Below are 72089 nucleotides of genomic sequence, written 5' to 3'. Positions count from 1 at the left end.
GGTCAAAAGATTAATATCTGGGCCACTGGACTCTTTCAGCAGGTTTCTGTCAAACATATAAGATCTATATTATTATCTAAAATATAGTCATGTTTATCGATGCTGTAGCTTCTTACAGAGCATGTATTTAATAAAGATACAGCAATTGTTTGGCTCAAGGGAATAGCAGCAAGTTGCCGGGAGTGTTCTACAGTGGTTTTAATTTCAATAGCAATTGGACCGGGAGGTGTTAATTTCGTATTGCATAAAGTATCAGGAACATCTTCAAGCAGCAGTGAAATAGAAGGCTCAGAATTAGCATTATCCTCAGGGGAAAAGGGGGCATTTGAAGGTAGGTCTTTGGCATTATTACAATTCACAGTGGGAGCTGCGTAGAGTAGATTCACTATGTCATCAAGTTTCCAGTTAATATATTTCCCCACAATATCCCCATGAACACGTTTATGAGCTCTAAGAAAGGTTTGAATAGGCACACACAGGGATATGATGCTATAAGATCGGAGAACAGAAGCACAACGACTTTCGACCCACACGACACAAACCAGCACTAATGGACTGGGCTCAAACATGCCAACCGCTAAAACGCCTGTTAAGTAAATAAGCATATACACACACTACAATACCACTGGGAATTGTAGTTCTTAGGCACAGTTTACCGAGCAGAGAACAGCCTGTTTCAAAATGCATACAAATGAATACAAACGGTGTGCAGTCATTTGATCGAATAAATAATGTCGAATTACAAATAATTCGAAAAAATAAGGTTGAAAAAAAAGTTGAATATTTTATTTATTTATTTATTTATTTTTTTGGTTCTGCATGTCAAAATAAAGGTCAACAAAAAAAAGGGGGGGTTGGGGCGAATCCCCCCATTTCGAATACAAAAACGTAACAAAAAAGAAATTCGACTTTTTTTTCGACATAATTTTTTCGAGTTATTGACCTTCGACATTATTGTTTTCGATTATATGACTATAAACCAATACAAACAGAACTTGTATAAATAAAATGCGAAGGCATTATATATATATAATTGTATATATAAAAGGCGAAGGGTCAACAGAGCACACAGCAGAATGCTAAGTGCCTATTTCAAATAAGAATGCAATACTATCAACACGAGATTGAAAATATTTAAAATACAGTTGTTAAAATTAGATTTCAATGCAAATGGGCGCTAAAAGTGTCTAGTGCAATAGTAAAGGTAATCAGGTTGTTTTTGTCCATTTGGGCCCACGGCACATACTGCGCCCTCCCGAGGACTTTATGCAATAATGGCAACTGCCTGCACACTCCCCTTCTTGCCGTCACTTGCCTTTTTCCTTGCCTCTGCTGCCTGACCAAATCTGTTCCTCAACTGTGGACCCCGTAAGTTCTCTATGCATAGGGTAAATGCTGCTGCTTCCTCTCTATCCTCCAAATCATCCACCGTGTCCCACTCATCCTCCCCCAACTCTTGATTTATATCTCCATCCGGCCTCACTGTCCAGTAGTCTACAGTCCCCACCCTCTTCACCCGATCCATCAGTTTTCCCCTTTTCAATACACACATCCTTGATCACAGTGCTGTCTAATCTAAACAAAATGTCTCTGGGCCCCCATTTGTCTAGTCCACACCCTGATTTGCTCCTTTCTTCCATGAAGGCCCTCAACCATGCCAATTCCACTTGTGATGTCTTTAAAGCCTCTTCTAAATCCTTCTCTGGTTTCCTATCCATTGGTATGGCAGCGTTAGTACTCGTTTGATATGAGGGTGGTAACACAGATGGGGTGGTGCTCTGGCTGATGGGAACACATAATTTGGATTAGTACATCCTGTGGCGGGAAGGGTTGGGTAACATCCTACTAGGGGAGGAGATGACTGTGTTCCATTGGGTGCTGCTGTTTTAACTACACTTGGGGTTGGGCTGCTGTCACATTGGGATTTGCCCTCATCATTTTCCCCTTTGTCCTCCACCATTTTTCATAATTCTAAAATCTCTTTCCTCCTTTGGAGCTTTTTACCTTTGTATTTAGCAGCTAAAACTTGTACATGTGTTCCAGTATCCCACTATTATTCATACCCTAATCTAGCCATCAGTGAAATATTCCCACCTGTATCACCGCCACCGACTGCTTATGAAATTTCTCCATTTTATCCTTGTACAACGGCAGTGCACTACATACATACTCTAACTGAGTAACTATCCCCATGTTAACAAACTTTATATACAAAAATGTCAGACCATATCCAAAATGTAATTTGTCTGAAACGTTTCTACCAGTCCTTTGCGCCCGTTCCCCTGTCGCCCTCTGCCCACACTCCCTTCTCCACCACTCACTCCGTGCACACACACACACACTCTCAGTCCCAACACCCACACTACTTCTTCCGCAAGCTCTCCTTGGCCCCCACTCGCTACACAATAAATATTTAAAACACTAACACAACACGCTAAAACAATAAACCAAAATAGCAACCACTACTTTGTTTCATTCCCCTACTCAAGATATATTGGGTACAGCAATTGAAACCCTCTAGTTATACAGAGCCCCTACTTCTGTATTCTATTATCTGATTTCAAAATATGGTGCTTGCAAAGTGTACAGAATGGCTGGGTTCTTCTAGCAGTCACCCTGATTATACACAGAGAACACTTGGGCCCCTCATAAACTCGCAGCCACAAGAACACAGGACTCAGCCATGTGGCAAAGTTATTGTTGTTTATTAGCATATAAACATAACAGGGACCACACCAGAAAAACAAGGTTCATCTAGAGCTCTCGGATTCTACGCATATGTCACCTGGTTTTAATCCGTTGTGACATCACAAGTTCAGTTTCCATCCCAAAAACCTATCACACACCTACATTGGCCAGTTTGGGTAAGGTTAAATATAGAACTCCCATATGTTAATCTTCTAATTGACTGCCCATATATAGTGGTTCCTCTTAGGACCACCTCTACTGCACCTGTCTACAGTGTTGCAGGGTCAATGCAAAACCATTGGCCTGTGCAGCAATTTATATCCCCCCTGAGAAAGGTTAATTTGGATTGGGCAGAACGTGTCCTCCAGCCCTGGGACCCTAGACAATTCTCAGACTGAATGTACCTCTTCAAGGTAATGAGAAAAACATGGAGGTGCGAAGCATTCCCCAATGTTGCTATTCTCTGATCACCCAAGCATGTGAGAGTGCAGCCAGTTAACGAAACATTGGCAACACTTGTATCTTCTTCTCTCTGGTTCTCTGGGAACAATCTTCTCAGTGTGGGTCACGTGTGTCGAGACCACAAAACAAAGCCCTCTCGTCTGTAATTATGAGAATTCTAGCCTGAATTTCTGCAGGTGGCTCACTAACTCGGTAACTGGAATTTTCGTGCTTCCCCTTCGTCTTTGGCTGGGCGTCCTGTTTCTAATCACCTCGAGCTGCAGCGATTGTGTCAGCTTGTCTGTGCAGTCAGAATCTGCCCCCCCCCTTTCATGTTTGTTTCAGAGGTCTAAAACTTCTATAGTATTCCTTATGGCTTTTCCATGTTAGTAGTATTTAGGCATGTGCAAGCTAAATATATGAATTCTTTGCATCTTGCAGTTTCAGCTTTGGCAGAAGATATGACTATAGACATATGTATGTGTGTCCATTCCCCTGCCTATTTTAGGGGCATTGAGGTACTCTTACAGGAATATGTCTTAGTTGCGTATTCATAACGTGCTTAATACCCAGAGGTTTCTAAGAGCGGACCCAGGGATCGAACCTGTGTTGCTTCGTGTCGTCTTGTTTCCAAGGCGAGCACCTTGCTGCTGAGCTATCCTCCTGGAACATAAGCATGTGGGTCATAAGCATGTGCTTCACGCCTATATGCAATAAACTACTGCAAGTTTGTGCAGCTTCATGAATGGATGACTATGTACTTCATGTATAAACCGTGGCTACGTCATGAAGTCAGTGATTACATCATTGTCTTCTGATTTCCCAGTCGGTCGACCTAATCGATTGATGTCAATTCCATGTTGTCCAAATCATCATTTGGGTATGGTCTGAATGGTTGTCTAACAGAACACTATTTTTCACACCTGTGATACATTGATAAGTGTGTTGATTGGCCTAAGAGTGAGGCGCATCTGTCGTTTCTCTGTTTTTGTGTCGAGAGTCATGCAAGGGGCATGAAGGTCGGATTTCACCTCTCGTCTACAATCCCCCTCTGGTCGATGAATCAACCACACTACTTACAATACTTTCTTTGTTCATCTGCAGTTTTTGGGAGCCATACCTTTGTTACTCCTCCGAGATGACCATAGTACTTTGCATGGTCATCTGGCTCCAGGTGATGTAACTGCAGGCTCTTTCAGAGTTACACCAAACCCATTTGCCCCAATAGTCTTGTGTGTTGTAAGGATACTCGAACATTGCTCCTGCCAGGAACAGAGGGCATTGCGTCAGTTGTGCTTTTAATGCATTTTATGCTCTCGTCTCCTTATCTTCTTCTGTCTCTACGTCAATCAGCACCTTCATCCCTAGAGTCTTCTTAGTTGTTTTTCTACACTGTGCTATTATTATCCTGATGACACAAAGTGTTCGTAACACTAGTACTAATGCTGCCACCAGTACTTTCAGTCAGTTCTCCATCCATGTTGGCATCCATGAGATTATTTATGACAGCCAACCTTCATCTTTTCCAACATTCTTCGCTTCTGCCTCCATCTTTGTATGATCTTCAGAAAGCCTTGTGATGACCTCTGTCAGCATCCCATTATCTTTGTCATTTTCAGGAACTAATGTACAGCAGGAAGACCCAATCTTGGTTCTAATGCCTCCTGCGAGGGCTGTGAGGAGATCCAGAAAAAATCTGTTCTGGACAGCCACCAGCCTCACCGCACTCAACTCTTCCCTGATAGCATTGAACCCTTTCACAGTCGAGGTTATTGTCTACATCAGCTCCCAACGGGTTATCTGGAGCCACTTTGCATTTGTGCTTGTCTGTATTGCTGGAACAATGGATGCAAAGAACATCTCAGTTCTGCTGAACAGCCTGTGCTCTGGTGGTATCGCATCCAATGCCTTTTCATGTCTGATAAGGCATAGTTCCTCTGCTTGTTCTTGTGAGCTCTGCAGACCTCTTCCTTCATTTGCTGTTACCGTATTAGGGAACCCTTCCATTCTCATGTCCTTCTAAGGCACTACTAATGCTGGGGTATTCAGATGTACGAGAGAATATATTCCCCACAGTTGGGTTGTAGCTGCAGGTATGCTTTCGGCCTACAGGCCCAGTAGTGATCAGCTGTCCCAAACTTCATTCCTGGTATCTTTGAAATCTGTTTGCATACTTCATTCTCTCCAACCTCTATTTCTCCATCATTCTGGAAACATAAAAGCAGCGGCATAATGGGCACAGGTCCTGCTTTATTTTCAACCCCTATGAGTAATCTGGCGTTTGCTTGCCATTCCTTAAGGCACTTGTCATTTTCCTGCTGTACTATTTCCGTGGAGCCATTAGGAGAGCATGTGACTTGCTACCAACTACTCCCTCTTTCCATCATTCTGAAGTGTAAACTTGTCCATACACCAGTATCTGAGTTCTTTCCCAACATCCTGGCATTCCTCCTATCTCTAGGTGCCCTGTTTTGGAACACTGTAACTCCTTTTGTGTCACTGTATGTACTTCTCCTATGCGCGGTGCTTCTGTAATATATTCCATACTTTTTTCTGTACTGTCTTTAATAGTTATCTTCGTAAGGGAACATTTTCGTTGACATCCACCTTAGTGTTGCTCATTTTCCTTGGAATCGACCTCTTGTTATGCAAAGTGATAGATGCATGAGGCATTCTGCTCATGCCACAGGAATTTCAATTGCCACAAATGTTCCGGACACACTCATGGCTTAGGGTATGAGAGAGCAGACTTAACAACTCTCTTTGGTTGTTTGTTTCCCCACCTTTCCCATGTGGCTATAGCACATGTTATTTGATATATGTTATATATGAATTTACCCGATTGAAATCTACCTAGCACTGCGCCTAACTCTTCCATAACAGCATGGATTGGGGTCATGTTAGTATGGGTCGAAGCTTGTGCATGAGCAAACAACAATCTTCATAAAAAAAGGAGTGTAAAGACGTAGAAACGGCAGAAAGCATTATTACAACATTTCATACTGTATTCCCCATCTCGTCATACAATGCTCCAGGTGTCTTGGGGTTGATGCTAAAAAGACTGAAAAATAAATTGTTATCAAGTTAGTGTGCGTTAATTCAAGCTCTATGTCTATAATATTGGGTGAGTGCTGCATAGAACAATCTCTCCCACACTATACATATTCACAGGTTTTCAAGTAAAGAAATAATGGACCGTTATCCAATTGTGCATAGGTGTGGGCTACATATAAGGAAAGCATGACAAAATAGTCTTGGAGGTATCATTTGCTCTGATTCCCTTCATATTACATAATTAATGAAACATTCCTGGTATGAGTTACATCTCTGAAAGATCATATGGAGAAAAAAACTGTATTTTACTTTCTCAATGAATGCTGTTTGTAAAGAAACAACAGTGTACCTAATTTATGTGCATGTATTATTCCTTTTCATGCTCTCTCACTCTGGACCTAGTTATCCTCGGCTGTGGTTCTTCTCCTTTGTCTTTGTCTTCCTTTTGAATACAATCGTCTTTTTTTAGACGGGAAGAGGTCTCACCTTGGCAGGGCTTGATGTCTCCAATATAGCTCCAAATTATTTTACTGTGCAGTTCGACTGCTTTGTCTGTTGCTTTTTTGACCCCAAAAGGACCCTCAAATCATTTATTTATTTTTACATTTATAGAGTGCTCCTAACCCTTAGGCGTCTAGGTGCTTGTACTTATGAAATTGGTTACAATAGCTCGGCATCTGAGCACTAATACGTAAGAAGTAGGTTGCATTACAATCTTAGTCAAGTTACAGGAGTTACATACATAGGTTCAACGATTCAACAATACAATCCTTGCATACATAGGTTAATCGGTGGTCACAATTGTAGGGCAGTGCAGGAAGGCAGTGGTTTATTGGGAATCTTGGTGAAAGAGCCAGGTTTTGAGACTTCGATGGAAGGACCAGAGGGATGGGTCTACTCTTCACTCTCTGGGCATGGCATTCCAGTATTTATTTAGCTGCAATAACCGGGAAACTGGTACCTCCTGCTTTTTGTCATTTAAATCTCTGTGTGGCTAGAAGACCTGAGTATGACGAGCGGGTGGATCTTGTAGATTGGACTTTGGAGATTTGTTTTGTCAGGTATTACGGGGCAGTGTTAGATAGACATTTGTGTGTTAGGGATAATATTTTAAATGTAATTCGATCCCGCACTGGTAGCCAGTGGATGTTACTTCTGACTGAAGATGTGTGGTCTTTTTTTGGGATGTTGAAGGGGCTGATCTAATTGCGTTGCTCTGAACTATCTGGAGTTTGTTAATGTTTTTTACCATGGAACCTGCAAAGAGAGAGTTGCAATAATCAATCCTGGAAAGAATTAGAACTCTGGCAATGTTGATGCAGTTGTCCATGGTTGAGAAAGGTCTGCAAGAAGTAATGAGTTTGGCAGTATAGGCTGATGTGGATGTGATGGCGTTCACTTGTCTAATTAGAGAGAGTAACAAGTCCAGGTACACACATAAGGTTTTTACTTCTTTGGCTACCACAATGTTATTGCTGTCAATGTCAAAGGAATTGTAGGATGGGGGTAGGTTTTTTAGTCCAGATAAGCTGGCAACAATGAGGAGCTCTGTTTTATCGTCATTCAGACATAGTTCGTGTTGTGCCATCCAAGCTTGGATGGTTAGGTAAATGGAGTTCAAGGATTTAGTGTCTGTGTCATGGTTTCCAGTGATAGGAATCAGTATTTGGGTGTCATCTGCATAATTGGTATAGGTGACACCCAGTTTGTCAAGGAGATCAAAAAGAGGTTTTGTAAATACATTGTACAATGTAGCGGATACACAAGAGCCTTGTGGCACTCCGCAGGTGATAGGGATGGGCGGGGCTGAAGCAATGGTAGAGAAGACTCTCATGGTGCGATTAGAGAGGAAGGATTCGATCCAGTTTATGGCATTCTTCAAAAAGTAGGCAGCCTGAGGTAGGTGTTGGCACAGGATGTTGTGGTTTCCTAAGTCGAATGCAGCCGACAGGTCCAGGAGAAAGAGGATGGCTAAGTCGCCTCTGTCGCTGATTTGATCCATTTGGATTTTTCGGTCCAACAGGGCCGTTTCAGTTCCGTGGCCTGGGTGGAAACCTGATTGGCAAAGGCCAAGAAGGTTATGGGTTTCAAGGTAGTTTTGTATTTGTACATAAACTACCCTGTCAATTATTTTTTAGAAGAAAGGGTACAGTTGTAACAGGCCGGTAATTGGTGGGCACATTGGGGTCTAATGTGGGCTTCTTTAGCAGTGGGAGTACCCAACCTTCTTTCAGATTTTCAACGAAGGAGTTATTGATAAGGGTTGTTAAAAAATGGGGCCAGATTGTCGGCGCAGTCTTTATTGAGTGCGGCTGGGCTTACTTCACCTTGGCATCTCGAGGGCTTTAATCCTTTTATGATTTTGATAGTTTCAGCCGTGGTGATGGTTGCGAATTCAAACCTTGGGTGTGATGTTGTTGGCGAGGGATCCAGGACTGTAGGCTGGACTTTCGGGCAAGCTTGAGATTTTTTGTTTTGATCTTATTTTGTAATAGGGTGATCTTGTCAGTGAGGGCCTTTTGTATATTCTCGCACCATAGCTGGTCTTTGGTGCAGTTATCTGGGGACTAGAATAATGATTCCAGTTCTCGTAGAATGGAGAAAAGTTCTCTTGGGCCTGAGTTGGCGTTCTCAATTCTCGTGTTTTATGCATTACTATCATGGTTTATACAACAGCCGAACACAATTCCTAAGTAGGACGGTGTCTGCTGGATAAACCAATGACACCGTCTCTTTGTTTTCTTTGGTGTTGTAGTTGTCTTCAATGTTCTTTGACCTCTCCCTCTGCACCTGTAGTTAACGAGAAATAAAAGATGCACTAGCCAAAGAAGCAACATATCTGTACATTTAATCTCCTCAAACACTGGACGTTGTATTCACATTCGTTAGAGCCCTAGTGGGAGGAGCCTGGGGAAGTTGTATTTGTCATCCTGTACCACCTAATGGGGCATTAAATGGTGGTCAGATCCGGGCTGATTGCACACTGCCAACAGTGCTAAGGGCAGGAAATGAAGCCGTCCTTTTTTCAAAGTTACCTTTATCTTGGCAATCTTTGAGCAGGCTATTTAGGGGCTCATACATCCCGTTCACTTGCAGGGGATAGGCACAGGAGATGTGTGCTGAATCCCCAGTAGGGTTGTGATATACTCAAAAGTCTCATTCACGAAATGAGGTCCATTGTCAGACCACAGGAACTCACCCCCCCGCCCCCTCCCCCATCGTGGAAACACCCCTCTAACAAGGAATTTTGCAGCCCTGAAGGCATCAGGGTGTGAACAGGGACCAGCTTTGATCCATTGGGAAAACAGGCACACAACCACTATCATGTACCTGTAGCCCTGGAACACCCGGATCATATCAACGTAATCAATATGGAGATGTTGGAAGGGACCAGTCAGGCGTGGTATGGCTCCTCTCAATACACGCAATGTATGTCTTGCAGCATATTTTGTACATGTCACACAATTTTCCATAAATGCGGCTACATGCTCCACCATATTAGGACAGAACCATTCTCCCCCCATGTGTGCAGTAAGTACGTCCTTACCCATGCAAGTACGGTAATGCAATTGTGTGAGCACAATCTGCAATAATGCTATTGGGAGTACTAGCTTTCCTGTGCATTCTTGTCACCACAAGGCATCGGAGGGGGAAATTGAATACCACCTTGTCATCCACGATTTTTCTCCTCTGCCGGAGCCCTCCCCTGGAATTCCATTATTTGTGTAGCTGGTAATGTGTTGTAGCCTTCTTTTAAAATCATGTTGCATACACAAATACATGCATCTGATGGGGTATCAGAGTCTGTTATTTCTGAAAATAGGCTGCACGCTTTAGTTCTGCTTCCACTGATTCGTTGCCCTGGGAGACTGCGTCCTCCCCCTCATGTGGGCTTGGAATTTCATGACCGCTATGGCTGCTTGGAGTTGAAGCACCTTCATGAGTCTGCCCAGTAGGGGTGCGTGCTGCACTGGTGTGATGTCAGCGCATTGGATGCCCCTCCTCAGCCATTGTGACAGTCCATAGTGTACTGTAGACATCACATACACTGAGGTGGAATATACTGTAATCTCTTGGCCCTTGCACGCGTCTTATGCTATTATGAATGCTACTAATTCTGCTGCCTGCGCTGAAAAATATGAAGGCAATTTCACGCTTACTATCATCTCTACTGTGCCGTCTGCTTTTAATGTCACCACTGCAGTTCCTGCATGTCTTTCCCCATTGTCTGTTCTATTGTCGATGACCCGTCAATATAGAGCACTTCTCCCCCCTCAAAAGGCTTCTCCCCCACCTTGGGAATGTCTTCATACTGTTCTATGTATGTAGTATTATTGTGAACACAGTATCTTTCCTCCACTGGTCAAATTTTGGTGGGTTTACAGTCCTGCACGTTACTATCTTGATTGCAGGATTCGAGATAATCACCTCATATCCAGAGGCCCTTTGTGTGGTCAACGTGCTCTTAGTCCTTTCGAGAATAGCAAAGAGGGCGTGCTCCACATAAATTGTGGTACTACACCCCATAGTAATCCTCGCTGACTTCTCTACCGTGAATGTGGCAGCAGTCAAAGCTTGCTCACAAGGATAGTGTCCACTCATCACAGGGTCTAGACATCCACTATAGTAAACCAAGGTTTTGTGTCCTAAGGTAGTATTCTGTGTGAGTACTGCAGTCATCACCCCTCCCTTGGTGTGTGAAAACAGGAAAAATTTGTCACGGTAGTCTGAATTCCCTAACACTGGAGCTTTGCATATTGCTTTCTTCAGCTCTTCAAATAAATCAGTAATTTCTTGTGTCAACAACAACTTGCCATTCCCATTCTGCGCTTCCTTGAGTCCTCTTAACAAAGGTCTTGTGTATGTGCTATAGTCAAACACCCACACTCTGCAATAATTACACAGGCCTAGAAACTGTTGTATCTCCCTCACTGTCTTTGGCATCAGCGTTTTGCGGATCGCCTCCGCCCTGTCTGGAGTCACCCTTCGTCTCTCCTAGGCTATCAGTTGTCTTGTGTATAGTACTTCCTTTTGGCAAAATTGTAAACTCCCTAAAGACCCCTCGCCCAGGTGGTCCTCCCACACTGGTCCACCTCCAGGGTCTGAATTCAAAAGCAATGGGCGTGCCCTAAATAATAATAATAATTTGGCATTTTATATAGCGCTACGAACCCTCAGGTATCTGAGTGCTGCTTATTATTAACCACGGTGTGTGGTGCTCATTTATCGACCTCGGAAGGATGAAAGGCTGAGTTTGGTCCCGCCGGGATTCGAACCTGCGTTAGCAAGCTCTGCACGGGTTTCAAAGCGAGCGCTCTACTCGCTGTGCCACTTGACCGGCTAGCCACCTGAGAAAGATCCCCGCAGACTAGCGGGTGAGACACTCTCTGATTTCTCACAGTACACATCTGTGTTACACTGTGATTCGGAAGGGACCAATATTCCCTGCTTCTCCAATGTGACGATTGTCTTATAAATGTCCTCATCTGCTTCCCTTCCGATGGGGCCCTTGGTAGAATTGCTCCTGGTTTGATCTTTATCTTTACTTCTCCAATCCCTTTTAACAAACCAATGTCATAGGGACTAGTGGTCCATAAGACACTGACCCACCCTAGGACTTCTTCGAGATATGGTGGAGGTTGCCCTTGCAACACCGCCATTCTCTGTGGTACCTCTCTATAATGCATTTCCACACAATGTCTAATACTCATGTCACATATCACCTCATTGTCTGACCTATCATCCTCATCTATCATGTAAGTCAATCTGTATCCTCCCCCTACTGCAATCACTGTCTTCCATAATTGTCCTGTGTTTTCTGTCCCATGGAATATTATCATCTTGTTTTTCACTATGACTGCCTCGATTTCTATAGAGATTACCTTTCCTTCCTTCTCTTCTAAGGGAAGTTCTGGTCTAAATAAGAACGTGTTCTGTATTTGAAGCAGTCTCCCCTGAATTCCTGGAAGCCATACGATTAACACTTCCACCCCATATGAAAACAGTTCACCCCCCATCTGCCCGCAATAAGCTTGCATGAGTTCCCTCACGTTCATGTAATGAATTCCTGTTGTTGATGCACACTGTCACCTTGTCAGTGAACAAAATGGTCATGTTTAGTATGCTCATCATGTCTCTACCCATGTCTCTACCCATTATATTTACTGGTCTCTGTCAGGAATATTATAGTGGCATGGTCATGTCATGCTCTCCTAGAGAAAGCGATCATTTGGCAGTAAAAGGAATCAAATTTGATGTCCTAGAAAACCCCTGCGCATTCATGGCAATGCCTGACATTGGATATCTCCCCACGCTAATTCAGGATCTAGTCTCCCCTGTGTCCACGAGAAAGGAAAAAGTCTTGTCACCTATGGTCATCCCAATACATGGTTCCTCAGCCGGATTTGGTGTAAGGGATAGGATTGAACACATGAGGTCTGTCTGTGGGCTGTCCTATTGTGGATATAGTGACATCCCCGTCCCTCTGAATGGATTGGTGCCTATGACAGTCATCCCTCCCAGTCTTCACACGCAAGTCTGCATCTGCATTGTGGAGTTTGCCTGTGTCGTTGCTATGGTGTTCTGTTTGATTGGTACTTACTGCATTGGTTGTGATTGCTGCATGTCTCCCTGTCTCTGTGATGCATGCATCATGGGCTGATATTGTTATGTTTGCATGTCCTTGGTATGCATTTGTTCTGGTGCATATGCCTGTGCTTGCATGTCTTATGTGTGCATCTGTCGTGGTGCATATGTCTGTGCAGACATGTGGTCTTTAGTGTGTTGTCCGTTCTGCTCAGTCTGGTACACGGGTTGTTGTTTCATTCCCCTGTTTTGGTATATCAGTCCCCTATCCCTGCACACTCGGGCTATGTGTCCTTGCCGTCTGCAAAACCAACATACTATGGGACCTCCCATTGGCCTTTGTTGTCCCCCTTGAAGCCCTCCCGTGTTCTGCTGCATTGGCTGTCCGGATCCTCTTCCCCGAGACACACCTCCTTGTCCTCTTGACCATTGATTCATGTCTCCTCATCCTGCAAAACCTGCCATCTGTGGCCTGTTCTGCTCGTGCTGTTAAACTACTCTGTCTCCAATTGATAAAACCTTCCCGAATCTAAAGTATATTTTGATCATTTTTTCTGCACTCATTTTGCTTCTTCCTGTTTCCTCCCCTACTGTTTTTTTCCCCGCATTATCTTGCATTAATCTACAATAGTGCACTATGGTTAGCTTGATTTCTCACCACGGTTTAGCCCCCAATCCCACTATTGTTTTACATAATATATGATAAAATAACCCCACCATTTTGTCCCATGCTTCTCTCATCTCAAGACGCCATCTCTCTTGAATCTGTTGAATGTATTGAAATGGGTCTTCATCCTCACACATTTTGCATGCCTTAATCATGCCTGTGTCTGAAGTGTCTGGATATTGCACCCTTAGAGCTTGCATTCAGCCGCACAACATTTATTGATCTGTGCACCACCTCCCTTCTCCAGTAATGGAACTGCGTTGGTCCCCATCCTCCGTCCCCTCCCCAGATGTCCTGAGTGGCTGTGTACACCCTTGCCATCCCTGTGAAAGGACCTAAGCCTCTGCGCATACAGAGTGATATAATCTGTGTCTCATGCACCACGTGTGATGTCCATGCCTTCCTCATTTCCCCATACTATGTCTCTGTCCAGGTTCATTCCCCTGGAGCAGCGAGAGTGTTTCCCCCCCTCAACATCCTCACTCCCCTGTGTGTCTTCATCTGAACCCATGGTTCCAATGGTACTGTCACTGTCCAGCTATCTGTCATCGCTGAAACTAAGTCCCCTTAAAATTAGGTTGCCCCACTGCTTTCCCTTCGTTTGATCTATAAATTTGAGTTCCTCTCTCACTGAGGGTTCAGTACTCCCGTCAGCCCGGGGGGGCAGCCGTGCTGCTTCTTCTGCTCCTGTAAGGTTCTCCTATCCTTCTCTGTATACCTTCCTCCTCCTCATCATTTACACATGCCAAATCCATCTTAATCCCTACTAACTTGGTAGAGTGCCTCCCTCTACTCTCGTCCCTGTCTCTTTCATTTCTGTGCTCTTCCTCTTGCTTGTATCAGCATTCTTTAAATAAACCGCTTGACTTCGAACCTCCTTTTTTCCTTCTTTAGCTACGTGTGTCTTTCCTGTTCTTCCTCTGCCTTTCTATCTTCTAGCTCTCTCTGTTTTCTTCGCTCCTTCTCTTCTCTTTCTTGTGCATCTGCTTGCTCTCTTTCCCTATGTACTCTCTCTTTTTCCTCTCTTTATTTACTCTCCCTCCTATACACTTCCTCCATTAGCTTTAGCTTCCTCCTCCTTGCTTTTACTAGACACTGCTTCCTTATCCACGTTCTCTGTTTCACTTGATGGCTTTCTGTCTACTTTGAGCAATATCTGTCCAACTATCCATTCTGTTGATACTACTAACACTTCGCCCACAAGAAGCCCTGTCTTTCCTGTGGCATGCTCTTGTAGTTTTGCTTGCATCTCGCTGTGCTCCTTGCATGCAGCGCTATTATCTTGTGCCACCTTATTCGCTTGTGTAGCGCTATTAATTGCATCTCTGCTATTGTACGCTGGTGGCACGAAACTGGGATTTGTGTATCCTGCCGCTGCTTTTAATTCTTTCATGAGGTAAAATCCCTTGCTCTCTGTTGCTGTGTCTGCGTCTACTGTTTGAGGAGGAGGAGGAGGTGGAGGGGGAGCAGAGGGCTGTTCTCTCTCCGTATCCCTTTTGGCTCAGCATCCAATGTCACTGAGTCAAATCCCCTTCCGCGTCCTGAAACATCTTACACAATTCTAGTATGGTCAATCGGTTGCTCAAAATACTCCCAACATATTGCTGCCTGTAAATAAGTGACCATTTGTTGAACACATTTGGAAAGACTTCCATCTTTGGGCCATGGCTTTGCCAACTTGCCCTCTGTGTCAAGTGTCCATTCCGTGTTATAATTGCATATTTTTTCTTGATACGATAGAAGGGACTTGCATGAGTGTTGGAGAGGCATATCCCCCATTGCTGTACTCTGAAGAATACTTTGTCAAATACTTACTTGACCTACAATCGAGGTTTTCCACACATTCGATTTTAATTAATATAGTATGGCATACCTTTTCTCAGCCTTTCTGGCTCAATACCATAAACACAGGCATGCTCAGCGCACCACCCCTTTGCGGCCAGCCACCCTGAAGGATTAACTTACAATTCCACTTGCATGCTTCTCACACTCTGCCCCAAAGGCACAACACTGATTTTCAATCAACAGTCTACAAATTGCTTACCAAATTTCACCACATTTCGCAATCTTCAAATCTTATGAGACAACCTCATCAGTGATCTCACCACTACCATAGAGGAAGAATGTTCTCAACAAGACATAACATAACACATCTGCCTTCCTGCATCTTCTAACAGGGTAAACCTACCAATCTTGTGGTCCCTCTTCTGTAGCGTCGCCCTACAGGATTGCATCTCAGAGAGAATTTAGGAAACCACCTTCTGTAATATAAGGTAGCCTTTTCCGCTAACCAATATATCCAGGTAAACCACCATATATCTCAGAGGTTTTCTTCTTCCGCAAGCTAAGCTGACTGTGTATGCGTATCGCCCAGACTGGCTGCCTAACAACCAAGTATCCTTAGACCACCCGAATAAACTTCACCTGACCCACTGAACAAATCTGTTCTTCCCACATTTGCTATTTAGCTGAGTCTATACCTACATTCCGTGATCCACTGAGGTTTCTCAGGCACCGGCTCTCCCATAACCTGCCACTCTGCCACCCGGTCTGATGGGTGTCCCAAAGGAAGCGGGCAGGAATTTTCCAAAGGTGGCTCCTGCCAACCTCTTTTGCGTTCATGTGTGACTCTGGGTGTCGATTTCCGCTGGTCACCACAGAGCCGGGCATGCAGCGGGATTGGGGGGTTCTTGCTGAAAGAACCTAGCGACCGCTGCTGCTACCACTGTATAGCGTGGCCGGGTTCCTCTAGCAGTTACCCTGATTATATGCTGAGAACACTTGGGCCCCTCGGTACCCCCAGCCACAAGAATGGAGGGCTCAGCCCTGGGGCAAAGTTACTGTTGTTTATTAGCATATAAACATAACAGAAAACAAGGTTTATCTCAGCTTCTACTCATGTCACCTGGTTGTATTATGTTTTAAGGGCACACATTCGGGGTTCCATCAAAACACTTATCACATACTTACATTGTCCAATTTGGGTAAGGTTACATATTGAACTCCCATAGGTTAATCTTCTAATTGAATGCCCATATCTAGTGGCTCCTCCTAACACCCCCCTTTACTGCAACCATCTCCAATGTTGCAGGGTCGCCGCAAACCCATTGGCCCGTGCAACAAATGATATCCTCCCTGAGAAAGATGAATTTGGATTGGGCAGAACGTGTCCTCCCAACCCTGGGACCTGAGACAGTTCTCAGACTGAATGTACCTCTTCAAGGTAATGGGAAAGAACATGGAGGTGCAAAGCGTTCCCTAATGTTGCTATTCTCTGTTCACCCAAGCCTGTGCGAGTGTAGCCAGTTAACAAAATGTTGGCAACACATGTATCTTCTTCTCTCTGGTTCTCTGGGAATGATCTTCTCAGTCTGGGTGACGTGTATCGAGACCAGGAAATGAAGCCCTCTCGTCTGTAATTATGAGGATGCTAGCCTGAATTCTGCAGGTGGCTCACTCTCGTTAGGTGGAATTTTCCTTCTTCCCCTTCGTCCTTGGCTGGGTATCCTGTTTCTGCTCACCTTGTGCTACTGTGATTGTGTCAGCTTGTCTGTACAGTCAGAATATGTCTCTCCCTTCTCGTTAGTTTCAGAGGCCTACAACTTCTCTAGTATTCCTTATGGCTTTTCCATGTTAGACGCAGTTAAGCATGTGCAAGCTAAATATATAGATTCTGTGCATCTTGTGGTTTCTGCTTTGGCAGAATATATAAATATAGAGATATGTATATGTGTCCGTCCCCTGCCTAAGTGGGTCATAAGCATGTGCTTCGTACCTATATGCAATAAACTAGTGCAGGTATATGTAGCTTCCTAAATGGATGAATATATACTTCATATATAAAACATGGCTATGTCGTGATGTCAGTGATGATGTATTTGGCTCCAGATTTCCCAGTCAGTTGACTTGATCGATAATGTCAATTCCATGTCGTCCAAATCATCAATTGGGTTTGGTTTGAATGGTTGTCTAAGAGAATACCGTTTTTCACACCTGCGATACATCGTTGAGTGTGGTGATGAGCCTAGGAGTGAGGCACATCTGGTGTTTCTCTGTCTTTGTGTTGAGAGTCGTGCGGGGGGCATTAGGGTCAGATTTGTCCCCTGGTCTACAATAGGATCTATTTCTCTTCTGTAAGGAACATATGGTGGCAACAGTAAAGACAGACACAAGTGATCACATTTCAATGGTGTTTATTAAACTGTATAACGGGTGAGAAAAACACCTAATATAAACCTAAATCTAAGATGGGAGCAAACTACAACCATCAAATAATAATAAGGCAGTCCTAGTGGTGTCTTGTCAAACAAAAAGGGCCTATACTAAAAAAAAAAGAAAACTATTGCCAATCCTTACAACTAAGTTACAAAATAGTGTGGGATAATGTTCTAAAAAAAAAGAAAGAAGTGTTTACCAAATGATAAGTGAAGATGTTATGGCTGGGGTCTCCCTTTCCCCGTGTTTTGAGCACGGGACAAGGCAGGACCTTTGAGCGTAGCACACTTTGGGGCATCGCCAGCACGGGATTACAGTTTCTTTCAATGATGCCAGGACCTTCTGGGACCACGTCTCTTTTCTGCAGGCTCTTGCCTAGGAAGGCCCTCTGGACCATAAACAATAAACAAACAAAGGTTCCTTCAGTAATCTTTCACGTTGGGCAATTGCTCTTTGCTCCTTGCATCCTGCTCAGCCAGGCTTTGATCCTTCTTGCAACATTAGCCTTCCTCAGTCGGGTTCACTATGGCCTTTCACTCAAAACATATCATTCAAAAGTCTGAATGTCTTATTCACACTTGTCGACAGAACGTTTATGGGTATATCTCTGTTTAACCCCAATTCACAGTCATCCGTCCGTCGAGTTCACATTTGCCATTTTCACAGTTCACTCAGTTTTCTCCAATGTGTCAATGACTTTCGAGTGTACGAGGGGTTTTGCTCGAACCTTGTAGCACCACTTTGACACTTCATGCCAGCCTCTACTAAGGCCTCTTGATTCTCGTAGTTTAAAGAAAACAGCACAAACCAAAAAGGCTCCAGTCGGAGTCCTTCGAATGAGCACCCCTGCGGCGCCAGACCACTCTGCTTCTGGGCCTTTTACTAGGGTTTCTAAGTTCAGACACACAAGTTGTTACCGCCTGCAACCTTGGGCCCAGCACAGTTTGGTTTACTATCAGTTTTCTCCAACTCACTAGCTGGGCTGAAACTGTTGGAGTTTCTTTTCTCAGGAGTCAAGGACGGAGCCATGATGGCAAGCGCTTCTCCCCGCTTTGGATATCACCGCGGGAGGGCCCTGTAGATGCTAGCTGGACTTCCCGATATTTTGATTTCCCTCTCGGAGGCTTTGCAGGTCTGATTTGAAAGGGACAAGGGCAATTCCCTCCTCGTCATCCCTCCAGGTCTCGCCACCTTCCTCCTCCGTCTAAACTGCCGGTCCAGAATGGCTAATTCCTCGTGCAGTCGGACTTGCTCAAAGTGTGCTCTCCTGCTCTGTCTTTTTTCCCTGTGGAGAAGGGAAAGGGCTGTCAGATGTGCATGGTTATTGTCAATTGCCTGACTCTACCTGACCCTTGTGTTGGGACATGTCAGGTAAATGGCTCTGGTATTAGGCCTTTGTCTTTCACGGTGCAAGAAAGTATTTGTGTTGGAAAAGGGGATGGGAAGAACTTCTGAATATCCTACAGGGTAGGATGGGGAAAAGGTGGTATAAGGAAGGGGGTACCGCGTCTCACCCAGCGGTGTCCCACTTCCACTCCCCGAACACCCCCATCCAGGAGATCCTCCCGGACAAGTCCACCCAGAGGAACTGGATCCACTATCGATGGCTGTGTCCTGGCCACCTGCATAATAGATACCCTGGACTAGCAGGTGGGACACCTTCAGGTTTCTCACACTTATCATATACTTATAAAATTAATAGAAGTAGAAAACCGCCATGTGGTCTTTACACACTACCCACCTCAATCACACACCACTCCACCATGCCCTCTGACCTCCTCTTCTTCAATCCACAGGAACCCACACACCTTTTTCCCCATTCGTCCAACTTCCCATTCAGTGTCATTCCCCGTTGTTGTCCCCAGCAAGAGGTGTACTTAAATCTGCATGTTCACCCAAGCTCCTCCATCACGGGGTCCCATTGGCGTCCTGCACTGTCCTAGGAGCAGCATCCTGTCTTCAAAGAGCAGACAGGAATTCTGTCAAAATGGCTTCTGTACACCACTATGAGTTGCACACTTAGGACTTGTCGCTGCAGGTGGGCGTGACCCTTCCAGATGTGCGGCCTGGAATTTTCTGTCTTTGCAGAAAACCTGGGATTAGGTCAGAGTAACCCCTCAACGCTCACACCAGAAAAAAGTATAACCCACTAGGGAAAAAGGCCCAGCAGACATCTTACAAGGAGAACAAGGTTTATTTTCATGAAAGTATGCACCAGCAAAGAACTTTGCTGCCACGGAGCCCTCTGACAAAAACAACATGAGCATTGGATTTTAAGGTTACACAGTGTCACACAATGACAGACATCACATAAGTTACAAATCAAGGTAGCTGGTTGGTCTGACCCAATATGATTATAGCCTGCTCCATACGGGATGCCAGACAATTGGTCCCAGCATCTTCTGTCCATCTTCTTCTATGTGGGGATCTTCTTCTGTTGTCATTGGATGCAAAGACTATAATGAATTGTAATCTACATCTCCCAAGCAAGGAGGGAATTGCACTGGCTGCCCATGAAGCAACGTGTCTCTCACAAGTTCTCGACTTTGACCCACAAATGCCTGGCCCACGAGGCCCCAATCTATCTCATAGGGCACCTGAAGTCCTACTAGCCATCCCGTACTCTCAAGTCTCAGGACCAGGCCAGACTTGTCCAGCCTAGGATCAGGCTGGCCAGATTAGGAGGAACAAGCTTTGTCGTCCACACCCCTCTTATCTAGAACTCCATTTCTCCTAAACTCAAATAAAATCCAACAACAGACAAATTTTAAAAAAGGCTGAAGACATTCTTGTTCTGTCTACGGACACTAACTTATCCAGTCATAGCCAAGGCATCACGTCAAATGAGGTATCGCCACTTAAAGGAGCGCTTCTCAACGTGAGATCCCTTGTTGCCCATGCCCTAAAATAATCTAGATTTCCTGGCGGTAACCGAGACTTGGTTACATATTGCTGCAGGCCCATCACTAATGCTGGCCATCCCAGAAGGTTACACCATAACAAGACAAGACCGAGATGGTTCCTGAGGTGGCGGAATTGCCATCATCTCAAAATTGAGTCTTTCCCTCAGAACAACCTCCTCTCAAACCTTGCAATCCTGTGAAAACCTCTCTGCTAAATTCCAGATAAATAACACACAATCCCTCACCATCCACGTAATATACAGACCCCCAGATCCTCTCAGAACCTTTGAGGAGGATCTGCACAGTATAATTACTAACAACCTCAAACCAACCTCTCAGCTTCTCCTACTAGGAGATTTCAATTTAGGCTTTAATGATCCCATGGATAAACAAGCCTTAGACATAGCCAATATCATCAACGCATCAGGCCTGTCTCAGAAAGTCAATAAACCCACTCACTCAAAAGGGAGAATACTGGACTTGATAGCGGACTATAACTGCACAGTCTCTATTTCCTCCATCTCTCCTCAACCATGGACAGATCACTCACTCGTAGCCTTTAACTTATCAACACTCAAACTCTCTTCTACGGTTTCACTGCCAGTGCCACCCTGCCTAACCAGAAATAAAAAAAGTATCACAGTGAATAAAGTCATCCCTGCCATCCTCTCTAAACGCTCTGCCTGACAATCTAGACCCTAGCACTCTAGTCCAGGAATATAATAACATCATGCTCAACACATTGGACAAAACTGCCCCTCTCAAGCTTAGAAAAAGTAAACCCAAAGCTCACCTTAACAAATGGTTTACGCCTCAATTAAGAGACCTATCACTTTTAAAAAGAAAAAGTGAAAACTCCTGGAGACTATGCCCTTCAGCCGAAAACAAAGCTAAACTAACCTCCATTTCCTCACGCTTTAAAAATGAAGTATGCCTTGCTAAAAGGAATTCCTATGATGAACGCATCACCAGCTCTACATCTAGCATGAGGGAACTCTTCTCCATACTGAAAGAATTAGAGTCACCAATAGCCATACCCGATCTAGTTACTAAGGACAAGTCTTGGTGCGCAGATATCCAACATGCGCTAGTAAACAAAATTAATACGCTCCAAAACAAAATACAGCAAAAAAAAAGATATGCTGAACCTACAGTACATCCCCAATACCTCGTCACCTAGTGACTCTATCGAGGCGCACAACAACAAATTTCATTTTTCCAAAACTTCTCCTTTAGAGGTAGAAAAAATCATACTCTCGCTCAAACCGTCTAATTGTAAAGGCGACATCTGCCCAGCACAGTTAATAAAAGATGCTGCCAGAGACCTCTCACCATTCATTTAAAAATGGATTAATGCCTCATTTGCATCAGCACTATCCCAGCTAACCTAAAACACTCCTGGGTGCTCCCTCTCCTTAAGAAAACAGATGTTAGATCCACTCATCCCGACCAATTACCGCCCTATTACTACGGTACCATTCCTCCTCAAAATATTGGACAAAGCCGCCTACATCCAGATACAAAAACACCTTGATCTGTATAACCTCCTAGGGGCTAGACAATCTGGCTTCCGCCCACTACACACAACAGAAACCGCCCTTATTGATTTAAAGACCCAAATTGATGAGCTGAGAGATAGTGGAAGGACAGCACTCTTGCTTTTACTTCACCTCTCACCTGCATTTGATTTGGTTGACCACAAGGTCCTCTGCAGACACCTGGACTCTGCTGCTCATTTCTCTCCTGAGGCCATCAGATGGTTGGAATAATTCCTGAGCGAGAGAACAATGAGAGTATTTTCCCCATCGGCTGCAGCTGACCCTACCCCCATCCTGTGTGGTGTTCCCCAAGGCTCTTGCGTCTCGCCAACTTTATACAACATCTTGACCAAACCTTTGTTCGACGATCTGTACCTTCTGGGTATCACCTACACTAACTATGCAGATGATACTCAGATTCTCTTCCCACTTTCTGGGGATCATAGTAAGGACTCGGAGTTAGTGGATAGAGTATATCTTATAGTTCAGGCATGGATGGCCACCCATGGCCTGTGCTTGAATGACAACAAGACAGAGCTAATAATCTTGGGTTCTCACGCAAACATTAACAAACTAGGCCAGGAATTCTCCTCCTTCAATATTGACAGAAACATTATCAGGGTCTCCAAGGAAGTAAAAACCCTTGGCTTCTACCTAGATTCCACTGTGTCATTTCACAAACAGTTAAAATCCCTGGCCTCCACCACAGCCTATACCTGCAAGCTGATAAGAGCTGGCAAGCCATTCCTTTCCAATGACAGTTGCATGATCCTGGCCAGAGCATCCATTCTCTCCAGGATTGACTATTGCAATGCCCTCTACAGTGGTGCTAATAAAACTACCATCCAGAAACTACAAACACTACAAAATAACGCCTTGCGAGCAGTGCTTGGCATAAATAAAAGAGTACCCATCTCCGTCATCAGACACCAACATAAATGGCTATCCACAGAGAACAAAATACAGTTAAAAATGATCTCTTTGACACACAAACCTTTAAACAATGCATAAACCTCTATCGACCAACTAGAGCTGCCAACGCCAACTGCCTAGTAGTACCCAGATTCAAGCTAACCACTGTTGGTGGCAATAGCTTCCCAGTGAAGGCTGCTAAAACTTGGAACTTACTACCACAACCTGAGAGTACATAACCATACCCACTTTTTTAGAAAGAATGCCATCCTTCACATCATCTCCAAGACCACTAGTCACCCTATTTCCCTAGCTGCACTTGCCCACCTTATTTCCAGGTCCTGACACTTGATACTGCTCCTATTCTCCTTGTTGAATTATGACATGTTACCTGTACCATTTTTGTGTAATTTACCCTGTTATTCTGTGATTCCTGTACATTATTGCAACTTGTATAATCGGCAACATTGTAAGGTTCACATTATCCTATTGCTGCGCCCTGCTACCCACGGGTCTGGAGCGCATTAGAAATTAATAAACAACAAACAAACTGACCTCCTATCTAAGCCTTGATCCGTTGCTGCCCTCATTCTGATCCTCTTCTTTGTTGTCTGTCTTGTTTTGTTTTCTGTGCACCCCAGGGCGAGCTTGCATGTTACTAAAAATTAAAATAAATAAATGATTGGCATTTGGGTTACACAAATCATTATTTCATAGCTCTACATTGCACCTGGTACCAAGGACATTCACGAGGCGGCTACTTGGTTGTGATAACTTCTTAGAACTACATACACCCCTGCTCCTTTCCCAGACACGTCGATGCCTTCACACCTTTCCCACCATGGCATTCATTTGTTACCTTCTCCCCTGGCACGTCACAGGATAAATCACATGTCCCAATGGTGGGGTCTGACTGCCCCTACTTTCTGATCTTCCTGATTGATTGATCACTTTACAGGTTGATGGCCAGGGGTCTTGGGCTGATCAGGGTACTCAAATGTGTGTGTCCGGAGCTTGGGGGTCTCGGGCAGCTATAATGTATAGATCTGGACTGGTGAAGGCCTAAAACCCATACCCCCCTTCTCTTGGGATAGTTAGTTAAAGATCTAGTCTGGCCCTGTCTTGGCCTTGAAGGGCACATTTCTTCTGGGTTGCATGCACTACTGTTAAGGCACAACAAAGAACTGTGTGTGATTGTGTGTGTGTGTTTGCAAGAAATTCTGCAGAGCTGTCAGGGCCGTGAGCAACAGATGCAAGCACACCCTTCTAACCCTCGGGATTGAATGTAAGTGTGCTGGCATAACTCTGGCACTAGGCCTCAGTTTCAAGGTGGCGTCTAACTTCTAAAATGGAGTTTTGTTAAACATGTGATGCTGATAGGAAAATCTACTATATTTCCCCTACAATCTAACTTCTATGGGTGACCCCCTGTCATGTCCGTTCGCTCATCCACCACCAGCCACAACCCTGGTATTCCCCAGTCCCACTCACGTACAGCAGCAGTGGCTCAGCCGGAAGCGGGGTTTCCCCGCTGGTAAACCGGGATACTTGTGGCCATTCCTACATTGGCAGTTGCCATGGCGATTCCCCCATGCTCAGCATTACCACACGGGTGTTCGGATGCCCTCATGTCACGTGATCAGGAAACAACAGTCTCACATGATCCGGAAACAATTGACGCACGCGAAACAACACCAATCTCTGTCTACTTCACGAGACATGTGACACGCTGCTCGTGGTTACGTGACCCTCAGGTGACTCTCCTCGCATTCAAATGGATTGAGGAAACGCGGAAGCTTTGCTTCACAGCTGCTTCCTCAGAGGACTGTTCGGCATTTGGTTTACTCTTGTTTTTTCTTGCTCTTTCACGACCATGGAACGTTACTTGGACTTGGCTTTGGATTATCCTTGGATTCAGACGCGACATCTTTGTTTTCTGGAAACCGACCCCTGGCTTGTTCACTGGATACTGAATTTGGACTTCCTGAACTTTGGCTGCTATTTTGGCTCTCGACCTTGGATTGCGTTACGGACTGATCATGGATTACAACCTTGCTCTGCAACTGGCTCAGGTGTGTTTTCAGAGTGCTCCGACAACTTCATCAGCCTACTGCTGCTGCCGGTTATTCTCCTGCCGTATCCATCAGAGCCTCCTTCCATTCCCATTATGTTCGCCCCTGGTACTGTCCCTTTATCACTCTGAGTACTTATTACTGCAATTGTGTAATAACCATTCCTTGCCTTATGGAGGTTGGAGGGTTCTTCCGGCCTTCCTGGTTCCAGGCCTACGACACTCTACACCTGTGGCCTCAAAGATTGCATGAGTAGTGGTTTCCTTCTACTCGTGTGGTACTTGGGGACGGAGGTATTTTATATCTGCACGACCATCAAGACAGAACACCCCCCTCCATTCTCCTAGTTGCCCCACAGCATTCTCTTCTACAATCGCCTTGTCCTAAATCACCTAGGATCTGGAACTTCCGCCCCTCCTTTCCAACACAGGGAACAAGGAAGTTGAAAAAGAGGATGAGAAAAGACATCCAATCATGAAGGAATGGGGGCAAGGAAAACCAGGGAAAGTAATGGGATCACTGATGTTAACTTGATTTTCTTGTGATGAGAAAGGCTACCTAGCCAGGAACTGCCCACAAAATAAAAAAGAGGAGCCTGTGGAGAGAGGTTGGGTGGTGGGACAGGAATGAAAAAACACAGATCCCGAAGAGGACCTGCACATTGAAACAAAAAGTAACTGTTTTGGTCTGTCCACTGCCTTTGAGACATGTGAACCTGCACAGTAAATGGGGTCCTGGTATCAGGTTCGGTAGACTCAGGCAGAGGGGGCAGACCTGATCTGTGCTTATTTTCATTTATTTATTTAATGAGTATTTATAATGCACCTATATACAAGTGTTTGATGAACTACAGAAACGAAAGTACTGTGAAAATCACCTGTGTGCATGACCAAGAAGTGTATCATCGAACCCTGGTAACCATCACGATCAGGGCCAAGAACCCCTCATTAGCTGAGCTTTCATCGCCAGAGTTCCTGAGGAAACTATTATTGGTACAAACTTCCCTCGATTTGGGAATATCATGGAGGAAATAAATAGAACAATCCATACTTACTCCACCCTTGACACTTGGGAAGAGGAAGAATTTACACCTGTCACCCCTATTTGGATCTGGGGTGGAAACTCCAAAAACCTATACCACTGTCCTTTAAAAAATGAGAAAGCCAGCTGCATAAGGGGAAGGGTAATGTAAGAAACTCATGGTGGAAACAGTAAAGACAGACACAAGTGAGCACAGTTCAAGGGTGTGTATTGAACAATGAATGCAGGGTGGAAAAACGTCTACTCTAAACCTAAAACTAAGATGGGAGCAAGCGTCGACCATCGAATGAAAAATAAGTCCTTGCGGCGTTTTGTCAAAATAAAAAGACCTATACTAAAAATACCTATTGCGAATTCCTTACAACTAATTACGGAAAGAGGAGTGTCGGATGGGGTTTCAATAAAGAAATGTGTTTACAAATAATAAGTCAGGATGTGATTGCCAGGGGTCTCCCCTCCCCACGTTTTCAGCATGGGACAAGGTGGGACCTTGGAGCACAGCACACGCTCCAGCTTTCTCAGCAGGAGCCAACAGTTCCATTCCAGCTGGCACAGCACACTCTCAAGCTTTCTCAGCACGAGCCGACAGTTCCGTTCCAGCAATAAGGTTATTCGATGGTTAAGTCTCTTTTAACAAAAGTCTCTTGCCTTCAAGGCCTGATGTACCCAACAAACAAACACAAAGTTCTGCTTCACGTATACCTTGGGTGATGGCTTCACCCTTGGGTCCCCCTCTTCTGGGCATAGCCCCTTCACAAAATCGATTAAACAGTTCCTTTTCCAATGCACTTTGGGTGACAACTTTCCACCCCTGATCTCCCTCTTTCGGGTTTGGACCCCTTTCAGACTTCCACCTCCCTCCTTCGGGCTCACTGTGGCTTTTGTTACTTTCACAAATCTTAATGTCCTTTTAAACAGTTCTTCAGGCTTCGCCCCTCTTTGTTGACTTTCCTCCGCCGGGTTCAATCTCGCCAACTTTTACAGACAGTTTCCTGTGGACACCCTGTGGTCCGGTTCACTTTGGTTAACACACTGTTCATAGGGACTTCAGACATCGGCCCTTTCCCGTTAGCATCCCTCTGCCAGGTTCACTCTTGCCATCTTCAACACACTGTTCATATGCTCATCTCTCCAAGCGGGACTCATTTCCCTTATATTTTCAATCATCTGTCTGTCAAAGACATTTGATGGTACACAGGATTTTACAAGACCCCTGTATGACCACTTTGACCTCTTTTTGCCTCTTCCCAATGGCTTCTGGTTGCGGTAGTTTCTACCACATCAGGTAATCACCCAGGGTTTCCTGCTTAAGCACCAACATGGTGCCAGATTCCTCTGTTGCTGGTTTTCCCCCCTCTTTTCTCAGTAATAACTTTAAGCTGCTCAAAGGTTCAAATTAACCATTGGTTATTTATTGTTCAGCACAGTTCGGATGCTTATCGGCTCTTCCCTCGACTCAACGCCTGTGATGAACTACTTGGCTTTCTTCTCCTTTGATTCGAGGCATGTACCGTAGACATCTGCTACAAAATACGCTGGCTATTGTTCGCAGACTTATAATTCTCTCTGCAGATGTTTCACAGGCCTTGGTCGGAAAAGGGCAAGGGCGCTTCTCTCCTTGTCTCCCTTTCCGTCTCGCCGTCTTTCTCCTCCTCTTGAACTGCCATGCTGAGTTAGCTCTCACGTTGTGCGGTCTGCCTTGCTTGTCTTGTGCTTTCACGCTCCATCTTATACCCCTGTGGGGAAAGGAAAGGCTGTCAGGTGTGTGTGATTCAGGTCAATTGCCTGACTTTGCATGAACCTTGGGTTGGAACATGTCAGGTACACAGTTTTAGGGTTAGTCCATGGGTTTCTAATGTTTGAACAAGTGTATAGGTCAGAAAAGGAGTTTTTTGGAGTGTCAGTATGTCCTACGGGTCGGATGGGGAAGAGGTGTTATAGTGAATTACAACCCTCGTATCAGGAGGGTTAATGACCTTAGAAGGGGAAGATTTATAGGAATTATCAGGATTGTTATTGTGAATGGAACAGGGGGGATTGTGAGAACGGTAGTGTTTAGTCCAAGTAGAGTGGGTTTTTGGGACAGAATAACAAGAGAGACGTGGAAAAGAATGATTGGGAGTATTAGGATAGGGAACAGAAAAGCAGGAATTCTGAGAAAGATGGTTTCTGAATGTGACATGGTGTTTGATCTTAGGGGATTTGTTATATATGGACCGGTCAGAAGATTTGGGTAGGAGAGATTTAATGGGAGGAAGTGGGGTAGATGTGGTTTAGCCCACAGTTGCCTCAGGGATCTTACCCTCCTCTCCTTCTTCCCTGGATTAATGCTGCGTCTCACCTGGCCTATTCCCCCAAGCATAACCCCAAGTTCCCTTACCCAGGTGATCCTCCCATCGCTCATCTACCCCCAGGGTTGGGATCTGAAGTGCCAGCCCGTCCCTGGCCAGCGGAATAAGGGATTCTCAAGGTCTTCCTGGGAGAATACCCTTAGGTTTCTCACAGTCTGTCATGAATCCCAGGATATTGTCCCTGCTTCCCTGGGGAGGGGGGAGCCCCTTCCCATGAGGTCAGGGAGGTGAGGCTGCTACCCGATAGTCACCCTGGGGGTGGCACTCAGCGGAAGGATCATATGCGTAGGGATCCCCATATGGAACAGGGATGACTGTCCAGGGAGAACACGGATTGTGAAGCAGATAGACAGTCCCGGGCCGGGTCAGGGCTGTCCACAAGAAGCCTGAGAAAGGTCAGGGGAAGGTAGAAATTCCACTATCACTTGTTAAACTGCCTGAAAAGCTTGAGAAAGGCCAGGGGAAGGGAGGAATTCCCCCATCACTTGTTGAATTCTCTAAGAATCCTGAGAAAGACCGAAGGAAGGGAGACATTTCCCCATCAATTGTTGAACTGTCCCAGAAGCCTGTGGAAGGCCCGGGGAAGGGAGACATTCTTCACCACTTGTTGAACTGTCTGAAAAGCCTGAGAAAGAACAAGGGAAGGGATACATTCCCCCATCACTTGTTGAACTGCATGAGAAGCCTTGGAAAGGCAAGGGGAAGGAGGACGTTCCCCCACCAAGAGTTAACCTACCAAAACCTGAGAAAGGTTAGGTGGAGGGAGACACCCCCTAACATTGTGAACCGTAGAGTTCCCCTGGTCAAGAAGATTAACGAAAGCAGTACACAAAGGGCCAGGGAAAGGAGCTCCTTACGCCTGGAGACTAGCCAAGACAAACCCAACAATGAACATAACTATTGACATTAAGGAATGCTTATGTTTCTTTGAAGTGTGCTTTGAGAATTTTTAAACTAGGAACCTTGTGTTCTCTCGAAACGAGGAAGGGAGGCATTCCCTCAGGATACAGTCTCACTTTGGAACTCTTGGAGACTCACCAGTTTCTTAGTTTAGTATTTAATGTAAGGGAAGGAAATAGGTTTCTGACACAGGACTGTGGACTGTTTATTTTGGACATCCTGACAGAATGTGTAGTATTTTTAGTTCAGGCAGGGAGACCCCTCTTAAAAATAGGGTAAATAGGTTTCTTTTTCCTTCTTGTACTTAAAATAAAAGTCTTTGCCAATTAACATGACAAAATCATGTCAGACTTGTACTTCTGCACCCTTACAATGGCCAACAATGTTTCTGTCAATAATGCAGGAAATTGCTTGATATGGAGACAGGGAGCTGTTAGCTCTTTCAACAGAGATTTGAACAACGTGGTGTTGGGTTTGACAGTTGATGAATGGAGGGTCTTTAAAGCAGAGCCACTTTTGTATCACTTTCTAAAGGTGGAACCTTAAGTCTATCTCAAGCTTCTCATGCCGGAGGCCCCACTGGGAAAGCTAGGTCTAAAGAGAAATATGATGCACACATTCAGGAAAGAAAGAAACTGCTTAGGAGAGATCTGTGTTTATTTAAAAAAAATTAAAAAAAGTTCCTGAGGGAGTGCTGTCTGTTGAGGTGAGGAAGTGCAAGCAGAGCTTTATGAATTGACTGCAGGACCACAGAATGAGAGTCTATCAGCATGAAGGTAACATGATGTTAAGCATTCTTAGGGCTAAGGATTTGAGTGCCTTTTGGAGGCTAATAAATGCTGATCCTGGGGTCAAGTGCATTCAAGCTAACCCAATTTCAGAAAGCGAATGGATTGGTAATTTGACAAGTATCTATCTGTCTCCTGAACTTACAGCCGTAGCATCAAGCATCCTTATAAATATTGGAGTATGGAAAAATGATTTACAACAGTTCATCAGAGCTGCAAACCCCTCTAGAGCAGCAGGCCCTGACAGGGTCTCTAACCTGGTGATGAAAGCAGATCCTACTTTATGTGCTGGAAGCTTGGACTCACTCTTTAGGAATATTCTCACTGATAAAGCTATTCCTGACAGCGATTATCGTTCCCATCTATTAGAAGGGTGATAGGATGATACTGAACAACTATTGTCCTATCGCTCTTCTAGATTTAGTAATATCTTTGCCTCAGGTGTGTTGAAAGCATTACATGAGTGGACTAAGAAGGCAATGAAATATGATGTGAATCAGGCTGGCTTTAGGAGAGGTTTGGGGACCCTGGTAAATTACTTTATGGTTATGTTGCTTATTAAGGAGATGAGGTCTAAGAAAACACCTTTATATCTGGCGTTCATCAATCTTTCTTCAGCCTTCGGTGGGGTGAGGGGGACATCCTATGGGGAAAGCTAAAAAGCTGAGAGCTTGAAGGTTCTCTGCTAGATATTTTAATCACTTTCCGTGCTGGTTCAAGATTAAGAGCAAGGCTGGATGGTGGAAGTAATCTATCTGGTCCGGTCCTCACCAGCCGTGGGGTCAGGCAGGGATGTGTATTGGCAGATTATTTGTGATCAAACACCCCTGGGACTTCAGTAGTCATTGGTTGTCCTAAATGCTTTTATGGATAAGCATGATCTGACTATTAATATACCAAAAGCTAAGGCCATGATATGTGGTCCAAAGAGGGTGAGGCGATCCTTTTCATAGGAAATTAATAATATGAGATTGGATGTAGTGACCCAATACAAGCATTTGGGATATACATCTAGAGTCACCAACCTCGGTTGGAGCATTGGCAGTCTTTGATGAGGAAATGTGTGCAGTATAGCTCTCAAATGAAAAGTATCTTTACGGGATTTGGCAAATTCTTGATTTGTCCTGCCCTTTCCTATTATCAAACAAAGGTCCTATTCACCCTTCTCTATGACATTGATATCACTGCCAGAAAGGAGGACATTTGTTGTAATCTTCTGGAGGGGCAAATATGGCGTGATGTTCTAGGTCTTCCCATATGTGTTCCTGCCTCAGTGATCAGAAGGGAGCTGCGTCTGCCTTCTATATCTGCTTGGTTCAATTGGACATCTATTTCTTTTCCTAGATGTGTAGACTTCCGGTGGGAACCTCTTTATTGAGTCAACTCAAAAGGATAATAGTGCAGAAAATGGTGCTCTGGTCACTAGTTTGGCCATATGACAATTTGTCCCTTATTCCTTATATCTTTATGTCCTGGGTGTTAGTCTTAGCAGTGCACAGTGGTGGTGCAAGTTCCGGTTGCTTAGCTTACCATAACTGGCAAATTTCTGGGGGTTTTCGGTTTTACTTGTAACCATAACGTCTCTTCAACAATATTTTTTCATTCAATTTCATAGGTTTTTATTAGTGCAACTTAACCATAACATCCCTTTAACACAGTTTTGTCAGTGAATTTCATGGGTTTTCACCATTGCATGCTAATTTCCTACAATTTACTAATATCATACTTACCCCGATATAGCAACATTTTGTCCAATTTACAAAATTTCACCTTAAAACTCTGCCATTGCCCACCTTCTAGCATAATTTTGAACACTTCTGTACACCTTTTACAACTTTTTCAACTGCGTTTGTGTCCGTCGACGTTCGCGAACGTCTGATGTCATAACGGACCTTCCGAACAGTGTCATGTGACCATGCGCTCATGCGCGGCATGATGACGTGTTCGCAAACGTGTCCTCACATTGCGATCGGGTCCGTGCTTCGCGGACATTTCAGAACTGCATCTTCTACTTATCTAGGAACTTTCAAGCACAAAATGTTCCCCTTGCTGAGTTCCTACACCTGTTCTTACTCATTATCCATTAACAATCTAGTACAGAGCACATACTTAAGAATATTAGCAAAACTGCTATTCATCTTAGAAATGGCCTCAGCTATTGCCATCACTCCCCCTCAAGAGCCACCACCACCATCAGCTGGAGGACAAAAGTGCTGGACTTCCAAAGACAATGAAGAGGACCAAGAAGATGAGGTAGAGGAAGTGCCTACCTCTAGCACCAAAAGAGAATCATGGATGTGGCAGTTCTTTACCACTGTTGGGAATGTACGAAAGGCTAAAGCTACCAAAGTGAAATGCACTCAGTCGTGCACTACCTAGACAGTACTCCTATGGGACCACCTCCATGCGACGCCACACCGAATCCAATCACTGCAATGCTCTCAGAAAGGCTGTTGCTTTCTTAGCAAATAGTAGGCTGTCTTACTCCACCTCATTTTCCTCAACCAGTACTGTAACCACACAGCCCTCTTCTGTGGGACACAAAAACCAGCTACCTTGCTAGCAATAAAAGAGGCTGTTTATCAATATCTTTCGAAAAACAACAGTACTGTGTATATACTGCAACACACCACTCTGTAGGAGGGAGCAATTTCGAAGTGCTTTTAAAGCTGTAATCACAGAGCATGAGAAACACTGCCCCCTACCTTATATGTAACACACGCACAACATCTTCTCCTGTCCACCTGCCAATCAATATTAGTGCTTGCTGCCTCTTACCTCATTTTCCTCCTCACCTTATGTTCTAACCGCTCCTGCAAAAAAAAAAAAAAAAAAAAATGTTTTCTTTAGGAACCACCAGACACTCAATACGTTTTTCCAACATTCCCATTAGCATGTTGTGTTATGCTAATGGGAATAATGTGGCGTTCATCCCCCATTCCAGGGACTGGAACGAAGGATAACTGGCCGCCAGCCCAAGTTATCAGCCCAAGCGAAGCAAGGGTGGATGATGAGGGCCCCTGGCCATTATCCCCTATTCCAGCCCCTGCAATGAGGGATGAAGGCCATTAGCACACCGGAATGCCATAGCGTTAACCCAGGGTGCTAAAAAAAGGATTTTTCTTCCTACACTGAGATGTGCACAGCGTCCCACTGTAGAAAGGAAAATCCTTTTCCAAGATGGCCACCATGGAAACGGAAGGCGGGGCTCCGTACAGAACCCCTCGTCCCTTTGCATGGTGGCCTGCAGAAGGTAGAGAGAACTGATTGCCACTCTTTTTCCCTACTTAAGGAGCCCTTCAGCCTCTTTTCCTTTACAGATGGGGAGCAGGTGCAAGTGTATCTTGGTCACCTGGCCTAAGCACCACACACCTGGTGCCTTCCTGGTTGCCACTCTTTTTCCCGACTTAGCAAGACTCGCCCACCAGGTGCCTTCCTGGTTGCTGCTCTTATTCCCTACTTAAAGAGCCCTCCAGCCTCTTTCCTTTGCAGATGGGGAGCAGGTGCAAGTGGATCTTGGTCACCTGGCCTAAGCCTGCCCACCTGGTGCCTTCCTAGTTGCTGCTCTTTTTCCCCACTTAGCAAACCCCGCCCACCTGGTGCCTTCCTGGTTGCCACTCTTTTTCCCTACTTAAGCAGCCCTCAAGCCCCTTTTCCTTTGCAGATGGGGAGCAGGTGCAAGTGAATCTTGGTCACCAGGCCTAAGCCCCACCCACCTGGTGCCTTACTGGTTACCGCTCTTTTTCCCCACTTAGCAAGCCCCGCCCACCTGATGCCTTCCTGGTTGCCGCTCTTGTTCCCTAATTAAGGAGTCCTGCAGCCTCTTTTCCTTAGCAGATGGGGAGCAGGTGCAAGTGGATCTTGTTCACCTGGCCTAAGCCCGCCCAGCTGGTGCCTTCCTGGTTGCTGCTCTTTTTCCCCACTTAGCAAACCCCGCCCACCTGGTGCCTTCCTGGTTGCCACTTTTTTTCCCTACTTAAGCAGCCCTCAAGCCCCTTTTCCTTTGCAGATGGGGAGCTGGTGCAAGTGGATCTTGGTCACCTGGCCTAAGCACCACCCACCTGGTGCCTTCCTGGTTGCCGCTCTTTTTCCCGACTTAGCAAGACTCGCCCACCAGGTGCCTTCCTGGTTGCTGCTCTTATTCCCTACTTAAGGAGCCATCCAGCCTCTTTCCTTTGCAGATGGGGAGCAGGTGCAAGTGGATCTTGGTCACCTGGCCTAAGCCCGCCCACCTGGTGCCTTCCTGGTTGCTGCTCTTTTTCCCCACTTAGCAAACCCTGCCCACCTGGTGCCTTCCTGGTTGCCATTCTTTTTCCCTACTTAAGCAGCCCTCAAGCCCCTTTTCCTTTGCAGATGGGGAGCAGGTGCAAGTGGATCTTGGTCACCTGGCCTAAACCCCACCCACCTGGTTCCTTCCTTGTTACTGCTCTTTTTCCCCACTTAGCAAGCCCCGCCCACCTGATGCCTTCCTGGTTGCCGCTCTTTTTCCCTAATTAAGGAGTCCTCCAGCCTCTTTTCCTTAGCAGATGGGGAGCAGGTGCAAGTGGATCTTGGTCACCTGGCCTAAGCCCGCCCACCTGGTGCCTTCCTGGTTGCTGCTCTTTTTCCCCACTTAGCAAACCCCCCCCACCTGGTGCCTTCCTGGTTGCCACTCTTTTTCCCTACTTAAGCAGCCCTCAAGCCCCTTTTCCTTTGCAGATGGGGAGCAGGTGCAAGTGGATCTTGGTCACCTGGCCTAAGCACCACCCACCTGGTGCCTTCCTGGTTGCCGCTCTTTTTCCCGACTTAGCAAGACTCGCCCACCAGGTGCCTTCCTGGTTGCTGCTCTTATTCCCTACTTAAGGAGCCATCCAGCCTCTTTCCTTTGCAGATGGGGAGCAGGTGCAAGTGGATCTTGGTCACCTGGCCTAAGCCCGCCCACCTGGTGCCTTCCTGGTTGCTGCTCTTTTTCCCCACTTAGCAAACCCTGCCCACCTGGTGCCTTCCTGGTTGCCATTCTTTTTCCCTACTTAAGCAGCCCTCAAGCCCCTTTTCCTTTGCAGATGGGGAGCAGGTGCAAGTGGATCTTGGTCACCACGCCTAAGCCCCACCCACCTGGTGCCTTCCTGGTTACCGCTCTTTTTCCCCACTTAGCAAGCCCCGCCCACCTGATGCCTTCCTGGTTGCCGCTCTTTTTCCCTAATTAAGGAGTCCTCCAGCCTCTTTTCCTTAGCAGATGGGTAGCAGGTGCAAGTGGATCTTGGTCACCTGGCCTAAGCACCGCCCACCTGGTGCCTTCCTGGTTGCCACTCTTTTTCCCCATTTAGCAAACCTCGCCCACCTGGTGCCTTCCGGGTTGATGCTCTTTTCCCCTACTTAAGGAGCCCTGCCGCCTCTTTTCCTTTGCAGATGGGGAGCAGGTGCAAGTGGATCTTGGTCACCTGGCCTAAGCACCGCCCACCTGGTGCCTTCCTGGTTGCATGACCCATAGAACACACCCCTTCTGGACTTCCTGGTCCTCATCGCGGCGGGGCTTGTATTCATTACTACTCCCAACATGACCGTGTCACATGACTCGCCTCGCACCGGCCTTATACGTCGAACACAGCACGTTCCATAAATATGCCACGGCCCCGCGGGCCCGCGCGTCTCAACGCTATCAACAGGTAGTGACTAGACGTGTGTTTGCTGCTCAACGAATTCTCTATTTCCTAGTTTCTGGTCCCTAATTCTTCTCCTTCCACCCTTCCCTTCCAAATTGCTCCTGGAATCCTTGCATATTAGCGACCGTTACCTTCTTCCTGGACATACTGTACCCGCGAGTATCCTGGAACTCTGAACGCACGCTGGAGTCGGACGAGACTCGTGCGAGCCTATACAAGACCCGATCCACCCGCAAGAAGAATCTTCCTGCGGAACTGAGCAAGAAGCGATCTCAGGTGAGACGGGGAGATTTATGACACTGGTTGCTGCTCTTTTTCCCCACTTAGCAAGCACCGCCCACCTGGTGCCTTCCTGGTTGCCGCTCTTTTTCCCTACTTAAGGAGCCCTCCAGCCTCTTTTCCTTTGCAGGTGGGGAGCAGGTGCAAGTGGATCTTGGTCAGCTGCCCTAAGCCCCGCCCACCTGGTACCTTCCGGTTGCCACTCTTATTCCCTACTTAAGGAGCCCTCCAGCCTCTTTTGCTTTGCAGATGGGGAGCAGGTGCAAGTGGATCTTGGTCACCTGGCAAAATCCCTGCCCACTTGGTGCCTTCCTGGTTGCCACTCTTTTTCCCCACTTAGCAAGCCCCGCCCACCTGGTGCCTTCCTGGTTGCTGCTCTTTTCCCTACTTAAGGAGCCCTCCAGACTCTTTTTTTCCTTTGCAGATGTGGAGCAGGTGCAAGTGAATCTTGGTCACCTGACCTAAACACCGCCCACCTGGTTCCTTCCTGGTTGCCGCTCTTTTTCCCCACTTGGTCACCTGGCCTAAGCACTGCCCCCCCCTGCTGCTTTCCTGGTTGCCACTCTTTTTCCCTACTTAAGGAGCCCTCCAGCCTCTTTTACTTTGCAGATGCGGATCAGGTGCAAGTGGATCTTGGTCGCCTGTCCTAGGCACCGCCCACCTCGTGCCTTCCTGGTTGCCGCTCTTTTTCCCAACTTAAGGAGCCCTCCAGCCTCTTTTGCTTTGCACATGAGGCGCAGGTTCAAGTGGATCTTGGTCACCTGGCCTAAGCCCCGCCCACCTGGTGCCTTCCTGGTTGCTGCTCTTTTTCCCCACTTAGCAAGCCCCGCCTACCTGGTGCCTTCTTGGTTGCCTCTCTTTTTCCCTACTTAAGGAGCCCTCCAGACTCTTTTTTTCCTTTGCAGATGTGGAGCAGATGCGAGTGAATCTTGGTCACCTGGCCTAAGCCTCGCCCACCTGGTTCCTTCCTCGTTGCCGCTCTTTTTCCCCACTTGGTCACCTGGCCTAAGCACCACCCACCTGCTGTTTTCCTGGTTGCCGCTCTTTTTCCCTACTTAAGGAGCCCTCCAGCCTCTTTTGCTTTGCAGATGGGGAGCAGTGCAAGTGGATCTTAGTCACCTGGCCTAAGCCCCACCCACCTGGTGCCTTACTGGTTGCTGCTCTTTTTCCCCACTTAGCAAGCCCCGCCCACCTGGTGCCTTCTGGTTGCTGCTCTTTTCCCCACTTAGAAAGTCCCGCCTACCTGGTGCCTTCCTGGTTGCCACTCTTTTTCCCTACTTAAGGAGCCCTCCAGCCTCTTTTTCTTTGCAGATGGGAGCAGGTGCAAGTGGATCTTGGTCACCTGGCCTAAGCCTCGCCCACCTGGTTCCTTCCTCGTTGCCACTCTTTTTCCCCACTTGGTCACCTGGCCTAAGCACCACCCACCTGCTGTTTTCCTGGTTGCCGCTCTTTTTCCCTACTTAAAGAGCCCTCCAGCCTCTTTTTCTTTGCAGATGGGGAGCAGGTGCAAGTGGATTTTGGTCACCTGTCCGAGGCACCGCCCACCTCGTGCCTTCTTGGTTTCAGCTCTTTTTCCCTACTTAAGGAGCCCTCTAGCCTCTTTTGAATTGCCCATGAGGAGTAGGTTCAAGTGGATCTTGGTCACCTGGCCTAAGCCCCGCCCACCTGGTGCCTTCCTGGTTGCCGCTCTTTTTCTCCACTTACCAAGCCCCACCCACCTGGTGCCTTCCTGGTTACCCCTCTTTTTCCCTACTTAAGGAGTCCACCAGCCTCTTTTTCTTTGCAGATGGGGTGCAGGTGTAAGTGGATCTTAGTCACCTGTCTTAGGCACCGCCCACCTCGTGCCTTCCTGGTTGCTGCTCTTTTTCCCTACTTAAGGAGCCCTCCAGCCTCTTTTGCTTTGCACATGGGGAGCAGGTGCAAGTGGATCTTGGTCACCTGGCCTAAACCCCGCCCACCTGGCGCCTTCCTGGTTGCTGCTCTTTTTCTCCACTTAGCAAGCCCCACCCACCTGGTGCCTTCCTGGTTGCCCCTCTTTTTCCCTACTTAAGGGGTCCGCCAGCCTCTTTTCCTTTGCAGATGGGGAGCAGGCGCAAGTGGATCTTGGTCATCTGGCCTAAACACCACCGACCTGCTGCCTTCCTGGTTGCCGCTCTTTTTCCCTACTTAAGGAGCTCTCCAGCCTCTTTTGCTTTGCAGATGGGGAGCAGGTGCAAGTGGATCTTGGTCACCTGGCCTAGCCCCGGCCATCTGGTGCCTTCCTGGTTGCTGCTCTTTTTCCCCACTTAGCAAGTCCCGCCCACCTGATGCCTTCCTGGTTGCCACTCTTTTCCCCTACTTAAGGAGCCCTCCAGCCACTTTTTCTTTGCAGATGGGGAGCAGGTGCAAGTGGATCTTGGTCCCCTGTCCTAGGCACCGCCCACCTCGTGCCTTCCTGGTTGCCGCTCTTTTTCCCTGATTAAGGAGCCCTCCAGCCTCTTTTGCTTTGCACATGGGGAGCAGGTGCAAGTGGATCTTGGTCACCTGGCCTAAGCTCCCCCCATCTGGCACCTTCCTGGTTGCTGCTCTTTTTCTCCACTTAGCAAGCCCCACCCACCTGGTGCCCTCCTGGTTGCCCCTCTTTTTCCCTACTCAAGGAGTCCGCCAGCCTCTTTTCCTTTGCAGATGGGGAGCAGGTGCAAGTGGATCTTGGTTACCTGGCCTAATCCCTGCCCGCTTGGTGCCTTCCTGGTTGCTGCTATTTTTCCCCACTTAGCAAGCCCCGCCCTTCTCGTGCCTTCCTGGTTGCCACTCTTTTTCCCTACTTAAGGAGCCCTCCAGCCTCTTTTCCTTTGCAGATGGGGAGCAGGTGCAAGTGGATCTTGGTCACCTGTCCTATGCACTGCCCACCTCATGCCTTCCTGGTTACCGCTCTTTTTCCCTACTTAAGGAGCCCTCCAGCCTCTTTTGCTTTGCACATGGGGAGCAGGTGCAAGTGGATCTTGGTCACCTGGCCTAAGCCCCGCCCACGTGGTGCCTTCCTGGTTGCCGCTCTTCTTCTCCACTTAGCAAGCCCCACCCACCTGGTGCCTTCCTGGTTGCCCTTCTTTTTCCCTACTTAAGGAGTCCGCCAGCCTCTTTTCCTTTGCAGATGGGGAGCAGGCGTAAGTGGATCTTGGACACCTCTCCTAGGCACTGCCCACCTCGTGCCTTCCTGGTTACCGCTCTTTTTCCCTACTTAAGGAGCCCTCCAGCCTCTTTTCCTTTGCAGATGGGGAGCTGGTGCAAGTGGATCTTGGTCACCTGTCCTATGCACTGCCCACCTCATGCCTTCCTGGTTACCGCTCTTTTTCCCTACTTAAGGAGCCCTCCAGCCTCTTTTGCTTTGCACATGGGGAGCAGGTGCAAGTGGATCTTGGTCACCTGGCCTAAGCCCCGCCCACATGGTGCCTTCCTGGTTGTCGCTCTTCTTCTCCACTTAGCAAGCCCCACCCACCTGGTGCCTTCCTGGTTGCCCTTCTTTTTCCCTACTTAAGGAGTCCGCCAGCCTCTTTTGCTTTGCACATGTGGAGCAGGTGCAAGCGGATCTTGGTCACCTGGCCTAAGCCCCGCCCACCTGGCGCCTTCCTAGTTGCCGCTCTTTTTCTCCACTTAGCAAGCCCCACCCACCTGGTGCCTTCCTGGTTGCCCCTCTTTTTCCCTACTTACGGAGTCCGCCAGCCTCTTTTCCCTTGCAGATGGGGAGCAGGCGCAAGTGGATCTTGGTCACCTGGCCTAAGCCCCACCTACCTGGTGCCTTCCTGGTTGCCGCTCTTTTTCCCTACATAAGGAGCCCTCCAGCCTCTTTTCCTTTGCAGATGGGGAGCAGGTGCAAGTGGATCTTGGTCACCTGGCCTAAGCCCCGCCCACCTCGGGCCTTACTGGTTGCTGCTCTTTTTCCCCACTTAGCAAGCCCCACCCACCTGGTGCCTTCCTGGTTGCTGCTCTTTTTTCCTACTTAAGGAGCCCTCCAGCCTCTTTTCCTTTGCTTCACCTGGCATAACCACTGCCCACCTTCTTAGCCTTGTCTCTTCCTTCCTGCTCTTAACTCTTAGATCAAAGGCATCTCTTGCCCGGGCATCCGAAGTGAAGGGCATCTGAAGAAAAGGGCAATTTCTGTTTGGACCTGTATGGACCAGGAGGAGGGCCCGAACCTCTGCTCAGACAGCAGGTAAGCATGCACCAACATGTGTTTACTCCCTCTGTCCCCACAGGCCATCCCCACCCCTCTGTTCCCCCTGTGATGTTCCCTTGTGCCCCCCATCTCGCACACAGGTGTTGCCTGTTTTGCATGATTCTTCTACCCTGCTCCCCCTCACCCTTTCCAGTCTACTTCTGCAGGAGTCTGTCCTGATAGATTCTGGTTTCATCATCATTGTGGCCAATGCTGGATTTGACTTTTATGGATGTCATTGATTCACGGTGCGTCACCTTTCTCATGGTGGCCCTGAATCATGCTGTTCCCATCTTCATCTTGTATCCAGGCTTGTAACATTATGTGTTACTACTGACTGCTGCAATTGTATTCACTCTCCCCTCTTGCTTCTCCACTCTTTTTGACTGCTTACTCTCTGTTCTATCCTCCTCTCCCTTCCTCTCTTTTCCTATCTCCTCCGCTCCTCCCCTTACTTTCTTCTATGCACTTACTTTATCAGAATGGTCCCTGGACCTAGTATGATAGCAAACTCATCTGGCTCCTCCCCCCTCCCCTAACATCTCCCCACCCCTCCAGCACTATCTGAAATATCATCAGTCCTAGTACGATAGCCGCCTGTTTTGTTCCTCCTCTCCCTTTCTACACCCCTCTCCCTCACCTTTTGTTTTCTACGGCTCTACCAGAAATGTTGTCAGGCCTAGAACGGTGGTTACCTGTCTGTTTCCATTTCCTTCCCACTCTCCCCCTCCCTTCCTTATCTATTTCTTACATCTTGCACTATCTGAAATGTCGAAAGGCCGAGTACGATAGTAAATTTCACATCCTTACTGTTCGTGGCCTGTAAGAACGTAATTGTATTTTCCCTTGTTCCCTCCCTTGCCTTGAAGCGCTTTGAAACAAATTGTGTATAGGCGCTATATAAATAAAATATCATATCATATCAACCCTATGACCATATTACCAGAAGCACATTTTTTCCCCTTTCAAACCTATCCCAATTTCCAAACACTTTACCACATAGCCGGTCCCTGGTGGACATTCCCACTTTATCCCCATTGGTCATCCCTCGTGGTCATGACCAGTATGGCCAGTAACCAGATTGTCCGGGTCATGATCCTATGCCATGACCCGGACAATCTTGCCACTGCCATGGTCACAGGCTATACCTCAGTCACCAAAGGTGTATCACTATTTTTTCTACCTACATTATGACACATTATGACACTTGTCAAAAAATAAAACACTGACACATTTTCAAAACCTTGCTTTCAGGTCCTTGCCAATGCTCCTTACACGAGTTTGCTGGAAATCCGTCCAAGTTTCATTTTTTCAAAAGTCTCAAAATGTGCGTACATACAATAGTCATATAATTTAGCCCCCACTTTTTGTGCAAACATTCAAGGTTGGGTCTCTAATCTTTCTGAAAACTTTGGTCCACATTCGTCAAACGGCAACAACGTTATAAGCCATCTAAAAATGTTGAGACGCCCCTCTAATTTAGCCCCATCTTGACAAAATCCCACTTAACTTTTCAATAATATTGATATCTAGATCTAAAATCATTTTGCAAACTTTTGTGCAGATTTGTTAAATGGCACCACATATATAAGCCTTTACAATATTTTGCGACCCCCCTCTTATTTTGTTCCCTCGTGACAAAACAGCACCACACTTTTCAAAACCATTCAGAATCAGGTCTAGGATGCAATCCCAAAATTCCATGCAATTTCATTGAGTGGCACCAAAGTTATTAGCCATCCAAAAACTTATTTTCACAAACACTGTAATGCACAAATAATCATAGATGCCCCCGAACATCTAATTTGTTTGCGAACATCACAGCACTGCCCTGGACTGTTTGCAGACATCGGGCAAGAAAAACGTCTATATTTTTGGCTTTTTAAGGCCATATCCCATCCCATACTCATCACCCCTCAACTCCCCAGAGATGGTTTGATAAGTTTGACAAGTGCAATGTTGTGCTTTTTTAATATGTTTTTACCACGATGTTCACGGACTACGGGCGCTGTCAGCAAATCCAACATGGCGGCGTTTCCAAAAATTGGACGCACCTCACGTTTTTTATCGACCAATCTGTGGGTGTGCTCGATGTCCGTGGACCGCAAACCGCTCTCTGTGCCAATCGGCTGCCCGTCCACGGAGCGAACAGGGAAAGGAGTCTGCGTACCGAACCCAGATATCACTAATTTTTTTTACCTACTTTCTGGTCATTTATTAAAAAACTACTGGACGGATTTACACCCAATTTAGAAAAGTACGCTTTCGAGAGCAAGCTGCCACTCCTGCCACAAATTTGGGGGAAATCCGTCCAGCGGTTTGGGACCCCATATAACTTTGCCCCCCTTGATGAAACATCGCCAATCTTCGCCGGATCAATCTGAGGGACACATATACTTTGTTTTGCAAAGTTTCAAGAGGATTCGTTCATGGGTGACTAAGTTATAAGCTAAGTTATAAGCTGCCCAACAAGTGCTCTTCGTATGGGTTGAGCAACTTAACCATAACTACAGGGGCCTGTAATTTATATATGGAAATTATCAATTTTTCTTGACTTTGTAACTTTGTGTAAGGTTTGTTTTAAACCGTATGCACAAATAAAAAATACATAAATAAAGGACTAAAGAATATTAAGCAGGGTAGGATCTGAAGGCAGATGGTTATGAATTGCATCCTACATTTGGCTAATGGGTGTGTGGATGGAGAAATTCCAGCAGCCCTGACTTGGACGAATAATCTGGATAAAACGTGCATAGACTATCTGGTGATCATGGTGATCATGGATGAGATGTTTGGTAAACAATGTGGTGGAAAGTGAGGCTAGGGACCATTGGATACTAACTGTGACTTTCGCTATGTCTGCAACCCATGAGGTGAATGAAGCTGCCAGTAATTTGGTAATAGGTGCGAGCAGATATAGGCTAGCCAAAAGGATTTTCAATACACATCATTTTTATTTACGATTGAAGCAAATTGTTGAAAACACAACATTAGAAAGCATAATTAGGATGTGCACTCCCGAGGGGTTCTTAACTCTTATAACTGAGCATAATTTGGATGATAAAAAACATAAGGGGCAAGTGAGACAATGCGTTCACAGACACAATATATTGGTGCAAGAGAGAAAGGCGCAATTGAGGTGAGCATCGCAACAGATACAAACAATTGGCATCTCATTATCAGAAAGAGCCGGGAAAGCTCGGAAACTACATCACGCTCATAAAAACTGGCATAAGGGCTATTGCTCTTATGTAATTCAAAAAGATAGCAAGCATATAGAGACTGTCACAAGGAAAAATACTCAACTTTTCTGGCAGATTATTAATGAACTTCCAGGGAAAAATGTAGAGCTGCTGACTAATCCAATTGCGAAGGAAACCTGAAAGTCACATTTTATGATTTATTTGAAGTGAATATGTCTGATTCACAATCACAGTGTTCAAAGACAGTGCCCTGGTCTTTGAACATTAGTATTGAACAACTTGAATTTCATATACAAATAGTACCCAATTCAAGAACTCCAGGGCCCAATGGCTTGGACAATCATAGACTAAAGCATAACCCACGATTATGGGCAAGGATCCTGGACTTGTTATTTAAGAATGTTATTGAAAGTAAGATTACTACTAAATCATGGAAAGTATCTATAATAGTCTACATATTTAAGAATGGAGATCAGCTCAACCTGAGTAATTATAAGTTGATTGCTTTAATTAATGTCGAAAGCAAGATATTTTGCCTCTTTTGTACTCGAAATATGTATCTCCAAAAACAAAACACTGGGGCTCATTATAAGTTTGCCGGTCCGGAAACAACGGTGCTGGTAAGCTTACCAGCACCGTTGTTTCCAGACTGGCAAACTACAGGTCTGCCTGCCGGAGCCGCTGTGCCCGACAGGTCTGACCCTGCCGGGCAAAGCAGTCACGGTAGGCAGACTGTCACAGAAGCACTGGCACCGTTAGCAACGGTGCCAGTGTTTCCGTGGTCCCCATTCCCATAGAGTCCTATAGTTACTGGGAATTCAGGCACCAGTAAATTATTCTGAGTGTGGCGGCCACCCGCCGGTAGCACCGGCAGGGTTACCACCAGACTCGGAAAGAAACTGACTGCCTCAATATCAAGCAGGTTTTTCGGAAGGGAAATGGCACTCTGGTAAACGCTTTTTGATGAGCTGCCTGCAAGAGAAGGCCTGGGAGATGGGAGCAGTTCTATGGTACACTGCAGCTATAGACTTCTCCCAGGCCTTTGGCACAGTGAACAGAGATGAACTCTGGCAGAAACTAAAAATATGGCATATTCCTGAACCACCGTTGGCGATTTTGATATACCTCCATGAGGACATATATTAGCAGGTACGCTTGAATAACCAAGGAAGTCTCACAAATAAGAGTGCAGTTCTGGCAGGGGTGCATTCTCGCAACCTGCCTATTTATTTTATACCTTGCAGATCTGTGTGGAAAACTTTCAAAGGAGGGGTTGGTTATGCCTAAAACAGCGAGTTTGAATGCCCAATGGATGCCAAATGCAGATGACATTGTTTTGTTGGATAACACCCAGAAAGGCTTGCAATATCTGCTAAAAGCAATTGAAAAGAATGCTAAATTGAATAAACTAAGAATCAGTCCTAAAAAGACCACTAAAATTACATTTTCCTAAAAAATACCCCTACCTCCTTAGACATTCAAAGATCTCTAACGTCCTGGAGGAATAAATTAAAGGCAAAAGCAAACCAACATGTCACTCTAAGAGAAAGATAGATAAGAAGATTTGGGCAAGATCTTAACAACTAAAAAGTAATATTCCATGGAATATTGGTGGAGAATAATGTGCACAGGAGAGGACTTCAGACTAACCTATGATGTCAAATTTCATCAAACAAGTCCTCCTTGCACCACACCCCACTGCATCAACCAAATATGGACTTTAATGGAGCAGTAAAACTCCATGTATCAAGTGAGAGAAACTTTTCTTCTGATCCTTTTCGTCATCACTTTCATATTCCAGCTAACAACATGGTTTTCTTCATTGGTTGGCCTTCTTTCTCTGTTTGGGATGATTTATTTTATATTTCTTTTAAATACAGGAAATGTTTTTTTTTCTCTTTTTAGTTAGGGAAATGATTGGCAAGGAAAGATAAAGGTTTTTCTACAAACCATAAATCAAATAAAAAAATAAAATTAAAAAACGAAGTTTTGCAGATTCACGTTGTTAACCATAATTGATCTTATAAAACAAAAGTGGTCACCTCGATATTTTACAGACAAGAGATACCCAATACATCGAACACTATTAATTGGAACATGATAGAATCGTAGATCTGAGAGAAAACTTTAAACCTGCCTAACTCAGAGTCAATTGTAGCACTTAGATATGAACAGGGCTTGCCCTTTATCAGAGGTCTATTAAATTGGAGATCATTGACTCTTTAAAGAAATATACTGGTATCAAATGAAGACAATTTGTATGCCTCCATTAGGGAATAGCTGTTGAAAAAAAAATGTGGTCCCATCATTACCTTTTAAAACAAGTAGATAATATTTTAACTGATTGTAATGAGCAGGAGCTACGTGACAATCCATGTAAGGTATAAGCCATGTTATTTCAAATGGATTGGATCAAAACAATAGAAGCAATGCGTAAGCTGAAGATCCACGCAAGCTTGTCACAACTTTAGGAACAATGAGAAACGATGTGAAGGGATTTCCAAATCCCTTTTATAGAAATAATTCTTTACAATTTTCGATTGAATTTAATTTTAACAAATGAAGTGAAATATATACAAAATTGTTTGAACCCTGCTTTTGGGCTATGTTCGATATGTGCCGATGGTTACAGTATTCAGACACTGAAGTACTTACTGATTGACTGCAAGGCCTTTTATGAATTACAAATACGTTTTTTTGGCAGGTTGTCGCACTGGAGCGCTACAGAGGACTTTTGGTATAGATTGTCCACAGGGAATGAGTCTAATTTAACAATTACGGTCCTAAGATATTTAGATATTTACATATGATATGTTATAGTCTCATCATGTGAGTACTAAGAAAGAGATTGAGATATAAGCACTGGATGGTTTATATAAACACCAAAGTAGATTGTATTAGTATAAGCTGCTATAAGGAAAGGCATTCTTGTTTGTATTAGTTGTAATATACAATCGTGACTTGAGTGAAGAATTTTTCTTTGTCATTTTATTTTTACTATACTTTTTGATGGTTATGATATGTATGTATGTGCAAGGTTATTTGATTGACCAATTCACATTAAATAAAAAGAAAAAAGAAAGGACTTCTGGGTGACTGGCAATATACTTAGTAGGGGTTACTAGTATTTCACTCAAAGTAAAGTATGCTATTGAGCGCCTAAGAATGTGAAACTTGTGGCAATCGTGTTTAACAAAGATCTCTCTAGCAGGTGCATTGATTGACTGACTGTAGTATCCTACTAGCTTCACTGATACTTTATGACACTTGCTGGGTGTTGATGCCCTCAAATGAGGCATTGGGCACTTATGAGTCATCCACAAAGTGTGATGCTAAACATTTTTCCCCTGATCAAATATTCCAAAGTTCCAAGATATGCCTGTAACGCCCTTCAATATTGTCTTTGAGATCAGGGACAAAGCAAGGATATACATTATTTTAAGAAACCCCCACACCCCCCACTACTCTTACAGTGGGTCAGATAGCAGCGTTGTAGGGTCAATATGCCCCCCACCCCGACAATGTGAGCTAAACTGCAGGGGTCATCATATATAGCTGCATACACGTGCTCTACTGTAGAACCAGCCCTGCTTGAAATCCATCCTATTTTAACAACAAGCTGTGCTAAAATTGCTTCAAGTTGCAGGATTTACCTAGTTGAAGACATATTACAATTGCTCGTTTAAATCAACTGTGCTTTCTTTATTTTCTACATTTACACAAAACATACTTTACAGGTGAACCCTCTCACAGCCCTTGTTACTTGATCGGACAAATAAACTGCCATTTAGTGCCATTAGTCTGCCACTTTAACGCACTGCTGGATTCTGATTTGGGAGGTATATTGATGCAAACACCTCCAGCACTTAGGTGTAGGTTTCTCCTCCGCTGTACGGCCACAACATTGAGGAAACACTTCCTCGGTAAATGCGTCAAATCTACCTTGGAGTCCAGCAGACCCCATGAATAGGGATTAACACTGCAATTCTGCCACCAGACATCTGTCCTATTTGCCACCAGACTGAGTGGTCAAAACAGTAAACGAGTTTAGCAGTGTGTCCACAGACCTCACAACAACCAACATTGCCCAACCAACATAGTATCAGCACTTCATGTCTGGCTCTCACATTTCATGACTTCTCCCCAGGTTCTTCAAACTCATAAGAAGTGGGCAGCGCTGACATTCCTTTGTAGGACATTGTTCGTGTTACATGCTCTTGATATAAAAAATGCCACCAACAGGTGGGCATTACAGCCGGCCGAGGGCAATCTGCAGGCATGTTTTTGAACACCATTCTTGATTGAAACAAAGGTGGAAACCCCTACAAAGCAGTCATGTTTTAATATCAAAAGATGTACTGGTTTTGGAGACAGTCTTTGATGATTGCTTTATTATTTACTTTGCGCAGCGACCCCTTTTCTATTACTTCAGAATACAGAACTAATGTACAGTGCCAGTACAATGTATAGTGTTTAATGATCACCCATCGATGCACAATTCAGCGATTCGTGTTAAAAGAAATCATGTGTATGAAATTACATTTGAAAAATCCATTGCACTGTTTTGTCTCGTCCTTAAAACAGTTATTATGATTTATTTCATTCGTGGGAGTTTGGATAGAGGGCATATAAGCAGCTACTTTGTAAAATTAAGATCAGCTGTATTGCTTTAACGTACGGGCACGTGATATTTAGTCAATACTTTAGAGTGGGACTCTGGAAAACGTCAATGAATGCATAGAAACCTCTCAAGTGGAAAGGAGCAATTACACAGGTGCCAGAACACCGAGCTGAATGGAGTGGGACTGAAAGGGAGGCAGCCCAGGGATTGAGTGGTCGCTGCTGAGCCTGAGCAATGCCGCCTGCGTGCAGCAGTACTGCTACCCCTGTGGGTCTCTGGCAAATCAAATACACGCTATGGATCAAAAGTGCAACTAACAGGAAACCATGCATATATGAGCTTGACAAATACATGCAAGTGAATGACAATGACATGTGTGGCAAAAACATCAAGGAAACATCATGTGGTACAATTTGCTGCATGCAGCTGCCATAATAAAGGAAACACAATCATGTCACCTTCTCCAATTCATCCACAGAAAGTACTTTTTTTTCGGACAAGCCTCGATGCCAAGAGCCCACCACTGAGCAAACCGACCCAGTGGTAATGCTTACTACATTACAGTCAGCCTAATCAGGACGGGGGGCGGGTCGTGAGTCATTTAATTGGCAATAGATCTAAAGCAACCTTTGAACGAAGCCCTCCTTTCTGCACGGTTCGCGCTTGTAGTAAGAATCTGCCAAAACATGGTGGAGCACCTGCTATGTCAGTAAATAAGAGGCAGGTTTTATAATTCCTTAATTTTTTTTTTTACCAAACTTCGAATCAGTGACTAAAAATGATTCCTACTTAATAGAGTTGTTCAGCTGGTGCAAGTAGAGTAGGGTGATGAACCTTTGCCCTGCCCATCAACAAAATGCTGCTTGTCTTTGCTTCTCCATGATTTCCCCACTCTTGTTGCGTGCCCCATCCTTCGCGTCACCTGTTCATGACCTGCCTTCCAGTCTTTTTACTTTTGCAGTTGTACCGATGGTGTAAGGTAGTAAGTCCTCTGCCCCAGCAATTTGCTTCTTGCCTATGCTTCTCCCTGCTTTACCCGCTCTTGTTGCATGCCCCGCCCTTTCCTACCCCTGTAATTAACCTGCCTTCCAGTCTTTTTCTTTTGCAGTTGTTCAGGTGGTAAGTAGAACAAAGAAAGGTGACCTTCGCCCCACTATCCAGCCCATAGCTGCTTCTCTTTGTGTCTCACTCTTTTCCCCAGGCCCTTTGCCGGTCCTGCTCCCTCCGCTCCCCTCCTTTATTTTAACTCCCAGGGCGTATCTCATACAGACATCTGAAGTGAGGACAGAACAAGACATAGGTAATTCCTGTTTGCATCACTTGCATGTCCCTTCCTGACAAGGGTGGTGTTTTTGGGATTGCCTGACAGTGGTGTCAATCGTCTTGCTATGAGTGCCAGCTCTTTTCTTTACTCCTGTCCTCTTTTCTTTGCAAATGCCCTGCTTTGTTAAGTAGGAGTTGCATTTCCTTTCTTTCTAAGTGGCTTCTCATTCTGCATCTTGTGAATGTTTGTTTGTTTTTATTATTTATAATGCGCGAGCGTACCCTGGGGTATCAGGGCGCAGCCTTTACAAGAATATTCGAAGCTTGGTTACAGTACAAAGAATATACATAGTACAGGAATAAACTACACCAATGTTATATACAAATCAGTGGTAGGCCTACAGGCCATTATATACAGGTAAGCAAAGGCACACAAGCAGGTAAGCAGGAAGGCACATGTAGTTACAGTTTGTACAGGTGGTGCTGGGCACTTCATGGTCTTAGTGGGTCTCGAGTTTCAACCATGAGACTACCAGTGAGCGGAAATTCTGGTAGGGAATGTCAATTCTAAGGTTTGGAGGCAAGGAGTTCCACAACAAAGCAGCTTTTACCAGGAAGCTGTTGCCCCCTATGGTGGCCCGCTTGAAGTGGGGAACAGATAGACAGTTTTTGTATGCGGTTCTGGTGGGTCTTGATGAGGACTGTCGGTGGAATCTGTTGATCAGGTAAGTTGGGGCGGCATTGTTCAGAGACTTGTGAGTGAGTGATGCCGTTTTTAATAGAATTTTATCTTTAGTGGTTAGCCAATTGTTCTGTTGGCTATAATTTGTAATTTGTTCCCTTCTGGAAATGCCCAGAGCTGCTCTTAGTGCATTGTTCTGAAGGGTTTGCAGTTTACTGGTGGTAGCCTTAGTAGATCCCAGGTATAGGGCTTTGCAGTAGTCAAGGCGAGACAGAATAAGAGCTCTGGCAAGTGTCAGGCAGCTGGAATCCGACAGAAAGGGTTTAGCTGTGCGGATTAATTTTCAAGTGTAAGCCGTGGAGGATGCAAGGGAGCTCACTTGTCTTTTAAAGGAAAAATTGGAGTCTAGATAGAATCCCAATGTTTTGACCTCCTGTCCAACTTTGATGTTGTTTCCGTCAATCATGAAGGAATTGTAGGCCGGGCCAAGCTTCTTTATGTTGAGTGAGGTACCTAGGATGATAAGTTCTGTTTTATCATCATTCAGGCATAGTCCATGAGTGGCCATCCATGCCTGGATGATGATGTACACCCTATTTAACAAGGCCAAATCCTTTCAAAATCTCCAGAAAGCGGAAGGAGGATCTGAGTATCATCTGCATAATTAGTGTAGGTGATACCGAGATGATCCAAATCATCGAAAATGGGCTTGGTAAATATGTTGTATAGTGTGGGGGAGACACAGGAGCCCTGAGGAACACCGCAGGTGATGGATATGGGGTCTGCTGCAGCCGTGGGGGAGAAGACCCTCATGGTCCTACCGTTAAGGAAGGATGTGATCCACGTGATGGCCTCCGTTGAGAAGTGAGCTGCAGTGTGGAGGTGTGAACATAAGATAGAGTGATTGACCAGATCGAAAGCTGCAGATAAGTCAAGGAGAAGGAGTAAGGCAGCTTGCCCATTGTCTCTGAGTGAATCGATCTGGGCTTTTAAGTCAATGAGAGCGGTTTCAGTCCCGTGTTGGGGCCGGAACCCAGACTGTCTAGATCCTAGGAGGTTGTGTTCTTCCAGGTGCTTCTGTAATTGTACATAAGCAACATTGTCCAGAATTTTTAGGAAAAAGGGAACGGTTGTTATGGGTCGGTAGTTTGTGGGTATGGCAGGGTCGAGGGTGGGTTTTTTCAATAATGGGAGTACCCAGGATTGTATTAGGTTAGTAGGGATGGATCTGGTGGTGAAGGAGGCATTGATCAGTTTTGTGATGAAAGGGGAGAGGTCCCGGGCAGCATCTTTGCTGCATGAAGACCACTGTCTGTGGCCTGTGTCTAACCTATTTCGTAATTTAACTTTACTTGTGTAAGGAATACTGGACTTTAACCAGTTGATGGTGGAGAATGTTGTCTTGGAAGATCAAGTCAATGTATAATTTATTTTCACCTTAAAAACACAACATGACTTCAGTGTGACCAAATACAGCTAGAAGATGAATGCCCCAGACCAAAAAAAGATCATTACACATGTCTTGATCACGCTTTAAAAGTGCGCTGGAGCTGGAGCAGTCAGTGTCACATATCAAACTAGTGACTCCATTAAAGCAGTAGGGATGGATGGATGGAGCTTGCTGTCAGAGAGGTTTGTGGGGGCGCAGGGTCAGTCACCTGGCATGCACACCTTTAAAAGCAAGGAATGGTTATGGGAGAGCCAGACATAACTCTAACACCCTATATTGCCAGTGATTCATCTCCAGTCATTCTGCGTTCAGGGTGTAAATGGGCCTCATTATGACTCAAGCAGTAGCCGTGATGGTAAAAGCGGCACGGCTGCCGCCAGAGTCATTTTTTTCCGTCGCCCGGGAATGGGCAATTACCAGGGCATTACAGCCCCTGTGGCCCGGAAACTGCCCATTGCCGGGCGCCGGAAAAAAATGCTCCCCATCCCCATTCGAGCTCCATAGGGCTCAATGGGAATGGGAAGGCCGGATGCATCAGACATGGTCTGCTCGGGAGTGCCGGTCCGCCTGCCAAGACAGACCTGGCGGGTGAAAAGGCACCCGCGGGCAGACCTCGTAGTTTGCCGGTCCTGTAACAACGGTACCGGCAAGCTTACCGGTACCGTTGTTACCGGACCGGCAAACTCATAATGAGGCCCAATGTGTTGTAATAAAAATGTTTAGCAGGGATAACTATTTCGATTTTTGCCTGATTTTAAATAAAAGCTATTTCCTTGTAAAGGGTTTACTTTATTTTCACTGGCATTGAAAATGATTGATTGCTAAAAACAAAAAAACAAATGACATATTGCACATGTGCGTTCTGAAGCCAGCAGCCCATGCCTTGGGTTTGTAATCCTTGCAGATCATGAAGAGCGGACGCCAAATGTAATATCAGGAAAGGGCATGGCTTAGCAACACCTACCAAGAAATAAAACCACAAAATGGCTAAGGAAATTGTAGTAAAATATGTCAATATATATTTTATACAGTTCTCATTCAAGATAACTAATTTCAATGATTGCAATATGACCCCTTTATCTTTGCAAATACACAGTAAAAATACTTTCGGGACCAACAACAGCTTGAAAGAAAGCATTTCATTCTAAAGTTCCTTTCTTTACTTTCACCTTTTCAAGAAAGTAAATACCTGATCAACTGCAAAGTACATTGTTGCTTTGGACATCCAATAAAAAAATGCATTCACACCGGTCACCAGGTCAATGGCCTGATACATTTCCTGCGTTCCTCTTTCATGTGTCTACATGCAAGGTAATATGTTGTCCTGAAGCCGGTGTTTCCTCACACAGTCTACTTAGCTTCCTGCACATAGGAGTAGCTGTCCATTCAGCCCTCCAAACCATCAAGTCAGATATGTCTGACTAGGCCTGTGTATGTTAACAAGAAACTCTGATTTTTATGGTAATACTGGTTGTGTAAAAAACCTTATCCCAATCACCTCAATTACATCAATCACATTAATAACAAGAAGATAACACGACGATAAGAAAGGGAGACATACATACATATTTGAACACACAAAATGGTTAAAAATACATTCCCAAGATTTATTAAAAACCCAAACAGACCTGTTTTCTCCCTGACCTTCCCCACAATCTTCTTAAATAGAAGTAACAATTAAAAGCTCAATTTAACATCTTAATCTCTTAACACTTACATAACCAATGCCAATATAAAGTGCAGATTTATACAGTGCCACACATCCCGTCTTTTAAGGGTTTAAAGTGCAAATGCTTAGATTGAGGTCCAGTCATCCTTTATACCCTTACAAAATGTACGCACATCTAAAATACATTTTTATGCACAATTTGGCACCGAGCACTTTCCGAAGTTTAAATCAAATTCCTGAGATAAAGTGCACTCATTGATCTTAACCTACATTTAACTTGGCCGTGCACTTGCATGACTAAAGTGTATTTTTGTATACATTACTTGAAAGCCGAATCCTTCTCAAGTTTAAAGTACCTATGCTTAGAGTAAGGTGCAATTATGGTTCAGAGCCAGCAGTCACTGTTATTTAGATACGTAACTCGATGAGCCCTGCTGCCTTAAGCAGTTAAATCACACTACATGTCAAACCAGTCACCTCTGTGCTTGTGACTCTAGTATAACATTCTAATACATCAAGATACTTGAAGTCCTGCATGTACGTAGCCCACAGCTCTTTTCACAATGGTCGCAGTATTTTACATTCAATGATTACATGAGATCTTGTTTGAAGGACACCTTGGGCCTCATTATGAGTCTGGCGGTAACCCTGCCAGTGCTACCGGCGGGTTGCCACCGGACTCGTAACATTTTACGAGCGCCTGATTTCCCGGTGCCACCGGGAGATTGCAAGTCCAGCGGCACGGGAAGTCAGGTGCCAGTAAAATGTTAGTCCCCATTCCCATTGAGTCCTATTGAGTCCTATAGGACTCTATGGGAGTGGGGACCTGGAAGCGCTGGCACCATTGGTAACGGTGCCAACGCCTCTGTGAACAGGCTGCCTACCATGGCTGCTGCTCCCGGCAGGGTCAGACCTGTCGGGCACAGCGTCCCCGGCAGGCAAACTCGTAGTTTGCCGGTCTGGAAACAAGGGTGCCGGTGAGCTTACCGGCACCCTTGTTTGCAGACCGGCAAACTTGTAATGAGGCCCCTTGTCTCTTATAGCAGCCACATTCCCCTGCAGAGACATTATTCGGGAAGTGCTTTTGCAATACTTCACCTGTATGTAAAATATTGAATCGAAATCTCAGAAACTGGAAACTTTTTCAAATAAAGTGCCAGCATGCTTCTGCTCTTGTCTGCTGATACTGGATTTTTATATACTTTAAACAAATGTACTCAATCAGTTGTGCAGATCCAATCATAGTCAAGCAGTTTCTTCCTCAAAGTTTTCTAGTGGTACTGACTAGCGAGTACCAAAACCTCAGCAAGGTCTGCAAACAATGAACCATGCACTGGGACCATTACATTTATGTACAAGGTTAGGATTTTCCAGTATAAATAGTACTTTAACAATGTTCAACCTAGTTCAAAATGTAAGGTATCAACTGGCACAGAGTCGGGGAGCCTCAACACCTTATGCCACAATCTAGCTTCCAATAATCCCCAATCTATACACTGTGTAGCCCCGGCTGTCTCCATGCTGTATAATAATGTTGGTACCGCCTTCATTGTGTAAAAAATAATCAGAGGTGTTATGGAAAATCAACAGTATTTAGAATAAAAGTTTTTCATCTGTGACACATATTAATCAACCTTCTCCACCAATCCTGCAATCATACTTTTTTGTGATGGAGAGAGTTTATAAATTAACCCAGGTACATAATTGAGACTTCTGGGACCAACTGATGGAGTCCAACTTTCCATCTAAATCTCACTTTTTTCATGCGTTACCCTCAAAGCGGATGATGTTCGTTTTTGTCTTATTTATCACTCATTCGTTTTTTGTTGAGAAGTACTGGATAGATGCCGGTTGCATCTGCAACCCTATCTGGGTTTTATCCATCAAAATCAAATCATCTGCATATGTTAATTAGGGTATTGCAAGACTACCAATTTTTGGTTGGGCAATGCTGGATTCCCCAGATGCTCTCCCAGGTCTGCCAGGCATAGATTGAACACACCCCTGTCTCCAACCTCTCATGGTAGGGATAGTCCTAGTCAAAGCTCTGTGCCCGTTCAATCGTAACTGCAGCAAACTGTTCTCATAGAGCCTAAGTTAGCAAAGAAAGCAAAGAAAGCAGTGGCCCTGGGATTTTCCAATCCTGCAGTTCTTTCCACAATAGTGAGCAGTTAACTGAGTTGCAGGTCTGGTAGCAGTCGATCGTTTAAGCAAAGACCTTGGAGGGGTCTTTAACTCCAAGAAGATTCTTGAAGGCATCTGATGATAAAACCATTAAGTGTGGTAGATAGCCCCCTACAAAAACCAGTTTGAATCTTCTGCAAATCCGCCCAGGCCTCCAACTCTCCCAAAATGATGGAGGCAAAAATGTTACTCTCTGAGTCAATCAAAGAGATAGCATGATAGTTGTATGGCTCACATCCGTCCCCCTTTTTGTATATAGTAACAACTATCAACTGACTCTAGGAGCTTGGAAAATTTCTCACCTCAATAATCGCCCTAAATAATACAAACAAAATCTGTGCCGAAAGTTCAATGTTCAGTTTCATTAAGGCATTTGTCAGGCTACTAGGGCCAGCTGCTCGGGAATTTAAGACATTTCTAATGAGATTCTCAATTGAGGGTATATCAAAGGATAATGACCACAGAGCCTGGAATTGCGAGTGAGAATAGTGTTCATTTGATGCTCTATATTACTATCCAAAATGCTTCACCCAAGAGACTTCTGAAATCGGGTATGTTTGTACCTGATCATATGGTTTAACACTCTTATTGATCAGGGCCCAGAAATGACAAGGGGTCTTTTCCACCAATGGTGTTAACATCATTTCACCTTTCCTTTGGAGTTGAATATATTTGTGGCTCTAACACCAATTTTTGAACGTTTGCTTTATCTTCCTTATTTCTTCATTACAGAGTGGATTTGGACCTCTCTTCCCCCGAGCAGCCCCAATATTCCTTCTCAACTCCTTCTCTTTTTCCTGTGCAGCTGTTTCAAATGGATGCAGGCAACTCGCAGACACCCATTTTCCATCATGCAAACAACCAAAGCCATCAATAAACCCCTGAAAATGTTCTATAGTTACAATCTCACACTTTTCATCCCAGATCAGGCCATAGAAAAGCTTACAAATATTTTAGTTAAACATTTCAGAAAAGGCAGTTCTTTTTGTGAGCCAATTCCACCTTTTTTATCATCAAATTACTGCACCCTCTATTAATCACCTCAGTTATTCCATAATTAAATTTTGCAGACACAGGGTTGTTATCACTAACATCACACTCCCTAACTTTCATTGCATAGCAGGAAGCAAAACGGGACTCTGACAGAACTATTTTAATCGATGTGTGATGCAGTCCCTCTCCCTCTTCGTATAACTCTAGGCAGAATATCGCCAGACACCATACGAATGATGTGTCTCAAATTCCACCTACCAAAAAAGGTAAACCATCCTTTTCAAATTTTTTTCTGTAACTTTTTCCTTGACCTTATTCTAACCCCCATCACCTACCTAACTTCCACTCGCTCCAGCTAAACAATCTGCATTTAGGTTCCCTGGCAAAATCATATGCACGCCCCCTTCTTCACCCAGATAGCCGCCTTTCGCAGATGTCTTCAGACTGTTCAAAAAACCAGAACAGGAAGACTGAGGTGTGCCAGATAAATGTAAGTGCGTGAGCAATTGTTATGGGAAAAATTGACCCTGTTTAAACTCAAAGGACAGGCTGCTGCACCCTGAGGGAACAAGCGGGCACCTCAAACCTACTTAACAAAACGAATAGAACACTGGGTATTCCAACATTCCTACATGTCTTGATTCTAATGGACAGCCGCAGACGAGAGATTATGGTTGCATGCCAATTGAGGCGGGATGTTTGAACTGAATTAGAATGTCTGAATCGACTCTATTCACATTTTCGAATAGGAAGATTTTCCGAGTTGGAGAAATGAATTAAGGCAATGCCACAATGCAACGTCAATCCGTTGGTTATCACCCTCAGACACCTAATTAGTGGAATTCTAAACAAACAAGTTTTGCCTTGAAGAAGACCGAGAGAGGTCGAAACACGTGTTGGCACATCACTCTGTCATTTGATATCACATACTGGATGTGAAGAACATTAAATTTCGCAATTTTTCATTCACGTGTTATTTGTAACATATATTGCACATTGATTGTGCATGAGGACTTTTTACTATCAAGTTGTTCTAACTATTTGTTATGGCAGCGCATCCAAAATGTTGGAATACCCAGTGTTCTGTTCAAAAAACCATCCAGGCTAACTACCCACTGATTCCAGTAGATGCATACAATAAAAATCGGTCCTACTATTCTAGGAATATTTAGCAAAACTTTTACTGCCAACAAGCCATAGTGGCACTTCCGAGACTACATTAATCTTATTAAGCATTGAACTTCTTGCTGCTATAATGAGGCCCACTGATGGTCGGCCTCCATTTCTCGGGGTAGCTAGCTGCTGAACCAATGTAAACCCATCAAATACAGCTTGATTGGTGGGCCAGATCTCCTGAAGGCAAACCAAGTCATGTGTGAGTAAATCTTCCAAGCGCTCAGATGTGCCTATAAACCTATTTGTGGCCCTAGTACTCCAGGTGACCGCAGACATAAAGTGTGTGAACTTTGAGTTCGTTAAAGGCCGGTCATTATGTTCCATAACCTTCGAGAAAAAAAAAAAAACACCCAGATTAGATGACAGCCAACCCCAATCCGGTAGGCCTGCTTCCCCAACTGGATGTTTCTCCTTTACAAATTCAACTATCCTATTTCCGTGAACCCCAGATTTACAGGTAATTCTTATTGGATGTTTGCCATCTATCTCAAACCCATCTTCAGGACAGTATAACGTGTCTTCCAGTTGTTCTACACGCACTTTGTCCAACGTGTGCATATCATACCCTAGCATCCTTAGGCAGTCAAGCTCACCCAAGATAATTCTCACTACAGCCTATGATCTAAAGTAAATCTGTACCTGGTCAAGATGCTCATCGCTTGGGAAGAAAGCCCAGGCAATATCCCCTGAAGTTATGATTCTCAATTGAGGGATATCATACAATAGGCTGAGGACATTTCTTCTATTTAACACCACATTACAATCCGTTGCTTCCAGCCTTTCCAGTAGAAACCTTTTTGGGGGATCCATAGTTTGTGCATCACCCAGCTTATCCCTTTGATTCCTATCATTGGAGTCTTTATTTCTCCACACACCCTGTTTCTCTCTCAGGGACCCTGGCTCTGTAGCCTCACCAGAATCGAACTCAACCCTTTGCATAGCAATATTCTCCTTTTTACATTGCTGTAGGCTCATTTTTAGGAGCAACTTCTCAATTCCCCTACTACCTTTTCTCAGACAGTCCATCAAATTACCACTAAATCCATGTACTTTACAAGACGTGATATCCTTCTTGATTTTCTGGGTACCATCCTTCTTACCTACCGAGGCCCCAAAACCCTCCTGTAAAATCCACCCACTACTACTCATGGCCATTCCTGGAACCTGTGGGCCACTTAGATCTACTTGAAAATCCACCTACTGGTTCAGATTTCCCTATTTGTAGATTTTTAACACCCACCCTGTGCTCAGAAGCCCCCCATCTGAGACAAATTGTATAGATATGGGCATGCTTTCTAACATACCAACCCCCCGCGCTGCACCCAATTCAGAGGAATAAGCGCCCACCAGAGGATCCTTCCTGTGATTGCTCACAGCAGCTGAAAGCCCCCCGTCCTTAATGGTTTTAGTTAACAAAGGGAAGAGGCCAGAGGCACCTGGCAAACTAGGTTCCCCTAGAGGGAGATCACCCACCCCCAAGACCCCTTTGTAAACACCTTCCAAAACCACCACCCCAATCGAATTTGCATTGATTACTTGAAGCGGAAGAGGAAGAGGAGCTGATACACCAGACACACCAGGCAACACCCCACCAGACTTAGCATAGAGTAGTTTGTTTGCCTCTGAGTCAGTCTGCCCGGAGCCTGTCCTTACAGTACACGCCTTATCACCACCCAACATCCAGTGGTGGAACAAATGGGCATGGTTTGGGATTCACAATCCATCTTTGCCCAACACTTCAAGCACACATCATCCCTCAATGTCTCTTTGTCCAATACAATGGTTTCGACCACATCGGTTTGCCTCACTGCATTCACCGTTGTCACAGGCTGCTCTTTTTCCTTTTCACACAAAGATTCCTGATCCAGGCACTCCAGAGCATCTTTCTCTGTCAGTTGAATGTTTTTAAGAACATTCCAGTGCTCTGCTTATTTTAACCCTTTTTCTTTCTTGCAGTTTTTCCCACAACGCTACTTCCATCCTTGGGTGAAGCCCGTTGACAGGCTTTGTTTTGCCCCTTTATAGCCGAAACGGATTCCTTTGAACTGACCCCTTCATTTTCTCGAAGGGCTATCGACGATGTGAGGCCCCTTATGCCCTCATCCAAGGAGTCTAACTTGATTTTCACGTCACTCAGCTACGGCGTATGTGTCTGAAGCTCCAGCTTGATATTATCATTCAAAATACAGAATAAACTAAGCACCATGTTAGGTACCGAGATCTCAGGTGCATTGAGCCCAATCTGTTTATCTAGAGTAGGATGCAGGTCCTTATTTTCATCTCTCGAATCCATTTGTGAACCAGCCTACTGCGGGCCTGATAGACTAGTTGGATGCTGCGTGAGGGGAGACAGGTCATCAGGATTCAGATGTTGGTCATTCAAATTTACAGGGGGCCTTATGGCTCAAATAGCCTGGCATACCACTTTCAGTCTGCTATTTTCATCTCTCAATTCTAATTCCAGCAGACTTGTCACTACTGATGTTAGTCAAAATCTCTTCAGTTTTTTCTGTGGATCTTCTTTTTCCGTCATTTGTGTGAATCTGCTCAGGCCCACAATGGTTTTAAAGAAATCCTCCAGTCTTCTTTGGCCCAGGGTAAGAATGACCTTTCCTCTTTATGCAAGGCTATACTTTTCCCAGCAGGTGTCTAATTGGACTGACCACACGGTCCATCAAGCCTATTTCGTTCACCATTTCCACCCTCTTTTATATTTTCTGAAGCTGGTACATCAACATTGCAAATCTCAACTTCAATTTCTTCTGACCCAAAAACCACACAGCCCACAGGGGATTGTAAAGAACTTTGTGACAGCATGGGCATAATATAGGGCACGTCTAATGCTAATTGCTCTGATATCACACAACTGGTAGTTTTATTAATTTGAATATGCACGAAATATCTGTTCATAGAAGAAATTGGCAGGTCTTACTGTCTGTAGTCGGGCCTAGATTCCCCCATGCATCAAATCACTGTATGAGGCACACCACAAAAATAGCCAAATAGTCCACAGTCATAAAGGGAAGCCGACTTACCCAACTCGTTGTAGCCACATTGGTGCAACAGCCCGTGTGTCCCTCAGCGTGTCCTCAAGCCCGGAGCACGGACTTGAGGACACTCCCTTCGGTCTCCCTGTGGTCTCCCTCTCACTGTGCTTAGAGAGGCATCAGCTTCACCTCACTGATGATCTCCAACAAGGGTGAAACACGTGTATGGGGTTGCTGGTGGTACTCTCGTTCAGATTGGAATTGCCATTGTATTTCGGTGCTGGACTGCCCCTGGGCAGGACAAAGACTGATATGCAAATGGATATTTCCCATCTGTGAAAGGCACAGTGAGTAAAAGCAGTGGCTGCGAACTCTCAAGTGGTTAATAACCACTGAACAGGTTATCATGTCTGTTCTTGCGAGAGAGGGGCGCCCGCTACCTTTGTAATACTATTTGTTAAGGAACCTGGGATTGGTAACCCTAGGTCTCCTGGGGGCAACCAGACGTGGTCTCCCTCTCACTGTGCTTAGAGAGGCATCAGCTTCACCTCACTGATGATCCCCAACAAGGGTGAAACACGTGTATGGGGTTGCTGGTGGTACTCTCGTTCAGATTGGAATTGCCATTGTATTTCGGTGCTGGACTGCCCCTGGGCAGGACAAAGACTGATATGCAAATGGATATTTCCCATCTGTGAAAGGCACAGTGAGTAAAAGCAGTGGCTGCGAACTCTCAAGTGGTTAATAACCACTGAACAGGTTATCATGTCTGTTCTTGCGAGAGAGGGGCGCCCGCTACCTTTGTAATACTATTTGTTAAGGAACCTGGGATTGGTAACCCTAGGTCTCCTGGGGGCAACCAGACGTGGTCTCCCTCTCACTGTGCTTAGAGAGGCATCAGCTTCACCTCACTGATGATCCCCAACAAGGGTGAAACACGTGTATGGGGTTGCTGGTGGTACTCTCGTTCAGATTGGAATTGCCATTGTATTTCGGTGCTGGACTGCCCCTGGGCAGGACAAAGACTGATATGCAAATGGATATTTCCCATCTGTGAAAGGCACAGTGAGTAAAAGCAGTGGCTGCGAACTCTCAAGTGGTTAATAACCACTGAACAGGTTATCATGTCTGTTCTTGCGAGAGAGGGGCGCCCGCTACCTTTGTAATACTATTTGTTAAGGAACCTGGGATTGGTAACCCTAGGTCTCCTGGGGGCAACCAGACGTGGTCTCCCTCTCACTGTGCTTAGAGAGGCATCAGCTTCACCTCACTGATGATCCCCAACAAGGGTGAAACACGTGTATGGGGTTGCTGGTGGTACTCTCGTTCAGATTGGAATTGCCATTGTATTTCGGTGCTGGACTGCCCCTGGGCAGGACAAAGACTGATATGCAAATGGATATTTCCCATCTGTGAAAGGCACAGTGAGTAAAAGCAGTGGCTGCGAACTCTCAAGTGGTTAATAACCACTGAACAGGTTATCATGTCTGTTCTTGCGAGAGAGGGGCGCCCGCTACTTTTGTAATACTATTTGTTAAGGAACCTGGGATTGGTAACCCTAGGTCTCCTGGGGGCAACCAGACGTGGTCTCCCTCTCACTGTGCTTAGAGAGGCATCAGCTTCACCTCACTGATGATCCCCAACAAGGGTGAAACACGTGTATGGGGTTGCTGGTGGTACTCTCGTTCAGATTGGAATTGCCATTGTATTTCGGTGCTGGACTGCCCCTGGGCAGGACAAAGACTGATATGCAAATGGATATTTCCCATCTGTGAAAGGCACAGTGAGTAAAAGCAGTGGCTGCGAACTCTCAAGTGGTTAATAACCACTGAACAGGTTATCATGTCTGTTCTTGCGAGAGAGGGGCGCCCGCTACCTTTGTAATACTATTTGTTAAGGAACCTGGGATTGGTAACCCTAGGTCTCCTGGGGGCAACCAGACGTGGTCTCCCTCTCACTGTGCTTAGAGAGGCATCAGCTTCACCTCACTGATGATCCCCAACAAGGGTGAAACACGTGTATGGGGTTGCTGGTGGTACTCTCGTTCAGATTGGAATTGCCATTGTATTTCGGTGCTGGACTGCCCCTGGGCAGGACAAAGACTGATATGCAAATGGATATTTCCCATCTGTGAAAGGCACAGTGAGTAAAAGCAGTGGCTGCGAACTCTCAAGTGGTTAATAACCACTGAACAGGTTATCATGTCTGTTCTTGCGAGAGAGGGGCGCCCGCTACCTTTGTAATACTATTTGTTAAGGAACCTGGGATTGGTAACCCTAGGTCTCCTGGGGGCAACCAGACGTGGTCTCCCTCTCACTGTGCTTAGAGAGGCATCAGCTTCACCTCACTGATGATCCCCAACAAGGGTGAAACACGTGTATGGGGTTGCTGGTGGTACTCTCGTTCAGATTGGAATTGCCATTGTATTTCGGTGCTGGACTGCCCCTGGGCAGGACAAAGACTGATATGCAAATGGATATTTCCCATCTGTGAAAGGCACAGTGAGTAAAAGCAGTGGCTGCGAACTCTCAAGTGGTTAATAACCACTGAACAGGTTATCATGTCTGTTCTTGCGAGAGAGGGGCGCCCGCTACCTTTGTAATACCACTCCCATCGACACTTTGCAGTGCTTCGTGCCGATGGGAGGTTTAAAAAAGCCTTACTCTGAGATGGCTCCTCGATTGCCAGGCCTCTGCTGCCTCCTCTGCCTTAAGGGTGCTGGAGACCAAAGCACCACGTTGTAAAACATTTCTATAAAAAACGCTGCAGAAATGATTTTCCTGCACATGAAATGAGTCTCTAGCCAAACAAACACTTCCTGTACTTATTACAATTTTTAACTGAGAATAGAGATTCGGGAAAGGGACGGGCTGGTATTCAGCTACTGCCAGGCAACACTCGGAGCAGTCTGCTCCCTGCGCACTACTTTAGCTCGGTGTATCTGCAGGTGAGCACACAGCCCTTTGCTGCCCCGACTCTGGAAAAGTAGAAATTTCAGCTTTTGAGCATTTTTTATTTGTTTGCGTTCTGAGCGCGTCTTTCCTTCCTCCCCGTCCCACTTCTTTGTTGTTTATTCAGCCTCCCATCCCCCAGCCCCTGATTGGCTGCTTAGGCCTTGCTACTGTCAGGCACCACCCGGAGCAGTCCGCTCCCTGCGCACCACTTTAGCTCGGTGTATCTGCAGGTGATCACATAGCCTTTTGCTGCCCCGACCCTGGTAAAGTAAAGATTTCAGCTTGTGAGCATTTTTTACTTTTCTGCGCTCCGAGCACGGTTTCCCTTCCTCCCTGTCCCGCTTTCTTGTTGTGAATTTGGCCTCCTGCCCCCATCCCCTGATTGGCTAGGTGAGACATTTAAAGCAAACTCTCAGTGCAGCCTCCTGCCTGTGCAGCCAGTGGCAAAGGGCCCAAGGCAAAGGGCAGTCCCTAAGATGCAGCCCCAGGAGGTGTCAGCAGGGAAAGCAGGCAGCCACCCACTAACAACCATAAGAGCCAAACAGTCAGCTAATCCCAAGTCCTCAATCACATATTTAACAGAAAGCAAGATACTGCGCCCCCACTCAGCGCTTATCTCAAGGAAAAGGAGAGAAGTGCCTGGCAACTAGTACCCTAAAGCTCCAAACTGCAGGCAACTTACATCCCTCTCCCCACCTCCACTCATCTGGGTGATTACCAAGACACCCGACCTGCAAACAGCATGAACAGCCCCGACAGTGTCCACAAGTGCTAGACGAGGACCACACAACTATAAACCAGCATCAACGGACAAGGTAGGCACAATTTTAGGTACTAATAGCTACGTTATTATCTAGGAATCTGAAATGTAGGTGTGTTCATATCGGCCACCTTGTCAAACCTAGCCCTTTTACCCACTAGGCCTTCCTCTGACTATCGAGAAATCTTAAATTTAGGTGTGTTTATAGCTTCCATTCTGTGATTCCTAGGCCTTTCTCCCACTATCTAGTAATTTCAACTTTACGTGTGTATATATCAACAATTTTGTGAATCCTAAACCTTTCTCTCACTATCTAGGAATCTCAAATGTAGGTGTGTTTATATCTGCCATTTTGTGAATCCTAGGCCTTTCTCCCACTACCTAGGAATCTCAAATTCAGGTGTGTTTATATCTGCCATTTTGTGAAACATAGACCTCTCTCCTAATATCTAGGACTCTCAAATGAAGGTCTGTTTAAATCTGCCATTTTGTGAAACCTGGCCTTTTCAGCCACTAGGCCTTCCTCCCACTATCTAGGAATCTCAAATTTAGGAGTGTTTATATCTGCCATTTTGTGAAACATAGGCCTCTATCCCACCATCTAGGAATCTCAAATTTAGGTGTGTTTATATCTGCCATTTTGTGAAACATAGGGCTTTTTGCCACTATCTAGGAATTTCAAATTTAGGTATGTTTTTATCTGCCATTTTGTGAAACATAGGTCTCTCCCCCGCTATCTAGGACTCTCAAATGAAGGTCTGTTTACATCTGCCATTTTGTGAAACCTGGCCTTTTCAGCCAATAGGCCTTCCTCCCACTATCTAGGCATCTCAAATTTAGGAGTGTTTATATCTGCCATTTTGTGAAACATAGGCCTCTCTCCCACTATCTAGAAATCTCAAATTTAGATGTGTTTATATCTGCCATTCTTTTATATATAGGCCTTTCTCCCACTATCTAGGAATCTCGAATTTAGGTGTGTTTATATCTGCCATTTTGTGAAAAATAGGCCTTTCTCCCACTATCTAGGAATCTTAAATGTAGGAGCGTTTATATCTGCTATTTTGTGAAACATAGTCCTTCCACCATCTAGACTACCCTCCCACTATCTAGGAATCTCAAATGTAGGTGTGTTTATATCTGCCATTTTGTGAATCCTAGGCCTTTCTCCCACTATCTAGGAATCTCAAATTTAGGTGTCTTTATATCTGCCATTTTGTGAAAAATAGGCCTTTCTCCCACTATCTAGGAATCTTAAATGTTGGAGCGTTTATATCTGCTATTTTGTGAAACATAGTCCTTCCACCAACTAGGCTACCCTCCCACTATCCAGGAATCTCAAATTTAGGTGTGTTTATATCTGCAATTTTGTGAAACATAGGCCTCTCTCCCACCATCTAGGAATCTCAAATTTAGGTGTGTTTATATCTGCCATTTTGTGAAACATACGCCTTTTTGCCACTATTTACGAAATTCAAATTTAGGTATGTTTTTATCTGCCATTTTGTGAAACATAGGTCTCTCCCCCGCAATCTAGGACTCTCAAATGAAGGTCTGTTTACATCTGCCATTTTGTGAAACCTGGCCTGTTCAGCCACTAAGCCTTCCTCCCACTATCTAGGAATATCAAATTTAGGAGTGTTTATATCTGCCATTTTGTGAAACATAGGCCTCTCTCCCACTATATAGGAATCTCAAATTTAGATGTGTTTATATCTGCCATTCTTTTATATATAGGCCTTTCTCCCACTATCTAGGAATATCGAATTTAGGTGTGTTCATATCGCCCATTTCGTGAAACATAGGCCTCTCTCCCAGTATCTAGGAATCTCAAATTTAGGTGTCTTTATATCTGCCATTATGTGAAAAATAGGCCTTTCTCCCACTATCTAGGAATCTTAAATGTAGGAGCGTTTATATCTGCTATTTTGTGAAACATAGTCCTTCCACCAACTAGGCTACCCTCCCACTATCCAGGAATCTCAAATTTAGGTGTGTTTATATCTGCAATTTTGTGAAACATAGGCCTCTCTCCCACAATCTAGGAATCTCAAATTTAGGTGTGTTTATATCTGCCATTTTGTGAAACATACGCCTTTTTGCCACTATTTACGAAATTCAAATTTAAGTATGTTTTTATCTGCCATTTTGTGAAACATAGGTCTCTCCCCCGCAATCTAGGACTCTCAAATGAAGGTCTGTTTACATCTGCCATTTTGTGAAACCTGGCCTGTTCAGCCACTAGGCCTTCCTCCCACTATCTAGGAATATCAAATTTAGGAGTGTTTATATCTGCCATTTTGTGAAACATAGGCCTCTCTCCCACTATATAGGAATCTCAAATTTAGATGTGTTTATATCTGCCATTCTTTTATATATAGGCCTTTCTCCCACTATCTAGGAATATCGAATTTAGGTGTGTTCATATCGCCCATTTCGTGAAACATAGGCCTCTCTCCCAGTATCTAGGAATCTCAAATTTAGGTGTCTTTATATCTGCCATTATGTGAAAAATAGGCCTTTCTCCCACTATCTAGGAATCTTAAATGTAGGAGCGTTTATATCTGCTATTTTGTGAAACATAGTCCTTCCACCAACTAGGCTATCCTCCCACTATCCAGGAATCTCAAATTTAGGTGTGTTTATATCTGCCATTTTGTGAAACCTGGGCCTCTCGGGCTGTTTAGGAATCTCTAGTTTAGTTGCGTTGTTCTCGCGTCTGCCATGCTGTGAAGCCTAGGCCTTTCTCCAACTGTCTAGAAATCTCAAATCTAGGTGCTGTCTGATTACTGCCTATCACTCTGTTGGGCTTAGCCTCTTGCACAGCAAGTAAGATCCCATAACTCTAAGGGTATTATCTCACTATAAATCACTGTGTGAAACCTAGGATTTTCTCTCTTCTCTCCCATTTCTCCCATTATCTAGGTATCTCAAAACTGGGTGTGGTCTATCATTGACTGCCAACATTGAATCCTAGGTCCACCCCATCACCCAAGAACACCCAGCAATTGCCAAAAATAAATATCTTTAGCCAGATCAATAACCAAGTTAACTAGGAACCGTAGTCCCCCCGTACCCAGCATTGCTACCCCTCCAACTCAAAGTACTCCGCCTAGACAGTCCATCCATAGATAGAGGAACACCCAAACCCAACACACTAAGCAGATAGACACCCTGAGAGGGTATTCAGCTATCGCAACCTAAGAGAATAAAACTCAATACTATCGAAACGCAAGGCCTGACAGTTGGGCTACCGCCCCTGTAAACTGTATACCCAAAGCAAATACACCACCAAGGACACAAAATGCCACAAGCAGAATTGGATGCCGCCAAAGAGTTTTGGAACAAGGACCAATCCTAATCGATCACACCCTCACCGGCCTCCAGTAGATGCTGCCACAAATACAGAGCCACCCCAGCAAACAATATACCCATCAGAAAAAAACATCATAAGAGAAAAATCCCTATACCTTACACCGTACCTCGCAACAACTGCAGAACCTCGACACTTCAATGACACCTCCACGTCCAGACAGGCTGTAAACCTTCTGGAACCCTGCAAAACAAGAAGAGAAGACCCAAGAAGAGAAAGGTACAATACAAACGGCCTTACTCCATATATCACTAGAACACAAGGGCACTGCCAACAACCACACCAAAACATGAATGATGATGATGATGCTGTAGAATTCATCAACCTAATGATCAATCTAACAGACTGACTCAATGATGAAACAGCCTCTGCAGAGCCACCAACCAGCGACAACAACACAGAACATCCACAAATCAAAACAGGAATCCATATACAAAGCTAACCACAACAAAAAGATCCACTGCAATATAATCAATGCTAGGACATTGTCCAAATATGCTATCGAGATCTATGATCTCCTGTGCGACGGAGGTATCGACATCCTATTCATAACCGAAATATGGCTAGACGACAACCACAAATCACACTCCATAATTGCCTCCTTGACAACGGCATGTGCACACCAGCAAACAGGAAAAACATAAGACGGGTAGGACTGGCAAGATCCTACAAGGAACACCAGAAAATTAAAATACAAGACCCTTTAAGCATCATTGAAAACTCTGAATCACTAATCATTCACCTATCGACAAACCCCAAAACAAACCTCCAATTCATTCTGATATACAGACCACTGACTTATGATGCAAACTTTGCAGGCGCCTTCAAGGAGGCAATCACCAGCCTAGCGATAGAACAAGAACACCTGATAATCCTTGGTTACTTCAACATCTGGTTTGACGAAGAAACCACAGTTACACCAAAATCGCTAGCCAAACAACTGAAGACATTGAAACTACATCAACTAGTCAAATGAGCAACCCACACAGCGGGACATACACTAGATGCAATCTTTGCCAACAAAAACCTCATCACCACAGCACCACCAAATCCCCTTTGTGATCACGCTGGCTACACCAACAACCAAACAACCAGACAATCTCCCAATCATAATGAAAAGAAACTGGAGGACCAAAAATAGCACCCTAACTGAACTATTGCAAATCAATAAACTTCCATCAATAACTATGGATGAAGCTGACCTTGACAGAAAAACAGAACTACTTCACAAATGGATCAACATAACAATAGATGAGATCTCCAAGGAAAAACCTTTTACCCATCACGCAAAAGAGTGACAGCAAAATGGTTTACCTTGCTACTCATTGCCATGAAAAGGAAAAACAAAAATGTTGAACTTGAATGGAGGAATAAAAAAGACCGGGCCAAGAAATTTCAATTCCAACAACAAATCCAGTCATACAAAAAGGAAATTAAAAAGGCCAAAAAGAAATACTTCAAAAACAGAATCACCGAAGCACCCATCACACAAAAAGAATTGTTTAAAATCATACACGAAATAAGAAACCCTCCTAGCTGCAACAACACACCAATACCTTCACTGAAACTATGCAACAACCTCGCAGACCACTTCAAAAACAAAATCAGTGCCATCCAACAGATCATAGAAAGCAGACCAAGCAACCTCAATGTGTAACTCACCCACCCATCCAAGGACAGCAGCAACAAACTTCAAAGCTTTCCCCAAATATCAGCAGAGATATTCGTCAAGCTAGTAAATAATAGCAACAAAGAAGGCTCCCCCATGTTTCCCTGCCTCCCAGACATACATAAATCAATCCTCACACAAGGAATACTCATGGAATACTATAAAAACCTTTTCAACCAATCAATTTCAATAGGGAAAGTATCACAAACTTCTGATTCAGCCTACATCAAGATGCTCCACAAGGACACATCAGGCAACATGGAGGACCTCACAAACTACAGACTCATCTCACACATCCCTTACCCAGCAAAACTACTCGAAACATACATCTATAGAATAACACGAGAATTCATAGAACACCACCTACTGCTTGACCAGGCACAAGTAGGCCTCAGACCAATGAGAGGAAGGAAGCAGCGCTGCTTTCAATCTGGGACAATTTGAAGGCGAATGCAGACTCAGACAATAGTACAGCTTCAATACATCTGGATCTCTGCGCAACATTTAACACAGTCAACCACGACATCCTCATTGAGAGATTGGAAGAAATAGGAATCACTGATCTAGCCTTACTATAAATTAAATCCTTCCTAACAAACAGAACAGAAACCATATGGATCAAACCTTTCAAATCCACCTCAAGAGAATCCACCTGTGGAGTACCACAAGGCTCATCCTTTTCGCCATTGCTTGTCAACATATACCTGGTTCACTAATCAAGCTCATTAAAAGACATGGCCTCATATGCTACAACTATGCTGACGACACATAAATAGTCTAGAAAATACAAAACACACAGGAAGAAAAAACAGCATTGGAGAGCTGCCTCCGAGAAATCTACAGCTGAATGAACTCAAACAACTTCAAACTCAAACCAAGCAAAACAGAAATAATGATCATATCCAAAAGCAGAGAAAATAATTATTACATCCAATGGCCGACGGAACTTGGTACACCACCAGTTCCATCGATGATAGTAAAGAACCTGGGAGTATTGATGGACAACAAACTAACGCTAGAGCCATAAGTAGATGCTATAATCAAGAAATGCTTCTTCCTCCTACGCACAGTAAAAAGAATCCTACCATTCCACTCCTTTGCCACGAAACACTCACCATCATCACTCTCATCATATCCAGAGTAGAATACGCCAACAGCCTATACCTAGGAATGACAGGACGACTCTTAAAAAAACTCCAACGCATACAAAATGCTACGGCCAGACTCCTGCTCAAACTTCCATGAAGAGTACACATTACACTAGAACTGAAAACACGACACTGTCCACCAATGAAACAGCAAATAAAGTTCAAATCAATGGGCATGATGCACAGAGCAATCTACGGCCAAGGAGCAGAGTTCCTAATAGAGAAAATTAACATCTACCTCCCAACAAGACCACTCAGATCAGGCAAAGACATCTGCCTTGAACCAAAACCATACAACAAACGAAAATTCAGAGGATCCTCTTTCTCTCACCTGGCACCAATAACCTGGAATGAGCGACCAAAAAACATATGTAACACAAGAGATCATCTTCAATTCAGAAAACTACTCAAAACCTGGCTCTTTACCCCAGAACTTGAAGGTAACAACTAGGAAACATATACCCAACAGGAAACAAGAATCCGTGATAGGGAACCCATCCCCTCTAATTTTGTATCTTAACTTCCAAATCGGAGGGCAGGGGGATTTATGATATGATATGGCATTTGTAACGCGCCTATACACAAGTGTTTCGAGGCGCGACAAGGTAAGGGAGGGGGAAACAGAGGGAGGACAGACAATGATCCTACTAGGCCAGGTGTCATTTAGATCGTGCAAGTGCATGGGAAGGGGGAAAGGGATACGTGCTGGGGAAAGGGGGAGGGGAAAGTGCAGTACATGGGAAGTAGAATAAATAAGATAATGGAATGGCCGGTTGGTGGCAAGTGCAGGTAAGAGCAGACATAAGTGCTGGTGGGGGACTGTAGGGATACAGAACAACAGTCCACAAGTGCGGGGGTTGCCAGGTAGGCAGTGCAGGTGTGCAATTGGCAGGGCCAGGGCCCGAACATCAGAAGGGTGGCCAGGTAGCCAGTGCAATTACAGACAGGAACTCAGCAGGGGAGAGGGGGAGAGAAAGCAGAAGCAAAGAGGAAGGTTTTGAGGTGCTTCCGGAACCGGAGATGGTTCTCCTCAGGTTTCAGGGAGGCAAGAAGGCTGTTCCAGAGGGAGGCCCCTGCCAAAGAGAGAGATCTATCACCATCTTGTTTCTTGGAGAGACGACTGACCCTCAGGGAGTTGGAGGCTGTTGAGCAAAGAGCTCGAATAGGAAGATATTTGTGAAGACAGTGTTGAAGGTATTGCGGCCCCAGGCCCCAGAAAGCCTTGTGGACAATGCAGAGAGTTTCGAACTTAATCCTCACAGCCACTGGGAGCCAGTGCAGACATTTTAGTCCTGGAGAGATACGTTCCCTGGGCTTGAGGCCAAGGACAAGTCTTGCAGTCCTGTTCTGGATAAGTTGCAGAGGGCGGAGAGTGGAGGCAAGCAGATTTAGATAGAGGCTGTTACAATAGTCTAATCTAGAGATAACCAGAGCTCTGGAGACGGTGAGCTTCTGGGGGAAGGAGAGGAAAGGAAGAATACCTCTGAGGAGGTGTAGCTGGTAGTGTGACTTCTTAGAGACGTCAGAGATGTGAGGCGAAAAGGAGAGTGTGGAGTCGAAGGTGACCCCAAGGTTTTTTGCCTTTCGGGTGGGAGCAGGAAGAGGGCTAAGGGAGGCCGGCCAGAGAGCTGCAGGGAAAGTGGGAGTGGGTGTGCCAATGAGTAAAGGAGGGAGGTATCCATTACCGCA

The sequence above is a fragment of the Ambystoma mexicanum genome, chromosome 3p (genome assembly GCF_040938575.1).
Source record: "Ambystoma mexicanum isolate Mex_15411 chromosome 3p, UKY_AmexF1_1, whole genome shotgun sequence".
NCBI classification, from domain to species: Eukaryota; Metazoa; Chordata; class Amphibia; order Caudata; family Ambystomatidae; genus Ambystoma; species Ambystoma mexicanum.
This window is presented reverse-complemented; position numbering follows the sequence as displayed.